The sequence below is a fragment of the Phyllobates terribilis genome, unplaced genomic scaffold (genome assembly GCF_046119375.1).
Source record: "Phyllobates terribilis strain yellow unplaced genomic scaffold, ASM4611937v1 Scaffold_1__5_contigs__length_1240528914, whole genome shotgun sequence".
In the NCBI taxonomy this organism is placed as follows: Eukaryota; Metazoa; Chordata; class Amphibia; order Anura; family Dendrobatidae; genus Phyllobates; species Phyllobates terribilis.
Window position 1 is genome coordinate 39,206,092 of NW_027362761.1, and position 72,089 is coordinate 39,278,180.

The 72,089-nt window shown below is 43.5% G+C and overlaps 1 protein-coding gene across 1 annotated transcript; it reads right to left on the reverse strand.

Moving 5' to 3' along the window:
* Positions 1 to 280: 280 nt before the first annotated feature.
* On the reverse strand, positions 281 to 47,714 carry SUGP1 (SURP and G-patch domain containing 1). Its single transcript, XM_073661050.1, has 14 exons — positions 47,563 to 47,714; positions 41,878 to 42,043; positions 35,972 to 36,069; positions 34,922 to 35,143; positions 32,685 to 32,808; positions 19,878 to 19,978; positions 11,266 to 11,383; positions 10,711 to 11,039; positions 10,515 to 10,621; positions 7,136 to 7,313; positions 6,894 to 7,000; positions 4,630 to 4,775; positions 2,031 to 2,160; positions 281 to 538 (listed from the first exon to the last, which is right to left on the reverse strand). The coding sequence occupies exons 1-14, from the start codon at positions 47,582 to 47,584 to the stop codon at positions 512 to 514; spliced, it is 1,875 nt and encodes a 624-aa protein (XP_073517151.1). The 5' UTR covers positions 47,585 to 47,714; the 3' UTR covers positions 281 to 511.
* Between the last annotated feature and the right edge of the window lie 24,375 nt (positions 47,715 to 72,089).

The following is a 72,089-nucleotide window of genomic DNA, read 5'->3' on the forward strand; positions in this document are numbered from 1 at the left end:
TTAACAGAAATAAACACTTGAAATAGATCACTCTGTTTGTAATGACTATATAATATATGAGTTACACTTTTTGTAGTGAAGAACTGAAATAAACTTTTTGAGGATATTCTAATATAGTGAGATGCACTTGTATCTCCGCAACCAAGAGGCAAAATTGCAGTGCCTATTATATTGCGTGTCCAGTGCAACATGAAAAATTTGGTGTATGGTCGTCTTTAACTTTTGATACAATATCAATCTGTATGTGCTTCAGATGCAACTTAAAAAGAAGACACAGATAATGGCTTAAACAGATTTATTAAATTCTAGATTTTCACTGAAGATCTTTCCATGAACGATAAACTAAGGTAAAAGTGGGTGCAAGTTACAAGCCAAACTGATAAAAGTTTGTAAACAACGCGACAAACTAGTGATTGCCACAAGAAACAACATGAATGTATTTTATGTAACTGATGAATCAAATTGCTCTTGCAAGACATTCTCACAGTATGAAACCGATGGGATTAACCTTCTAGTAGTAGGGGCGTCTTGGGTTATTCTACAAATAGAAAATGAAAAAGTTAGAAAGCAGCATTAAAGAGTAACTAAACTTTTGCAAAGAGACTGCTGCAAAGTGTGCAGCTCAGGAGGCAGGAGCGGATTCAATAGAAAAGCAGCTGCTCCTGCCTACTGAACGCTGCACTGCTCAGTAGTCTTGAGTGATTGGTAGGAGTTTTGGGACCCCCATTGATCTAAAAGGGAAAAAAGGGGCAAAAAATATTAACATTTTCGCAAGTCATGTTTATTGATTTTTTTTTTCTTTTGTTTTTCTAACAGAAACAAGACAAAAGTCCCCATAAACTCTCCCAAATCCAAGAACTTTGGAATACCAACACAATACAAAAGCAGATAATCAGTTTTCAAGGTCCAAATAGCAAAATTCCTGCAAAAATTATACTGGAGTCATTCATAAAGTGGCTTGTCCTGGAAAAGATTTGGGCCCAGATGCATCAAGACGTTTTGTACACTGGCTGTGCTCAACCATGCCCTCTCATTGGCCCTGATTGGTTAAAAACTCCAAGACCGGCATTTTTCACGTGGCCCAAGTGTTGCAAAAATTTCAAGCAGCTTTACTCCAGAATTCTGGTGGAAACTGTTTCATGAATTGGCCTTTTGATGTTTTGTCTCTCAAGCAGAAAAATAGTAAAGGCCTTTTTACACGACTGGCCATTTAAACATGCCACTAATCATCCACGAACGAGCAAAAACCGCATAAAGTCAGGTCAGGGTTTTCAGCAGCATAATGTCTCCTGTAGATGGGAATTGTGCTGCCAACCTGATGCAGTGTGTAGTCAGAACGAATAGATGATCAGTCATTTTTCCCCCATGCAGTTGTTGTCAGCCTGTAGGTTTCACCCCTTCAACTCTCACACCTCATTATTACAAAAGTATCCTGTCTCTAGTTAAGTTAATCAGTGCCAACCTTACTTAGCTAGCACATAAACCGTTAAGCTTTTTGGAGCCTCTCATCTTGTATAAATACGCTTACAGACATAGATATAGCCAATACAGATATAAGCCAATCTACTTTTCTGGCCATGCGCATCCTCACCACTGCTAAATTTTGGGGCTTTGTGGTGGGCAAATCCTCCAAACGCCCAAAGATACATACGTAAGGTGACTGCTTTATGAAAATACAGTACATAGCGTTCACTAATTCAGCCACCCCATTCATTCCAGAAACGTTCCAATCTGAGACCTGACCACAACATATGCATCAGATCCGTCCAACATGTTTTACAGCAGTTACATACAGGATAGTCTCAGTCTCTTTCATTTTTTCTTTTGTAAAGATTTTGGTACAGCCTGGATATAAGGCAAGACGATACCTTGTTGGAGCCTAGTGTATTTGTTATATATTTTATCCATGTCATTCGATAATGTGATATGGGAATTGCTCAACGTTTGCTAGAAACAAAATCTTTTTTTCAGTCTGTCCCACAGAAATCGGCCTACTGACTTTATTAGTACAACATTCACATGTCACCTACCAGTGGATTTGGCCGGAAGCGATATGCCAGCATCATTCTTTTCCGGAAAGCTTCAAATTCATCATCATTTTTCGATAAGTCTGCTGGACGATCAATGCCAAAACCTGCCCCATCAACTGCTGTAGAACCCCTGAAATATAGGCATACGTGAGTTTGTAGATCAGAATACTTCCCTGCAAAATAATTAAACTGATGGTCCATGAATCCACTAATAGAAAAATTAATCTGCACAGTTTTTACATATTTTGTAATGAAAACCGTTTTTACTATCTCTGATGGCTTTCAGTGGATAAATATTCAAAACTGGTCTTGACTAGTCCTGAAGATATGCATTTAAAGCGTTTGAGGCCAAATTTTGGTGCAATAATGCCTATGGCTAATCTATAGTTATATGACGTCACATTACACCATTTTTTATTACCTGTGCCAAAACCTAAAAATTACAAAATAAGGCAGCGTGGTTAACATTTTTGGAGTGAAGTACAACATATGTATGATTGCTCTTAAACAAACAAGTCCAAAAAAATTGTATATTCTAGATAAGTCATAGCGGTAACAACATCTGAAACATTGGTCTTCCACACTTAAAATTGGGACGCACTCTACCGTGCGTGAATGTTGTGCTCATTAAGATGCAATATTTGATAAATATGGTGTAATGTACTTGAAGTGAGTGCATGAAAGTTTTGGCGCAAACTGTTATGTTTGATAAATATGGGGAACGGAATTTTATATTTGTGATGAATGTTATCCTACATTGCCCTCTAGTGGCAAGAGGAGTTATTATTTGGAATAAAATCCATAGCCTTAAAGTGGAGACAGGTTTTTATAACTTTTCCACTAGGCACCTTTATCGTTCACGCTTGTCCTTCATGCTTTTCTGTTGTGTAGTTATGGAAGTATTCATTGTAGGTTTCTATACATGTACAGTATATTTGTTGCTGTAATTGTCATGATGTAACCTTAAAATACAGGGTTCTCAAGCTCAGCCGGGTAAATGGGACACAAATAGAAAAAAAATTGAAGTTTACAGCCGGCATTCCTTGTGGGACGAGATGACATTTTCAGTGATACCATTTTTTTTCTATACAACTTTTTGATCACTGTTTCTTCCATTTTTTGCGTCAGTATAATGAAAAAGCTACAATTTGCACGTTTGCTAGTGATTTTTTTTTATTTTTTTTTTAAGTGTTCATCATATGGGTTGTAGAATAGGTTTATAGCTTCGGTGGTTGTACCAAAAGTAGTTAAAAAAATTTTTTTACGTTTTTACATAAAACAGCATTTTTAGTGACAATATTTCTTTTTTCATACTTTTAGATTTTTTTTTTAGAATTATTTTCTTTTTTTTACTTAGTCCTTATATGGGACTTAAAAATTCACTTGCCTGATTGCTGATCAGATATAATGCAATTCTTCTGTACTGCAGGATACTAGATCTGTCAGTTTTACACTGACACTTCACCTAATAGGCCACCGTAGCTGGCTGACCCAAAGGTCATTATATGGCCACGGGTTGGCATTGCGGAGTGCAGATAGGCTTAAATAGGAAGCCACCTCCCTCAAATAACTATGTGAATACCGCTGTCACTATTGACATAGGTATATAAGGTGTTCCAATAGTCGCGGTTGGTGCCAGTACACATTGTGGCCATTACAACAGAGTGTCAGGTATGTTATACAGATGAAAACAGGAGAAGACTGTGCCATCATCACGTCGTACATGTATGTTGGTTTGCGGAAATCACCTCCCACTGCATCACACATGCACGGCGGATGTCGGGAAGGGGTTAAAAAAAATCATCCTCTCCATATTCACCTACCACCAGCAGCGCAGGAAAGGGACACCTGTGCTCCAATATACCGCACTCTGGCGTGAGGACATTAAGGGGTGCTGGCGCAATCCTCAATCGGCCTGCTCTCTGCTGTCTCGAGGATGTCTCTGAAGCTCCGGTGCCCCTTAAGCCGCCGATGACAGCCTCAGCCTGGGCCGTGTGCTTGACACCCCTATTATAATGGATGAATTAAGCCTGCCCACTGTTGATGTCGCCTTTTCCATCATATACCAAAAAGACTGACCAGCACCTCCAAACAGAACAAGACAAGTGTGAACAGGTGCAAGCGTTTCTTTCCCATCATGTGATTGATTTTTTCTCGTGTGACGCCAGTTTCATTTTGTAGGTATATTATTCGTTGTATGAAAGGAAGCTTTATTAACATTGATTTACTGTGTATAAACCTAAAGTACAGTTCCCTATGTATTTAATATGGTAAGGATTATAGTCCTTGTGTGCCTCCGTTTCCTTTGTGTACTTAAAGTGCAGGATCATTGTCTTTCCAAAAGCAGCGATGACCGGCTGTGGTCTGTGCAATCTCCCAAATTTCAGTCTTTAGTGCCGGAGCCAGACATATAGAATCACAAAACAGTAACTGTATCCCAGCGTCACATTAAATCCCACACTATCGCCCGCTTTTGGAGGATATACCGATTTCCACAACGTTTCCCGAAATATCAACCTCAACAGAACTAACCTACAAGAATCTGTTTTGCTACTATGTGACTAAGTTCTAAGATTGTAAAACATCTTTAAAAACTTACTTGTTAACAGGGTTCTTAATTCCTTGACTCTCAGAACCTAACCCTTCTCCTTCTTTCCAGCCCATCTTCATTAGCATTTGGTATCCAATGTTCTCCACTGTCAGTTTAAATTCTTTGTATTCTGAATAGTCAGGCTCACGTCCCTCCTACAACAGAGGCCAGATAAAAGTGAAACTTTACTGATATGGTTTACTTGCTTTGTCCACATTTGTGTTCTGCCTTTCAGTTATAACAGAAGCCGCAGAACTTTGCCAGATCCATCGACTAGTGGATGCCAGCGGCACCAGACAAACCCTACTGACCAATGATGGAGTCCTTCAAATTTCGAAATAGTAGCCAAGAACCAACGTGGTGTGGTGTGGTGTGTGATAAGGAAAGTGCCATCCTTATCCCAATCAAGGAAAATCTATGCAACCATAAAGTGTCATTCAGAAAGTATTTAATTCTCACTAACACAGACAGAGGAATAAGAATATTTAAAAATAAACAAAAGTGCCTACAAAGAATACACGGGGCCTAAACCCACACTCAGCTCTCCTGTTACTATGGTATAAAAACGTAAGATGAAGGGTAATGCTATTATGGTCCAACATAAGCAGTCAGTATTAAGGTAAAAATAAAAAGGTGAAAATAAATGTGCAAACACCCGCTAATAAATAATACCAGCCCCCAAAAAAAGAAGGGAAAAAACTTTAAATGAGGAAAGTGGTTGTGATTTTTTTTTTTTGGTACAATTTTTTGGTTCTTCTAGGAAACGTAAAAATATTTGAGCTCAAGTGCTCATATAATGCACTGCAATACTTCATCATAAAAACTGACAGGCATCCTATGTTTGGCCAAAGGTGTACTAACATGGTAGGACCTGGGGTCACATTTAGGCCCCTTATCAGCCACAGCAACTCATCAGCATCCCATTATTACGCTACAAGGGAAAATCATTGGGGAAATAAAGGGAGTCCCCCTCTTCTGTCAATCTCTTAAATGCCGTGATTACTGTTATCGACAGCACCTTGCACCATTTTTTACATACTGAACTGGCTACACTATGCTAAAATGGCTGAAAAGCTGAATGAAACATTTGTGGTTTTATTTTTCATATACATAGCGGAGATTTTGTTTTGTAAAGTTTAATGTTAAATTTCATCTTCTACCAAGGGTCGTTGACAGATTTTTCTCTGGATGCGTTTTTTCCTCTGTATGACGTTGCCCAATTATAAGAGGGGGAAAAAAAAACAAAAAACACAAACTCGCCAAGAGAAAATCGAAACGGGCTTTTTCAGTGTGATGTAAGCCTCATATGTCTAGCCTTATCACACAGATGTCACTGCTGCTGCTTACTATCAATACAAGCACCAGGAAAGGAGAGCTGTGCTGTGTGTCATTACATACAACGCTTCGGATCTATGCCAGGCATTGGGTAATAACGCCCAGTTAGCTGGCATAGATCCATAGAGGTGTATGAGACATGCTGCTGGGCACGCTGAAGCTCTCCTCTTTAATATCATTCATAATGTGATGACATAACAGTGCAGTGAGAGGAGAGCGGGGTGTGTGAGCAGTGTTACATACACCGCTCCGTATGTAAGCCAGGTACCGTAGTATTATTCCCTGATGCCTGGGATAGATGCAGAGCGTTGTCCTTAATGACAGTACAGCGGAGCTCTCAGCCTCTCATGGTGCTTGTAATGACAGTATCAGCAGTGAGCTCTCAGTGTGATAAGTTGAGATATAGTCCACTTTACACTGAAAAATCGGTTTCTGACCTACTCTGGGGGGAGCTTTTTTTCCCCCTGTATGACGCTGCCGTATAATTGGGCAACTTCCTACAGGGAAAAAAAGAGCATCTAAACTTTACAAGTCAATATGTCAGCAACAGAGATGAGAAATAAAAAAAAAAATAAACTACATTTTTTTCAGCTCTTCAGCCACTTTATCAAGAAGTAGCCAGTTTAGCATGTAAAAAGTGGTGAAAGATCCTCTTCAAACGGCAGGGATTGGCGCTCTGTTTAATGACAACTCTTATAGAGGGATGCCAACAGTATATTACAGCAGTCACCTGCTCCATATCTGAGACGGTAACTGTACGTCGTTGTGCCAGACTTTAGTCCTCACCACAATGAACAATTTGAGAGCAAATCCGGCTAAAGATAAGTCATAAAATGCGGTGTTTTCAATGACCTATTAAAGTTTTGCATGTTTGATAAATCGAGCTGTTTGAGTAGTAAGTTGTAGCAATTTACTACAAAGTTGTTTCACATTATTACCTTAAGAGCCTTGAATGTCTCCATAAATTTCTCTAGTTCATCTGGAGGTAAGAAATCCCCAATAAAATGTTTACCACGACCCATTTCTGTCAGCTGTTCTGCCCATTCTGTCAGAAAACAAAAATTTTGATCACATAAATGTGCTTTTAATCTATCTGCGTTGCTACATAACATTTTGCATTGCTGTGTGGTGCGGTTACATGTACAGCTATTACAAGATGACACCTGGCCATGTACTTTACCCCTTGTCTTTCCCATTTCCATTCTTCTCAACTGGTGTTCCCAGGTGCCTAGTTCATTATCAACTTCTTCATCACTGTCATAGTCATGCTGATGTTGTTTCATAGCATTCTCCCACAGGAGCTGCACATCCTGCATGGCCTGCTTGTGTTTCATTATCAGGTCATACATTTGCTGCATCTGAACAGAAAATGACGAGATATGTAAGCATGTCAGTCATTAAAGGGGTGGTCCAAAGGCAAATTCATTTTTCTCCTAACTCCCTATTTAGTCCCATAATCTAAGCTATTTACTAATATACCGTATTTTTCGGACTATAAGACGCACCGCACCATAAAACGCACCTAGGTTTTAGAGAAGGAAAATAGAAAAAAAAAAACTTTTAAGCAAAAAATGTGGTCATGATGCTCTGTTAAGGGGGAGGGGGTCTGCTGCTGACACTGGTATAGGGGTAATGTCCCCTAATTCTGTTACTATCCCCCATCCTGATATGCATGCCCCCCCCTCACATCCATCCTGGTATGTATGGGCACCTTCACCCCTCTTCCTGGCTGTGGCATCAGAATTGGTGTCCATTTTGTTGGAGTCTGTATAAAATGGACTGACTGTCAATATATAATAAATTGGGTCCAGTAGTACAATGCAGGATGTGCTTTAAATGCTAAACTTTGAGAAAGTTATGAAATGTCCTATAAAGGTCTGTTCCTGATCTCGGCTGTTAGTTGAGATGAATCTGTGCTGCACTTCATGTACACGCTCAGTAGAGAAGCAGTGAGATGAATCTGTGCTGTACTTTATGTACACGCTCAGTAGTGAGATGAATCTGTGTTGCACTTTATGTACACGCTCAGTAGTGAGATGAATCTGTGCTGCACTTTATGTACACGCTCAGTAGTGAGATGAATCTGTGCTGCACTTTATGTACATGCTCAGTAGTGAGATGAATCTGTGCTGCACTTTATGTACACGCTCAGTAGTGAGGCATTGAGATGAATCTGTGCTGCACTTTATGTACACGCTCAGTAGTGAGGCAGTGAGATGAATCTGTGCTGCACTTTATGTACACGCTCAGTAGTGAGATGAATCTGTGCTGCACTTTATGTACACGCTCAGTAGTGAGGCAGTGAGATGAATCTGCTGCACTTTATGTACACGCTCAGTAGTGAGGCAGTGAGATGAATCTGTGCTGCACTTTATGTACACGCTCAGTAGTGAGGCAGTGAGATGAATCTGCACTGCAGTTTATGTACATGCTCAGTAGTGAGGCAGTGAGATGAATCTGTGCTGCACTTTATGTACACGCTCAGTAGTGAGGCAGTGAGATGAATCTGCGCTGCAGTTTATGTACATGCTCAGTAGTGAGGCAGTGAGATGAATCTGTGCTGCACTTTATGTACACGCTCAGTAGTGAGGCAGTGAGATGAATCTGTGCTGCACTTTATGTACACGCTCAGTAGTGAGGCAGTGAGATGAATCTGTGCTGCACTTTATGTACACGCTCAGTAGTGAGGCAGTGAGATGAATCTGTGTTGCACTTTATGTACACGCTCAGCAGTGAGATGAATCTGTGCTGCACTTTATGTACACGCTCAGTAGTGAGGCAGTGAGATGAATCTGTGCTGCACTTTATGTACACGCTCAGTAGTGAGATGAATCTGTGTTGCACTTTATGTACACGCTCAGTAGTGAGGCAGTGAGATGAATCTGTGCTGCACTTTATGTACACGCTCAGTAGTGAGGCAGTGAGATGAATCTGTGCTGCACTTTATGTACACGCTCAGTAGTGAGGCAGTGAGATGAATCTGTGCTGCACTTTATGTACATGCTCAGTAGTGAGGCAGTGAGATGAATCTGTGCTGCACTTTATGTACACGCTCAGCAGTGAGATGAATCTGTGCTGCACTTTATGTACACGCTCAGTAGTGAGATGGATCTCTGCTGCACTTTATGTACACGCTCAGTAGTGAGGCCGGGCTGTGGAGTCAGACAGGGAAATTGAGGAGTCGGAGTGGGAGGTTTGGCTTACAGACTTCACAGCCCTGAAAGAGAAGTGGATTGAGAGAAGCCAGATGAGTCTGGAGTGACTGCAGACTTTTGTCCCAAGTCTGGACAAGCCTTTTAATAAAAGTATTACAAAAACACTTGCTTCAGCTCATTATTATCTATAAAGAGAATTAGGAATACAGTAACAGAGTATAGTATCAGTAGTAGACTAAAGGATCTCATAGCATAAATATGGAAAAAAAAAAGTAATGGGACATATTAATTTAACATTATAGTTTACCCACATACAAAGATATGTAAACTGACATTTCCAACGTAGCACACAATACAATTAGCTGGTCTGAAATTGACTTTCACCCTTTATGCCTTTGACACAATTGAATACAGCAAATTTCTGTTAGGCTATGTGCCCACGATGCAGAAATGCTCCGGATTTTTCCTGAGAGTTTCTGCATCTCCCTGGCAGAAAAAACACATGCGGATTGTGCATGCGGATTGTGCATGCGGATTGTACATGCGGATTGTACATGCGTTTTCCTGCCAGGGACAAGCGGATGTGAAGCGTTCTTCACATGCATTTCCGCATGCGGGTTGTCAAGTGCTTTCCAAGCGATTTTAGCATCACTTGGAAAGTGCTTGACAACTTGGTCACACTATATAAATCCATGCAACCGGCATGACCGTGACCGTAAAGAATGGTAAAAAATAAAAAAATAAATCTATACTTACCTTCTGATGGCCCCCGCAGTCTTGCTTCGCTCCGTCCTGGCTGCCGGCAGATCGCGGTACACTGCACTGAAGGACCTGCCGTCACATGACTATGACGTCAGCGCAGGTCCTTCAGTCCACCGCGATCTGCCGGCATGGGAGGACGAGCGCAGCGGGGGCCATCAGAAGGTAAATATAACATTTATTTTTTATTTTATTCTTTTTTTCACAGGTTCTATGGTACCCGGTTCCGGAGGAGAGTCTCCTGTCCTCTAGACCCTGGTACGCATGGAATGCGCATCTACATATGCAGTGATGCGGAATCCATGCGTTTCAATGCAAGTCAATGGCGGCGAAAACGCAGCGCTTCCGCAAAATAATTGGTAGTGCTGCGTTTTTTTTTCTGCAATGATAATCCACAGCGGAAATGTCTGCAGCATGTGCATGCGTTTTTTTAAGTGTTTCTGCAGCGTTTTTGCCACTGAGGAAACGCTTAAAAAAAAGCATCATGGGCACACAGCCTTACTGTCTGTATCTGGTTGCAATACAAAAGAATCACACAGTGGGAAGGATAGGTTTCCTATTTTACAGTTAAAAGTGAGAACCATTATTTGTCAGGAGAGATTCTCTTCTTCATAGTTCACTATACAGAAGAGTAAACTTTCCTACCTCTTGCTGTTCTTTTATCTGTTTCTTTTGGGCATCAGATAATTCCGTGACCCCAACCAATCCCACGGGTTTTCTATTCTCATATCCTAAGCCTTTCAAATCCTGGGCTAGAAATAAAACAAAGGGGAATTGGAAATCTAGGCTTTGAATCCAATACCTGGGTAGTAATCATATATGCTTTCTAAAGCCATCTCACCTGTTAGAAGAGCGGTGGTATTGGGGGGCTCACTAATCACAGTAACAGGAGGCAACTCAGATTTGTCTTCCTCAGGCCCCCACCGACTCTTTCTCTTCTTTTTTGCAGATGCTTGCTCTGTGAATTGTGGCTGTGTTGGTGGACTAGTAGTGGACGAGGAAGCGGGGGGGTGAGTAGTAGTAGACGTCATTGGTGAGGAAGCTGGGGCTAACTTACGCTTAAGATCTGAGAAGGTATGATTGTCTGTTGAAGCCCGCTTGGCTCGTCTGAATTCCTCCACCTTCATTTTATAATACTGGTAACCTTTGCCATTTGTGTCATATAAAAATCTTAAAGTGACAGAAAAAAATTGTGCATTAAGTCTGAGAAAACACAAATCTAGGCAAGACCAGACAATATCCTTTTCATCAATTCTGTAGTTGGCATTTTGCTCCATAACAAAAGGGGAGAATGACTGTTGAGTTTCCATAGGGGCCTGAATCTACATTATTCAATATTTTAGTCAATTTTTACATATTGTCTAAAAATGCTTTATATATATTATACATATATTACCTGAAGGCAGGGTTTTCTCTGTTATTTTGTAAAGCAATGGCTTCAACCTCAGGACCACCATCTGCCACAAAGCTAGCTAACTTCTCGGCAAACATCTTAGTTTCTTCATCCTCAGGAACTAAAAGGTAAAAGAAGGCAAGAACATAAGTATATAAGGTGTCCAAAATGATTATCAGAGTATCTTAAATGTTTGTGACAGAGCCTCTTTAACCCCTTTACCCCCGAAGATGGTTTGCACGGTAATGAAAGGGCCAATTTTTACAATTCTGACCAGTGTAACTTAATGAGGTAATAAACCTGGAAAGCTTCAACAGATCCCACTGATTCTGAGACTGTTTTTTCGTGACATATTGTACTTCAAGATAGTGGTATAATGTCTTCGATATCACTTGCGTTTATTTGTGGGGGGAAAGAAAAAACAAAAAACGGAAATTTGGCGAAAACTTAGAAAATTATGCAATTTTCAAAATTTGAATTTTCATGCTCTTAAATCAGAGCGATATGTCACACAAAAGAGTTAATAAATAACATTTCCCACATGTCTACTGTACATCAGCACAATTTTGGAACCAAAATTTTTTTTGGGTTAGGAAGTTATAAGGGTTAAAAGTTGACCAGCGATTTCTCATTTTTCCAACAACATTTACAAAAGCATTTTTTTTTTTTTTTTTTTAGGGACCACATCACATTAAAAGTGACTTTGAGGGGCCTTTATGACAGAAAATACCCAAAGTGACACCATTCTAAAAATTCCACCCCTCAAGGTGCTTAAAACCACATTCAAGAAGTTGATTAACCCTTCATGTGCTTCACAGGAATTTTTGGAATGTGGAAGAAAAAAACAAAAATGTTACTTTAGACCCAATTTTTTATTTTCACAATGGTAACAGGAAAAAATGGATGCCAAAATTTGTTGTGCAGTTTCTCCTGAGTAAGCAGATACCCCATATGTGGGGAAAAAGACACTGTTTGGACGCACGGCAGGGCTCGGAAGGGAAGGAGCGCCATTTGACTTTTTGAATGTAAAATTTGCTTGAATTATTAGTGGACGCCATGTCGCGTTTGAAGAGCCCCTGATGTGCCTAAACAGTGGAAACCTCCCGCAAGTGATACCATTTTGGAAACTAGACCACTCAAGGAACTTCTCTAGATGTGTGGTGAGCACCCTGAACCCCCAAGTGCTTCACAGAAGTTTATAACGTAGAGCCGTGAAAATAAAGAAATCAAACTTTTTCCACAAAAATGATCTTTTAGCCCGAAATTTTTTATTTTCACTGAGGGAAATGAGAAAATGGACCCCAAAAACTGTTGTGCAATTTCTCCAGAGTACGTTGATACCCCATATGTGGGGAAAATACACGGATTGCGCCCTCGGCAGGGTTCAGAAGGGAAGGAGCACTGTGAGACTTTTTGAACGCAACATTGGCTGGAATCGAGAGCGGACGCCATGTCGCGTTTGGAGGGCCCTTAATGTGCCTAAACAGTGGAAACCCCCCACAAGTGACCCCATTTTAGAAACTACATCCCTCAAGGATTTTATCAAGGGGTATAGTGAACATTTTGAACCCAGAGGTACGACACAGAATTTGATAACATTAGGTCATCATATTGAATAAGTTGTCATTAGTCTTGAGCGCAAGTGCTCGCTATTTGAGTTTGCATCGGGTACTCGGGTATGCACCATGTATCGTGGATGTTCGAGTCCCCGCCCTGCATGTTTCACGGTTATTAGACACCCTAAAAAAATACATGCGGGGATCGCTTGTGCATGGCAGGCAATACCCGCAAGGTTTTTTTGGCTCTATAACAGCCGTGAAACATATGGGACGGAGACTTGAGCATGTGACTCGAGCACCCGCGATACTCTGTGCATACCCAAGCACTCGATGTAAACTCAAGTAGCGAGCACTTGTGCTCAACACTAGTTGCCATATCATCCTTTTTTTTTTCTTTTGAAAAAATCCCAACCCCAACACAACCCTAACCGTAGAGTTTATTTTTTACGCTTTTCCTCGTGTGGTATAAGTGATTAGACCGCTTTATTCTTCGGGTTGGTGCAATTACAGCGATACCAGAATCATATTGGGTTTTTATGATTGACAGCCGTCACACACTAAAAGACACTTTTTTTTGCAAAGACTAGTTTTTGTATCGCCATATTTTGAGAGCTATAATTTTTCATTATTTTGGCCAACAGTCAGTCATGTGACTGCTTGTTTTTTGCAGGACGAGTTGATGTTTTTATTGGTACCATTTTCGGGCACGTGACATTTTTTGATCGCTTTCTATTCCGGTTTTTGGAAGGCAGAACAAACAAAAATCAACAATTCAGGAATTGGTTTTTTTTATGCTGTTCCACTGGTGGTAAAATTGATAAGGCAGCTTTATTCTTCGGGTCAGTACGTTTACAGCGGTACCACATTTATATAATTTTTTATGTTTTGGCGCTTTTACACAATAAAAAACACTTAATAGAAAAAATAATTTTTTTGTAACGCTTTATTCTAAGAGCTATAACTTATTTTTCTGCTGATGGAGCTGTATGGGAGGCTTGTTTTTTGCGGGACAAGATGACGTTTTCAGAGGTACCATTTCTATTTACATTCGTCTTTTTGATTGCGTTTTATTCCATTTTTTGTTTGGTGGTATGATGATAAAGCGTCGTTTTTTGCTTTTCATTTTGTGTTCACTGAAGAGGTTAACTAGTGGCACAGTCTTATAGGTCAGGTCGTTCCAGATGCAGCAATACCAAATGGGTGTACTTTTATTGTTTTTATTGTTTTTTCCATAATAATATTTATTTATGGGTATAGTATATTTTTATTTTTTTGGGATTATTTTTTATTTTTTTTTTTTCTTCAACTTTTACACTTTGGGACTTTCATTTTTTGCAGGCTGATCGCTTGCACAGCATAACGATAAAGCATCATCCCCTATGCTGTGCAGGCTGTCAGCCCCTGCACACACAAACTAGGTAGATTGTGCACTGAGCACACAATCTAGCTAATATGCTGATGCCTGGTGACCCGGATGTCGTCACGATGACATCGGGTCACCATATCAACTATCCGAACATGGCATACACAGAGCGGGACGCCAGATAGAGGGTAAGAGGCGCGCTCTTACCGGTGCTTGCACCGGAAATGCTGCGATCAACTTCGATCGCAGCATTTCGGGGGTTAATGTGCCGGGAGCGGTACAGCACCGCTCCTAGCACATAGTACCGGGTGTCAGCTGTGACAATCAACTGACACTCCGCGGCGATCGCGCCAGCACAGCCTTTGTGCTGGCGCGATCGCCCGGGCGTAATACGCATCTGGTCCAATAGGTCCAGGGCGCAGAGACGTATTATTACTACCCACGTCAGAAAGGGGTTAAAGGGTTGCTCTGATAAATGGCTTCTATCACTCGATTCTTAATTCAGGTGATTGGCAGATGAAAGCCCCCCTTACACAGATTGTCAGCTGATATCAGCAGGTTCAGGCGATGTTAGTCTAATATGTATGGGGTCCTTTATATTGCCATACAATGTCTGAGCCCGCCAATATCGGCCAACAGTCCAATATGTGTGGGGGGGGCCTCCAAACCTCTTGCTCAACAGATGATGTTGGGGGAGATAAGGATTTGGCATGTGGTTTCTGATTAACAATCCATTTTGTTCTCAAACCAACGCCATAGATTAATGACAGTGGCTCACTCACTTTCGCATATGGGATAATTGGGAGAGATGGCTGTTGGCCAAACCATTAATCAGGTGACATTTCTTTTGTATGGGGTGCTTAAAAAGCTTATCCAGGATTTTGAGGATTTTTAGCTTTGGGCCAAAGACTTACAGGCAGGTAGTTGCCAACTACCTGGCTGTTATGCCCTGCGTCGATCTGTTCCGGCCCAGACCGGTTACGAACAGTTACTGCTGGCGATTCTCCTGCTTCCTGTATCGTCATGTCGACAGAGCAGCTTCTTCTCTTCCACTCTGCTCTGTCAACTGAGTGTCACTACCGATGTCATGCTGATGGGCAGCAAGGTGTTGGCTGTCAAACTGCAGGGAGCCGACTGCCAATCAGCATTAAGTCGGCAGTGATACTCTTTTGCTCTGTCAATGGGGCAAGAGCTGCCCTTTTGACATGAGGCTAAATGAAGCAGGAGAATCCCCGCCTGAGTGGAACACATTGTTGCAGGGCAGAATAGATAGCTGGTTAGCAAGGCAATTCTTAGCTCCATAGCAAAAAAACAACAAAATCCCGAATAATCCCTTTAAGAAAACCAACCACAGGTGGCCATAAAGATTCATTGTTACCTGTTATTTTACAAGCAGATATCATTCCCTGACTTTCCCAACATACCAAACCTGGATCTTATCTTGAAGAGAAGAATAGGATCTAACAAATAATATTGCAGTTTGTTGTCCCATGACCAGCCTTATAGATGGCAGACCACAGTGTTATTTCACGTTCACAATCAGAACCAATAATTGGAAATATAAACCCATTAGTATTATACGAATAAGTCTTGGAGGTTCCCAGAATCTTCACAGCATAGACAATTGCCTTCAGATGACCCCAAAGATAAAAGTCTAAGGGGGTCAGACCGGGAGACCTTGGTGGCCATTCAACTGACCCACGACGACCAATCCACTTTCCAGGAAACTGTTCATGTAGGAATGCTCGGACCTGACACCCATAATGTGGTCGTGCACCATCTTGTTGGAAAAACTCAGGGAACATGCCATCTTCAGTGCATAAAGAGGACGACACATCATCATGTAGCAATTTCAGATATCCAGTGGCATTGAGGTTTCCATTGATGAAGAATGGCCCCGCTATCTTTGTACCCCATATACCACACCATACCATCAAGATACGTGATGTGCAGCATCTGAAACAACGGATACTGGAAGCCTGTGCTAGCATTTCTTCTGCGGTGTTGCTGTCAGTGTGTCAAGAGTGGGAGAAGAGGGTTGTATTGACAATCCAACACAATGGGCAGCACTTTGAACACATTTTATAAATGGTCATAAACTTGTAAAAAACTCATGAAAGAATAAAGTTATGTTAAAACCAAGCACACCATTGTTTTTCTTATAAAATTCTCAATAAGTTTTGATGATGACCCTCTTCCCATTGAAAAAAAATAAAGTTGGATCCAAAATGGCCGACTTCAAAATGCCTGCCATGGTCACCACCCATCTGGAAAAGTTTCCCCCCTCCCATATACTAATGTGCCACAAACAGGAAGTTGATATCACCAACCATTCCCATTTAATTTAGGTGTATCCATATACAGTAAATGGCCCACCCTGTATAATCAGACCACACTGTCCAGTACCCCAACGAGCATTTCGTGTGCAGCTTCGTCAGGGGGGTACTGGGGCAGTGATACTAGATGGTATATATAGTGTATTTTTCTGAATATCGGTAGTATCATAAGTTTCTTGCTCAGTTGGATACAGATCACCATCTTGTGGATCCATTTGGTATTGCCGCTATTATTTTATATAAATGAATATTGTGAAGATAAAAAAAAAATGCTGGAACAAAATTAACAAACAATATAATAAAGTGAAGATAAATATAAATAAGAAAATTTTTTTTAATAATAATACAAAACATGAATAAAAAGTGAAGAAAAAAGTAAAAAATAAAATAAGATAAAAGATAATGTATACATTATTTATCTTATATTTTTTATAAACTGAGCAAGAAACTCATGATACTGCTGATATTCATATACGAAAGTAGAACAATGTTATAATCGGCATGATAGATTTGATTTAGATTTGTCTAATACTGTACTATAATAATGTAGGGATACTTCAGACTATCTGCAATATCGTCCACTTCCAAAATGGCGAATCGGAGCTTTCCACTGGTGGACGTGTGCGCTGCATCATTGCTGTCCTCTACCTCTCCGCCCAGCATCCAATCGGAATTCCCAATGTGCAGACATGCCTGCGGTGGGCGATGGGACAATGGGCAGCGGTTATGCGCCCATTAAGTGATGTGCACATAAAAATACACTATATATACCAGCTAGTAACACTGCCCCAGTACCCCATGATGAAGCTGCACGCGAAACTCGCGTTTGGGTACTAGACAGTGTGGTCTGATTATACAATGGTACATGCCGAGTATAGATTGGTGTCTTATTCTGCATAGATGTTTCTATAGGGGGAAATACCTGAATTACGGATTAATGTGATATGTACGAGATGCATGTGAGCTTCTAGTTAATGATGTACATGAGAGATTACCTATACCCCTGTACTTTTTGAGAATTGATATATGAACTATTGATCTGCCTGTACTAACTTACAACCGCACTGCCCTTTTGTCTTTGTTTTTATGGGTCCTTTTATGGGGTTTTAATTAATTGTTTGTAGTGTTGTGTCTAATTGATTTAATAATAAAGATTGAGATTATAAAAATTAATTTGATTCAGTAGATATTACTTACTGCGCTACTTGGTGGTAATAGGTTTGATATGTTTTTTCAAGTTCATGTCTACAGTCAGCAATACTGTATAATCAGTGTGATGCCCAGATAAAATGTAATGTCTCTTATCACAGGTCTGTAAGATACTTCTGTGAGCTGCTATATGTAATAATACGAGTGTGTGCAGTTTAGTAATGTATTCCAGTAGTAGTTGTATAGAGTTGTGGCTGACCATGTGCAATATTCAGCTCTATAGGAGATGAAGAACCAAAGTCCGTCAGCTCACTATAGTAAGTCCACAGCCACTTTTCTTCATTAGTAATCCATCGCGTATCCACACACGCCAGGACAAAGTTCATGATCAAATAAGGTGTTTATATCTTCACCAACATGTTAAACACAGACACAATCATTATGGACCACGAGTAGGGACCGTAAGGTCAGAAACGTGTTAGTCCATCATTTTTCATTCTCCACATTGACTGTGCCGGCTTTTAAACGTGTTGGTGAAGATATCCATCAACACCTTATTTTATCCAGAACATTGTGCTGGTGTTTATGGATACACGATGGATTATAGGAGGTGATGTTTGGTCTTCCATCCAGGACTTTGTGAAATCTGGACCAAACAGAATTAAAGGATTTTTTTTCTGTTTTAATGCAAATAAAGCAACACTGTTCTGAAACCTTTATTATATTTTTATCTTTGTTTCAATTTACTTACCACAAACAAAGACCGACCTTTAACCCTTTCCCAGCAAGTGTTGTATACATAGCACTGTTGGAAAGTGCTTCCCACAAACCACTGGCAATAGTGGCTGTGCCATCTAAGAGATTAGGGGATCCACATGTTTACCTAACAGCCCCCCTTGATTCAGGTAATGCAGGCTGATGGGGAAGGACACAATTTTACTACAGTCAGGGGCCAAACAATGGTTGCTATTTTTTCATTACATAAAATACACTCCTCAACTCCTGAAATTGCAATACTAAACCTAGAAAGTGGAATTCTGGAAATCACAGGATGGATAGACATGTTAATGATATGCAAGTAAAAAAATGGAAATAATTTACAAAACATCTCAATCTATTTAGCATTGAGTATGAGCATCATATGCAGAAATACAAGCCCTTTGATTTAAAGGGGTTTTCCCACAAACAAAGTTAATTTTAATCAACATTTTAATCAATAGATCTTGGAATAATAATAAGTTCCACAATTGGATGTGTTATAAAATGTCCCTGTACTGAGATAATCTTATAAATGTGCCCCTGCTGTGTACTGTGTAATGGCTGTGTCTGACTGTGCAGGAACATGGTCTGATCATACCACATCTCCTGAGCAGGGGAGGAAGCAAAAGACTATACAGACAGGACAGCAGAGGATTGCAGCTGATTCTTTCTGTGAGGTAAAACATTGTTTAAAAGCAGGCAAGGAAATGTTTTACCTCACAGAAAGAATCCTCTATGATCCCGTGCTGTAATATCTGTATTGTCTTTTGCTTCCTCCTCTGTCCAGGAGATGTGGTATGATTAGAACCATGTTCCTGCATGGTCAGACACAGCCATTACACAGTACACAGCAGGGGCACATTTATAATATTATCTCAGCACAGGAGCATTTGTTTTTAACACATCCAATTGCGGAAAGTATTATTATTCCAAAATCTATTAACTAAAATGTATTTTGTTCGTAGGGAAACCCCTTTAACATATCTATTGATCCTGTGATTGTCATAATGCCACGACTTTTACTTCTTGGTGTTGCAATTTTAATATTGAGGAGTCAAAAATTAACTGTAAAAAAAAAAAAGGACAAGGTGGCATACATAATAGGTATTAGCTCGTTTTTGACTATATAAACCTTTAAGTTATGTTATTTAACTAATTTTGAGCAATGCAAAAGTTGAGCAAAAAAATGTGCGACTTTTGGAGTCTTCACACCAATCAGCTCACAGTGGGCAGGGCGGCGCCTGGCCGCCAAATTCATGAAAAGTTACACGATTACTTCCGCCAAAAGTATTATTTCAGGAGATGCAAGGAGGCACAGACCACTGATAAGATGCACTGAATTCATTAAAGGGCAAATGCCTCTCGATGAATACAGCGCATCATAGTACACCATGCCACCTCATTAAGTGTGAATGAATCGACCCCTTTAGATGTAAAATCTGGACAAACCTTTACTTGGTGCAGTTTTCTGCCTCTGGCTTTCTTGTTTATAGTCTGCTATCTTCTTCCGGTAATACAGGAACTCCCGGCTGTTCTGATCATGGAGAAATCTGTGGGAAAGAAATTGTACAATAGTCTCATTAGTATTCCAAATAAATTGTTACAGTTATTGGAAATTCTCTTATATACAGTAGATATGCTTAAACCCTTGCCGAAATAGCTAATTTTCCTTTTTTCCTCCCCTTCTTCCAAGAGTCATAATTTTCTTTTATTTTTCTGTCCACATAGACATTGGACGGTTGTCTTTTTTGATGGATGAGTTGTAGTTTTAAAAAAAATCATCCATTTTACAATTCAAAGTACTGTACTGGAAAACAGGAGAAAAATTACAAGCAAGTTGAAATTGCTCAAAAATCACAATTCCGCAGTAGTTTTTTGGGTTTTGTTAGCATTCAGTGTGTATGGCAAAAATGACCTAGTAATATAATTTATGATTCTTCTAGTTTGTACGATTACAGCAATGCTAAACTTGTATAATTTTTAACCCCTTCCCTACATATTGACATACAGTTACGTCATATGTCGGGGTCACTGACTTTGATGCAGGCTTGCAAACAGAGCCCGCATCTTTCCCGGCAGATAATGGCGGAATTACTCATTCTGCTGTTTTATTGATACCATTTTGGGGTATGTACAATAATTTGATCACTTCTTATTGCATTTCTTTGCGTAATTGTGGCGACTGAAAAACTACAATTCTGTTTTTCTCTCTATACGGTTCACTGATTGGTTTAATTAATTTTAGAATTTGATAGACTGGACTTTTATTTTTATAAATGTTTTTTTTTTTAATTTTGATTATTTTTTTTAAAGGGATAACGGGGGTAATTTGAACAGTTATATTTTTATTTTTCATATTTTTAAAGTTTCTTTGATTTTCTTACTTTATATTTTAGCCCCTTTAGGGAATCTGAACATGCAATCATTACACTTATGCCTCATTTTCATATTAATCTAAACGTTTATTGTTCAGTCAGGTAGCAACAGATTGCATCAGTAGAGGTATGGATGACATTGTCTTTCAAAGAGCATCATGATCTAATACCATCAAAAGTTTGGATACACTTGTTTAAGTATTAGTTTTCCTTGTTCCTTTTGGAATGTGCACATTGTAGGTTCAGACTGAAGGCAGCAAAAGCACAATGTAAGTTATATGAAAACAAAGAGTAAAGGAACACACACATGAAACAAACAAGAATATGCATTATGCCTTAAATTCCTCAAAGTATCTTTTTTTGTTTATGACATATTTACAACCCCCCTTGGCATTCTCTCAGGTAGCTTCATCAGGTTGTCACCTGAAATGGCTTCCAACTAACAGGAGTGGCACTTTAAGAGTTCATTTGTGGAATCACAGGCCTTCAGAAACTGTTTGCGACCATCAGATGTGGTTTTAGTGGAGGCAGTGTTAGTACCCAGTTCCATATAGAGCTGAGCCCTATTCCACAATTGTTCTAAGTCAGAATAAGGAAGAGCCACTCAACCAAGTAAAGAGAAACGACAGTCCATTTCTTTAAGACATGAAGAGCAATCATGAATACCATCAATCACTATGATAAAATTGGCTCTCGTATGGACAGCCCTGAGAAAGGAAGACTAGAATTACCTGTACTACAGAGCATAAGTTCAGAGTTACCAGCCTCAAAAACTGCTGACCGCACCTCAGATAACATCTGTCATAAATGATGCACAGACATCATCAACTCTCCCAAAGGAGCCTGCAAGAATCAGCCTTTATGGTCAAATTGCTGCAAAAAAGCCACAATTCAGGACTGCAAACAAGAAGACAAATTGTTTTGTGTAAAGCAACATAAGTACTGGACATAAGATTAGAGGAAATCAGCACTATGATCTGAGGAATCAAAAATTAGAGACTTTTGGTACCAACCACTATGCCTTTGTAAGATGCAGAAATTGTGAATGGATGTTTTTTACATTTTTGGTGCCCACTATGAAGCATGGAGGGGAAGGTGTGATGGTGTGTGTGGTCTTTGTGAAGCACAAAGGGGAAGGTGTGATGGTGTGTGCGTGGGCTTTGTGAAGCACGGAGTGGAAGGTGTGATTGTGTGTGCGTGGGCTTTGTGAAGCACGGAGGGGAAGGTGTGATGGTGTGTGCGTGGGCTTTGTGAAGCACGGAGTGGAAGGTGTGATTGTGTGTGCGTGGGCTTTGTGAAGCACGGAGGGGAAGGTGTGATGGTGTGTGCGTGGGCTTTGTGAAGCACGGAGGGGAAGGTGTGATGGTGTGTGTGTGGGCTTTATGAAGCACGGAAGGGAAGGTGTGATGGTGTGTGTGTGGGCTTTATGAAGCACGGAGGAGAAGGTGTGATGGTGTGTGTGTGGGCTTTATGAAGCACGGAAGGGAAGGTGTGATGGTGTGTGTGGGTTTTGTGAAGCATGGAGGGGAAGGTGTGATGGTGTGTGTGTGGGTTCTGTGAAGCATGGAGGGGAAGGTGTGATGGTTTGTGTGGGTTTTGTGAAGCATGGAAGGGAAGGTGTGATGGTTTGTGTGGGTTTTGCTAGTGACAAGGTTGGTGATTTATTCCAAATTCAAGAGACACTTAAAAGAGAACACAACAGGTCCTCCATGCACTCCAACCCACCAGCACTTGTGTATGGGTTGTTAAATACTCTGCCCAACCAGTGTTTTATAATCATAAATACATGTTTTTATAAAGTTTGCTTTTCCTATGCTAATTAGGCCTTTAACTAGTCGATGGGGCGCTGTTTTCCCCAGACTAGTTGTCCCTCTAATCATGTTATCACACCTCTGTGGGTGTGATAACATGATTACCAAAAGTCTGCGTCAACGCTAGCTCTTTGAAAATCACAGCTTTCCTTGCCCACGTCATTGCTCCTCTGAAGCCAGGTGTACGCTTTCCAGCTTCATAGGCGCACTGCGTTCAGAAGTGTGCAAGACGTCTTCTTCACTTGCGAACATGCAGTGTGCCTCTGAAGCCGGGAAGCATACAGAGCTTCAGAGGAGCAATGACGTGGGCAAGGAAAGTTGCCCGCATGCATGAGACGACAGCTCTTGCAAATTATGTTATCACGCCCACAGGGGTGTGATAACATGCTTAGAGGAACAACTAGTCTTGGGGAAAACAACGCCCCATCGACTGGTCAAAGGCTTAATAGGCAAAGAAAAAGCGAACTTTATTAAAACTTTTTTTTTAAACATGTATTTATGTGATAATCACTATAAAGGGCTGGTTAGGCAGGGTATTTAACAACAAATACACAAATGCTGGTGGGTTGGAGGGCATGGAGGACCTGTCAGGTTCCATTTAACCAATATGGCCATCACAGAATTCTGGAACAACATAACATTCCATCTGTTTTTTGTTAGTGAGACAATAATTTGTGCTGCAACCAAACAATGACCCAAAACTCAAAACCAGGCTATGTGACCAAGAAGGGTTGAGCGTTGCATCAGATGATATGACCTCTACAATCACCTGACCAATAACACAGGTCTACAAAAAAATATTTTTTGTAATCATCGCAGTTGACCTTGTACTTTTCTGAATCATTTTTTTTGTTCTGATTTCAAAAATGTATATAGTTTTTCTGTATCAAGTATAACTTCCACAGAACAGCATCATTATTAAAAGGTATAGGAAAACCGTAATGTACATATCAGAAAAAAATGCTTGACCTTACAAAACAGTTTTTATTGAACCAAAATAATTTCACATGCAAAATAGAAACAAAAATATGAGCAAAAATTAAAAGTGCTTGACAGTCTGTCGTTGATACAATTTTTCAGGGTTGTCCCTATATAACATCCAACAGTAATCTGCCATCATTGAGTCATTCCAAAAACCCTGGTAGCGGTGTTCCACTACTTTTATGTCACCTAGTTCATCGCTTACATCCCTAAGATTTGGAGGGAAGAAATCTAAATGTGAATGCAAAAAGTGCATTTTCAGAGACATGCGACATCCAAGACACTGGTATGCATTCAGCAGTCCCTCAACACCTTCAACATATTCTGGAGATTTATTTTTTCCTAAGAAGTTTTCACAGATCCACTTGAAGCTTTTCCAAGCTCTCAATTCCTTATCATTTAGAGTTTCTCATAAGCTCTCTGATGTGAGGACCAACAAATACCCCTTCCTTCAGTTTTGCTGGTGAAATGCTGGAGAATGTCTGTGAAATGTACAGGAACCCTTGTGAATTTGTCTTTGCCATGGCTTTCACAAAGTTTTTAATCAATCCCAACTTTATATGTAGTGGAGGAAGAAAGATTTTTGTTGGAGCAACGAAAGGATTATGCTGTACATTGTGTCTACCTAGAACACAGATGTTTCTCTGTCCACAATCACGTCGAACATAATGCTCTACTGTATTTCTACTGTCCCATAAACACAAGAAGCAACAATATTTTGTGAAACCTCCTTGTATTCCCTTCAGCAGACCAATCACTTTCAAATCTCCACTAATATTCCATTGATGATGCTTATATTGTATAGCATCCAAAACAACTGACAGATTTTCATAACTTTCCTTTAGATGACATGAGTGAGCAATAGGGAGTGATGGTTTCATATTTCCATTGTGAAGCAACACTGCTTTCAAGCTTCTCTGGGATGAGTCAATAAACAATCGCCAATCTGCCATGAAATACTCTTGATTCAGTTCTTCAAAGAGGCCATTCACATTGTTACAGTACAACATTGGTCCATCAACTGTGAAAAATTGTGTTACACTGTTATTTCTGTTTCGGTAATAACACACTTTGACATCATCTTGAAGAAGATTCTTCTGTTTCAACCTAGATGCAAGAAGTTCAGCTTTATCTTTTGACAATGACAGGTCTCTGATGAGATTATTGAATTCATGTTGAGTAAAGCTTTCTGGCTGATCCATCAGGTACATACTCATCTTGACTTGAGGTCTCCATGCCTTCGCTAGTAGCTTCAGCTTCATATTCTACTTCAATTTCATCCAATCCAGACAACGGTGGTACAGGAACTGGCAAGGTATCCTCATGTGGAACTGGCCTAATTGCACATTCAAGTTCAGGGTAATTCATCTTATGTTTGTTCTTTGTAGAAAAGTCCTTCAGTTTGACCAAACAAAAGTAGCAGTCATCACTATGATTTTTGGGTTCTCTCCAAATCATGGGAACAGCAAATGGCATAGCCACTTTCCTCATATTCAACCAGTCATGAAGACCATTTATACAACTTGAGCATATCACATGAGGGGCCCGGCTTTTGTCTTGATCACCAAGTGGACAGTTAAAGTATATCTGGTACATCATTTTAATATCATGAGTGATTGAACGTACTTGGCCTTTTGGTGTAAAAGAACCACACCCATAGCAGAATCTGTCCGCATGATTGATACACTGTCGGGGCATTTTTCTCCTTTAAATCAGATTAAACAGTAGAGTGTTCAGTTTAATGGTGGTGACAAACTCAAAAAAAAAAGTGATGGGCCGGTATGTAGATATTTCCCCAGAGATGACAGAGGCAGCTTGTATTTAGAACTGATTTTACTGGAGGTAATCTGGTAGATAACTATATACAGGTGTGAGGTAAACCGGTTAGCTTATTCCTGACAGATGAACACTTGCAGACAGGCAGTTTCTCAGTGTGATATTGGCTGCTTTCAGGATCTCTCGTTGTGGAGACCCTCATCCAGTTACACCTCAGTGTAAGAGGCCTGTAGAGGCCGGTCTCCTGTCACAGTGTCACATTCCAGTCCTTGCTGCCATCACCATCCTTTTCTGACTGACTCAAATCTTACCACCTCATAACAGTTAGCTCCTCCCCCTAACATGTGACTTTCCGAGAAGCAGTCATTGGCTGACTGCACTGTCAATACTCCTTCCCATAAAACTCACTAAAAACTTTACTTGTGTTGTTCCTGTAAGAGAATGGGAGTAACATAGAAAAACCACATACATTGAAAATGTAGAAATAACATAATAACAAAAATGCTTCCATATCAGAAACTTTGTGTGATAGAGCAAAACTAAGCATATTTTTGGAATCAGCACATCAAACTCCATAAAACCGACATATTACCTTTGCTGATGAATTTTTGGTGTTGACGAGTTTAATAATAATTTGTATTTCTTTAGAGCCAACATATTCCGCAGCACTTTACATTTTAGAGGGGAATTGTACGGACAATAAAGACATTACAGAATAATACATAATTCAAAAGATACCAAGAGGGGTGAGGGTCCTGCTGCTCGCAAGCTTACAATCTATGAGGAAATAGGGGAGACACGAAGGTAATTGGTAAAATGTGCTTATATTGTATGGTCCGGCCATCAATATAATAAATAGGGCATTCACATAACGCTGCAAGAAACGGTCACCAGCCAGTATGTGTACAGTACAGACACAGAGGGCTATGAAGTGCAAGGAGGGTGTGTGAACAGATGTTTACGAGGGTTATGATGTTGAAGAAAATTTTGTAAGTGCAAAACTAGTAGAATTACTTAAGTGAAGTGAGGCAATAGACCAGTCTAAAGAAATGTGTTTTTAGGCCACGCTTAAAATTGTGGGTATTTACAATTAATCAAAGTGTCCTGGACAGAGAATTGGCGCAGCACGCGATAAGTTTTGGAGACGGGAGTGGGGAGGTTTGGATTATTGAAAATGTTAGTCTTAGGTCATTAGTGAAACAAAGGGCATGGGTAGGGTGGTAGACTGAGATGAGAGAGGAGATGTAGGGTGGTGCTGAACCGCGGAGCGCTTTGTGGGCGAGAGTGCTAACTTTATATTGAACTCTATCTCATGGGCAACCAGTGCAGCGACCGGCACAGGGTAGAGGCATCGGTGTATCGGTTGGAGAGGAATATGATCCTGCCTGCTGCACTCAGGACAGATTGGAGAGGGGAGAGTTTAGTAAGAGGGAGACCGATTAGTAGAGAATTGTAATAGTGAGGACGAAAATGAATAAGAGCTACAGTAAGAGTTTTTGCAGAGTCAAAGGTAAGAAAAGGTTGAATTCTAGAGATGTTTTTGAGTAGGTGTAGATGACATGAGCGAGTGAATGAAAGATCTGAATCAAATATGACTATGAATATAGGTTACACAAGTTCAGTTTTTGACAGATTCTGTTTTAGATAGAGAGAGGACATAATGTTAAGAGACAGCAGACAGACAATCTCTGGTATTTTGTAGTAATGCAGGGGTGATGTCAGGAGACTGTGTATAATTGGGTATCATCAGCATAGAGATGGCACTTAAAACTGAATCTATTGATAGCTTGTCTAAAAAAGGCAGTGTATAAGGAGAAGAGGAGGGGACCCAGAATTGAACCCTGAGGAACCCCAACAGTAAGGGGAACAGGAGAGGAAGAGGAGCCAGCAAAAGATACAGTAAAGGAGCGGTAGAGGAAGGAGAACCAAGAGAACAGTATCCTTGAGCCCAATAAAGCAGAGCACAATGAGGAGGAGCTGGTGATGCAGTTTCAAATGCTGCAGAGATCCAGGAGAATCAGCAGGGAGTAGTGATCATTAGATTTAGCTGTTGGTAGATCATTAGAGACTTTAGTGAGGGCAGTTTCAGTAGAGAGTGTAGAGAGCAGAAACCAGATTGTAAAGGGTCAAGAAGAGAGTTATCTGAGAGATAGCAGTTTAGAGGGGAGTGGACCAAGCTTTCCAGGAGATTAGAGATGAAGGGAAGATTAGAGACAGGTCTGTAATTAGCAGTGCAGTTCTGGTCAAGGAATGTTTTTTTTTTGTCGTTTTTTTTTTGTTTTTTTTAAGTAATGGGTGTGTGCTGGCATGTTTAAAAGGAGGAGGGAAAGACAACAGATGAGAGAGAGAGAGAGAGATTAAATATTTTAGTTAGGTGAGTGTGACAGCCGGGTAAGGAACCGAAGGAGATGTGAGGGAATAGGTTCACTGGTGCAGGTAGTAGGGCACGGAGCCTGGTAACAACTTCTTCGGTGACCAGTTCAAAGACAGAAAGTGAGCTAGATGAAGTGCAGGAGGGAAGAGAATGCATATTAGGGGATTGGGAGAAAATTTCCTGTTGGATATGATAAATTTTTTCTTTGAAGTAATTGTCCAGATGATCAACGCTGAGGTTGGTTGTTAGGGCCTGCACTCTTGGACTGAGGAGGGAATGAATAGTGTAAAAGAGCAGTTTAGGATTGTTGAATAGGGAGGTGATGAGTGCAGTGAAATAGGTTTGTTTGGAGAGGTGAAGGGCAGAGTTGTATGTTTTAAGTACAAATTTATAATGGATTAAATCTTTGGACAGATTGTATTTCCTCCATAGACGTTCGGAGCACCTGACCTCAACCCAACTGAGATAGCTTGGGATGTGTTGGACAGCAGAGTAAAGGCAAAGAAGTCAACAAGTGCTCAGTACATCTGGGAACCTTCAGGTTTGTTGGAAAGACATTTCAGGTGACTACCCAATGAAGCTGCTTGAGAGAATGCCAAGGTGGTGTAAAGCTGTCATCAGAGTTAAAGTGGGATACTTTGAGGAATCTGAGGTTTAACCCATTTTTGTAGACATCACTCCCATTCTTTACTCTGTTTCCATGTGTGTTCCCTTGTGGCCTTTAGTCTGAACATACAATGTGACACTTCCCCTGATGAAGCAGTGATACGCGTGGGATCCTTCAACTTGATTTTTGGGCTATGCCTTTTCTTACTCTAAATGTATTACTGAGTATGGTCTCCCAATAATGGCTATGCTGGATATCTGTTAGGCCCATGACATGCATTTGTATTTCTTGTTCATACGTGGCACTTGTTGGTTTGGCTTCAGTATTGGTCCTTTACTATCTTTACCATCATATTTTTGATAAAGGGACTTAGGTATCATGCAGATCCATAGTGATTACATATTTTTCTACTTGTGGTGTTATATACAGACTCTTTACTATTGGTCTCTGTGACACATTCTGCATTTGGACTGTTGTAATGCATATATTGTATATGACTTTTTGCATTTGCCCTTTACCACCATTTTCAGTGGTTCTCTGTGTTTTTACACCTTTTAAATGTTTTTATGAATCTTGTTATGTTATTTGTTTAATAAACGTATACATTCCTTAGATGTGCTCATCACCATGTATTTCTTCCTTTTTTTTCCGTCAAAGTGGTGTAAAAGCTGTCAGAGTTAAAGAGGGGTACTTTGAGGAATCTGGGTTTTAACACATGCTTGTGGGTATCACACACATTCTTTACTCCTTGTTTCCATCAGTGTTCCCTTGTGGCCTTCAGTATGAACATAAAATGTGCACATTCCAATGAGAATGAAAAAAAAACATTGAACAGGTGTATGCAGACATTTGACCATAATTATATTGTATTATAGCTATCTCTCTACATTCAGATAAAAACACATTGGATATAAAAAGTCTACACACCCCGATTAAAATGCCAAGCTTTTGTCATGTAAAAAATCATATCAAGAAGAAGAATTTCAGAACATTTTCCACCTATAATGTCACCCATAATCTGTACACATCAACTGAAAAATCAACTGAAATCGTTTTGAGTGGAAAAAATAAAGAACTAAAATAATGTGGTTGATTAAATATGCATAATCTTAATATTTTGTTGAAATACCTATTGAATTTATGACAGCATTCAGTGTTTTTGGGTAGGAGTCATGCAGCATGGCACATCTAGAATTGACAATCTTTGCCCACTCTTTCTTGCAGTAGCGCTCCAAATCTGTCAGATTGTGAGGGCATCTCCTGTGTACATCTCTCTTTAGGTCAACCCCCAGATTTTCAATTAGATTCAGGTCTGGGCTCTGGATGGGCCATTTCAAAACTTTGATCTGCTTTTGGTTAGCCATTGTTTTGTTGATTTGTAGGTACGTTTAGGGTTGTTATGGTACTGGAAGTTGAAAACTCCCTTCATCACCACGTTTTTAGATGAAGCCTGAGGTTTTGTTGCAAAATTGTCTGATAATTGGAATTGTTCATAATTCCCTCACAAAAAAAAAAAAAAACAGCCCCACGGCATAATGCGACTTCCACAATGCTTCTCTATGGGTAAGGAGCTCTTTTGGTGATGAGCAGTGTTGGCTTTGTGCCAAACATACCATTTGGAATTATGGCCAAAAAGATTAACTTTGATCTCAGTCCATAACACATTTTAAGTCATGCTTTTGGCAGACTTAAAAGGGTTGTCCGGGACTTGAACACTGATGACCTATTCTTAGGATAGGTCATCAATGTCTACTCGGTGGGTTTCCGACACCCAGCATCCCCCGCCGATCACCTGTTCCCGATGTTGGCAGTGGCTGGAACTGATCAGTTACGGAGCTGCACAGCTCCGTCGACAGAGTAGTGGTCGCGGCCGGGAACTGCACATGCCAGATTGATTTGAATAGGTGGCGGATGTGTAGTACACGGCTGCGGCCACTATACAGTTGACGGAGCTGTGCGATGCAGCTCCGGAACTGAGCAGTTTAAGGCTGTGTGCCCACGATGCGTTTTTTAAGCGTTTCCGCAGCGGCAAAAACGCTGCAGAAATGCTTAAAAAAACGCATGGTAGAAGGCCTGCCATGTTCTCCAATGATAATCCGCATGTGCTGTGCACATGCTGCGGAGATTTCCGCTGCGGATTATCATTGCGGAAAAAAACACAGCACTACCAATTATTTTGCGGAAGTGCTGCGTTTTCGCCGACATTTACTTGCATTAGAACGCATGGATTCTGCATCACTGTATATGTAGATGCGCATTCCATACGTTCTAATGTGCGGATGGTACCCTGGTCTAGAGAAGAGGAGACTCTCCTCCGGACCTGGGTACAAGAATAAAATAAAAAATAAATATATACTTACCTTCTGGCGGCCCGAGCTGCGCTCCTCCTTGCTTGGCAGCAGTTCGCGATGGAATGAAGGACCTGCGCTGACATGAGAGTCATGTGACGGGTCACGCGACGCTGACATCGGCAGGTCCTTTACTCTACCGCTGCCGGCAGCCAGGACGGAGGAAATCAAGACTGCGGGGGCCATTGGAGGGTAAGTATACATTTATTTTTTTATTTTTTGACATTCTCTCGGGTGACAGTATATAAATCCATGATGGTTGCATGGATTTATATAGTGTGACCTAGTTGTCAAGCACTTTCCAAGTGATGCTAAAATCGCCTGGAAAGCGCTTGTCAATCCGCATGCGGAAATGCAAGTGAAGAACGCTTCACATCCGCATGTCCCTGGCAGGAAAACGCATGTACAATCCGCATGTACAATCCGCATGCGTTTTTTTTCTGCCAGGGAGATGCAGGAACGCTCAAGAAAAATCCGCAGCATTTCTGCATCGTGGGCACATAGCCTAAGTGTCGCACCCCCACCAATCAGACATTGATGACTTCTCCTAAAAAGGATAGGTCATCAATAATCAAGTTCCAGACAACCCCTTTAATGTAGGTTTTGGCAACTTAACTGGGCTTGGATATTTTACTTTGTAAGGAAAGGCTTTTGTATGGTCACAGATTAACTTCATATAAAGTTTTTGTTCATCAGAATCACTGTGCACGATGGCAGCTGTGTATTGACTACTATTTAACATAGGTTTAAATGTGATTGGCACACATTTATGCAACTACATTATTTTAGTTTATTATTTTTATTTTCCCTTTCAAACAGATTTTAGTTTGCTTCTTAATGAATTTGTACAGCATATGGGTGGCATTAAAAGGTATAAAAAGTTCTGAAATAATTCCTTTTGGTATGACTTACTTGGCAAAAAACTAGCATTTTGACAAAGGAGTGTAGGCTTCTTATATCCACTGTAGCTTAGACTGTATATCATTTTTAAGGTTCCAACTGCACAGTAAACCCAATGACAAACAGCGTGCTACTTAAAGCTATATATGCTTTTGTCACACACATTTGTAGTATGCTGCTTGCATATTTATTTTACACACTTATATAGCGCCATCATATTTCTCATCACTTTACAGACATCATCATCACTGTCCCAATTGGGTCTCACTATCTAAATTCCCTCATCTTCTATTTCAGTAATGTAACAGTCTGTCTTCACTGAATACAAATGTTACCCAATTAAGAATTTGGAAAATGAATATTCAGCCTTGGAGGAGAAAGAAACAGATCTCTCTGATAGATATATTACACAGTTTCTTATAGTTGCACAAAGCGACGGTTTACGGGCACCTTAAAGCAGACTATAATCACCTTACCACCCATCCCATGTCTAAAGATTTCAATAGGTAGCGGTAATTTAGCACCTAAGTGAGCTAACAGTTTTTGGGTACAGTCAGACGGCCGGGTAAAACAGACAGAGATCAGAACGCATTGCACAGACTGGCCAGCGACTATTAACCCCAGAGTGACAGCTGTGCAGTAATACATGACGTTGTCACGCTCGAGTCGGTAGACCCAACGTTCAGTCCAACCATTCCGTTCCAATCTCAGTCCGATTTATACGGATTTGCTCTTTAAGTGAGTAATTTAATGGGTTCAAGAGGTGGGGGGAGCAGGCTAGAGAAGAAGTGACTGACAGGTGGAGAAAGCAGCAGGTTTCTCTGTTAAGATATATTACAAAATTTCTAATATTGATTTATGCAAAATTTATTATACCAGCATCAGTGAGAAAATCTTTGCCCTACCCAAAGCTACATTTGATGTGTTTCACAAAATGTACTGCAGAGCATAATGGCAAATCCTAGTAGAAGCTATCAAAGTTTATAGACTGATGCTATGGCTATCTCATCAAGATAACGGTTTGAGAATTGTAAGCCCGATACATTGACATTACAATATGCAAGCACTGTGTTTTACCACTCACCCAAAAGATGGATTATCCTTGTAATCTTCCATTGCCATTTTTTCCAGTTCTCTGCCCCCTTCAGCTACAAATCGAGCCAACTGTTCTACCACTTTGCGTATTTCTGAGTCCTCTGGGGGGGAAACTTTAAGCAGGCTGTCAGTACTGGGATTCAATTCACACAGTAAACAGTCAACAGGTATTTACAGTGGTTATAAAAAGTCTACAGACCCCTGTTAAAATCCGAAGAAGAAGAATGAATTCAGAAATTTTTACACCTTTAATGTCACCTAAAATCTGCTCAAATCAATTGAGAAACAAACAAGCTGTTTTGAGGGGATGTGGTTGCAGAAGTGTGAGCACCCTCTTATAATTGGGGACTGACTGTGTTCAGAATGAGCCAATCACATTTAAACTCATGTTAAATAGTAGTTAGACAGCTGGCATCATTTATAGTTACAGTTTAGCTGTTCTAGTAGGATTTTCCTGACATTTTCTAAGTTGCCTTTTCCAGCAAAGACCATGGTCCATAAACAGCTTACAACACAGGAAAGGGATCGCATTGCAAAATTGTGACATTGCCTAGAACTGGACATCCCTCAAAAATTGGTGAAGAGACAAGAATAAAACTGGTCTGGGATGCAGCAAATATGTCTACAACAACATAAAAAGCTGCAAGAGTTTCTGGCAAGTACTGGTTGTGTACTGCATTCTTCATATTTTTGTCCCTGTGGATGGCAAAATCACAAAGAAAAACATCTATGTCTAGCTTTGATTTGCCAAAAGCTACCCAAGCTTGCCAAAAGCATGTGGGAAACGTGTTATGGTCTGATGAAACCAAGGCTGAACTTTTTGTCCATAATTCCAAAAGGTGTGTTAGGCGCAAAGCCAAACACTCCACATTACCAAAAGAACACCACACCTACATTGAAACATGGTGGAACAGCATTATGTTTTGGGGATGTTTTCAGCAGCTGGAACTGGGGCTTTAGTCAAGATGGAGAAAATTATGAAAAGTTCAAAATCATTCAATTTTGCCATAAAACCTTCAAACTGCTGATACAAAGCTGAAGATGAATTTTATTTTTCAGCACGACATCGACCCTAAACATACCTCGAAAACAACAAGAGTGGCTTCCCCAGAAAAAGATTACAATTTTAGAATGGCCCAGTCAAAGCCCAGACCTGAATCCAATTGAAAATCTGGCTGTTGACCTGAAGATGGCTGTACACAGGAGATGCCCTCACAATCTGACAGATTTGGAGCGCTACTGCAAGGAAGAGCTGTCAATTCTAGATGTGCCATGCTGAAAGACTCTCACCCAAAAAGACTGAATGCTTCCATAAGTCCAAAGGGTGCATCAACAAAGTATTCATTTAAGGGAATGCACATTTGGGTAATCAAATTAGTTTTGTTCTTTATTTTTATATTTTCCATGCAAAAAGATTTCAATTTGTTTCACAACTGAATTGTACAGATTATGGGTAACATTAAAGGTGCGACAAGTTATGAAATTATTCTTCTTGGTGCGATTTTTTTTTTTTTTACATGACAAAAACCTGGCATTTTAATAGGGGTGTGTAGACTTTTTATAACCACTGTAATTGCTAGAAAAAGTACTAAGGGAAAGGAAGGGAACAAACCAAGGAATGAAAGAGCAACAACTGCTTAATTGTCAGCCCTTGTGGCCAGCAACTCTCTACACTGTTATTCATTCTATTATATTGCCTACAACTTGTCAGGGTGAGGCAGATAAACCACAATTATGTATGTGTAAATAGCAGTACGTTAAACTAAGACTGTCTTCTAAGATTTCTTCAACAGAGCAAAACTTTTTGGACTGGTTATGGTAATCTCTTTCCAGCTCTGTTTTAGTGACCGGCAACTACATTTATCCATATAATAGTTGCACTAGTTACGCTATATTGCATCAATACAATATATTAAAATAATTACACTGCAACAAAGGGATTACCCCATGAAAAATACACCTCAGCCTCAAAAACTAGTGCAAGTAACGGGATTATGATAAAGGGGTTATTTTCATCATCTCTGCTCAGGAGAAAACTCAAGTTAAAAATCCTTCAATCTTGAGAACGGAGAGGATTTTTAATAAGAGGTAAATTGCAATGGTGCTTGTTTTTACGCGCACTTTACAATTTTCTCCATTTATCATTATGAAAAAACCATTTAACACTGCACTACACTAAATTACTTATCCCTTCCTGGACAAACTCTCCTCCCACTAGAAACTTACTTTTTATTTCTAACCACTGCTCATAGTCCTCTTCGTCGTCGTCATCCTCCTCAGGAGATTTAAAGACTGAATTACGATTTAACTTGGGTGTTTGCCGAGGACGAGGAAAGGTCTTCATTTGATTGAGCATGCTCTCAACAGAGGACCCATGCCGCTTTACAGTTAGAACAGGCTTCTTCTGAGTAGCCGATGAGCTGCAACTAGAACTTGCTGTTGAATTTTCTAAAAAAAAAAACCAAAACACTGTATTAAACCGCTTTATAAAGCATGGAAAGAGATTACATAAGGGTTCTTCTGCATAATACCACTGTCACAGCAGCTTAAACACTACACTACTAATATGTGTATTATTCTATCCAGTAATAAAGTTACATAAAAAAAATTGTGTGTGTAAAAGACAAAGGTGTTTGCTATTGCTTGCAAAGCAAATCTAAAAAGCAAACTAACTAGGTCAATTAAATAAAATTGCTGTTATAACTGTAAAGTACTATAGTGCAATTGCTGTCTTGTCATCACTTATTGCCAATTGCTGAATGGAAATATCATTTTCAAGCAGTAAAAAAAAAAATGTACATCAGTGACGGTTGTCTATTAGATGTGTGGATATGGATGAATTTCTCATATAGAACATCTTGCTCAGATATGAACGTTGAAGAGGAATGATGACTCAAGTTTGCAAATTATCCCTTATCAGCTGGATAGGAGGTAACTTCATGATCACAGGGGACCCAACTGCTGTGACCCCTAGAATCAAAAGAGCCCCGTGTAAATCAGTGGATCAGTGACTGATCGTGCACACAGCTGCTCCATTCATTCTTATGGGAACTGCAGCACATAGCCAAGTGATACGCTCACCTAGTCTTAATCACTCCTATAAAAATGAATGGCGCGGCAGTGCGCATGATCGACTACTGCTCCATTCACAAGAGTCCCCGCTCTCGGGATCTATGGGAGTCCAATGGTAGGGGGGATAACTTCCAAACTTGAGAATACCCCTTTAAATAGCAGTCTAGGATACATCACAGTTTCATTACTGGGCAGATAACTTACCTGGGCCAGTCTTTTCTTTCTGTAACTTTAGAAACTGCTGCAAGAAGCTGCCATCATTTGCAAATTTATTTGATGTGGAGGAGGACGCAACTGCAGAGCTGCATTTAAAGGCAAAGCACAGAAATAATGAGTATGTGCAATACAATCTGCATGAATTTGATCAAATTTAGATACAGGGAAAAAATATATTTTTGTACTGTGTTAGCCAGAAGATAGAAAAATATTTAGATTTAAGAGTCCTCACTGGTTGATACCATCTTTTCGGTTAGCCATTAAAAGGTAACAAGTTGCAAGCTTTCGAGACTACTCACGTCTCTTCATCAGGATAGTATAACGCAAAATCTGAAGAGTCACCTATTTATACACAATAGGACACAGAAATAATGCAATAGATGAGACAGGTGAAGGAAAACAGAGCTATTACTATGGGAGAGATAAACAGTTCTGGCTATAAATATTTTAGCAGTTAATAGATAAGGAGTGTGAAAGTTTTATTGTCCTGTGACCTGGTCCCGGATTGTGATGACCCCACAGGTCTGATGAGCACATTCCTTAGTTGATGTAGAATGACATAAATCCATGCGACACATTCATTCCTGCTCTGAAGGTGTCAAAGGTCACCATGAGTTTATATTCCGAGACTCTTCTTTCTCTCTGGGATTTGAAGTTACCTTTTAATACCAGTAATTTCATGTCTTTGATGCTGTGATCAGGGGGAACAAAAATGCTTGGATACAGGTAGATCTATTATTTTTTCTTTTATTGTGTGATGATGATTATTCATCCTTGCCGTAAGTTTTTGCCCCGTCTCCCCTAAATACAGACACCCAGTTGGACATTTGGTACACATAATTAAGTACACCACATTAATGTGATACAGCTGAAAGTACCTGGGATCTTGTAGTCCTGATGTGAATTGGGGATCTTTATCTTGTCTGTGGTCGTTATAAATGGACAGGTTTTAAATTTTTTCTGGCTGCAAGGAAAGGTACCTGTAGCTGGTGGAGATGACAGGGAGCTTCTGACAATGATGCTTCTTAGATTTGGGGGCTGCCTGAAACACAGAAGTGGGGGATCTGGAAATATTGATTGTAATCGGGCATCTTTTTTGTAGTAAGGGTGTAGTTTCTGTGCAGCTCTCCTTAGCGCCTCCAGATTTGGATTGTAGGTGACTACTAGAGGCACCCGGTTGCTTTCTAGTTTAGTTTTGTTCTGTAAGAGATGATTCCTTGATATTCTGGTGGCTCTTGTAATCTGGTTCTCAATTGTTCTTGGATGGTAGCCCTGATTCAAAAAGGTCTTTCTGAGGCCATCAAGGTGTTTGTCTCTATCCATAGGGTTGGAACATATCCGATTGTATCTGATGGCTTGGCTGTAAACAATAGAGTTTTTTTTTGTGTGTTTTGGATGGAAATTCATCTCCACCAGCTACAGGTACCTTTCCTTGCAACCAGAAAAAATGTAAATCCTGTCCGTTCATAATAACCACAGACAAGATAAAGATCCCCAGTGCACATCAGGACCACAAGGTCCCAGGTACTTTCAGCTGTATCACATCTAATGTGGTGTACTTAATTATATGTACCAAACGTCCAGCTGGGTGTCTGTATGTAGGGGCGACGTGGCAAAAACTTACGGCAAGGATGAATAATCCTCATCACACAATAAAAGAAAAAATAACATCTACCTGTAGCCAAGCATTTTTATTCCCCTAATCACAGCATCAAAGACATGAAATTACTGGTATTAAAAGGTAACTTCAAATCTCAGAGAAAAAGAAGAGTCTCAGAATATAAATTCATGGTGACCTTTGATACCTTCAGAGCAAGAATGAATGTGTCGCATGGATTTATGTCATTCTACATCAACTAAGGAATGTGCTCATCAGACCTGTGGGGTCATCACCACCCGGGACCAGGTCACAGGACAATAAAACTTTCACACTCCTTATCTATTAGCTGCTAAAATATTTATAGCCAAAACACTTTCTCTCTCCCATAGTAATAGCTCTGCTTCCCGTCACCTGTCTAATCTATTGCCTTATTTCTGTGTCCTATGGTGTATAAATATGTGACTCTTCAGATTTTGCATTATACTATCCTGAAGAAGAGACCTGAGTAGTCTTGAAAGCTTGCAACTTGTTACCATCTTTTCAGTTAGCCATTAAAGGGTATCAACCACTGAGGACTCTCAAATCTAAATATTTTTCTATCAAGTTTAAACAGAGTTAAAAAATAGACTGTAAAAAAAAAAAATCTACTATGGATTTTTCTGTTCCTTCATTGTCTATTTCACCACTGTAACATTGAAATGGGTGAAATCAATCATGAAAATCTGCAACATAACTATAGGTTTGAAAATTTCCAGATTTTACATAAAAAAAAAAAAATCAGCAGCATGAGATTTATGAAGTCTTATTTACTCGCCCGCTACTGTATTCCACTGCAGATTTTAGCTACACAAAACTGTGGGTAAAATGCACAGAAATGTCATCCCATGTGGGTGTATGCTTTCTGTTAGAACAGGACTTGGGTGTTGGAATTTAGAATAATTCACTTCCTAGAGCAGATCTGTCTCATAATACAACGATACCCGGTTTCACAGCACAAAAAATACTGTATCCTTTGCCTAGTATGAGCCACTAAAGACTACCGCAGACTTGTAACTATTAGGCTATGTGCACACTGTACGTTTTTGGGGAGTTTTTCCCCACACAGAATCCGTTCAAAAAAGCTAGGAAATCCTTATGCCAGCAAAATCAATGAGAATCCTGAAGTGCTGTGCACATGATCAGTATTTTCCTTTTAGGATTCGCTGTACTTTTAAATCTGCAGCATGTCAATTCTTAGTGCATCTTTGTAGCGTTTTTCACCCATTGACTTCAATTGTGTCAGTCAAATACGCAGCAAAAGTAAAGGCATAAAAATGTTTGCAGATTTGCTGCGTATTTGACTGACTCAATTCAAGTCATTGGGGCAATAATGCAGCAAAAACGCACAAAGAATAGACTGCGGGTCACAGGCGTCAGCTGATGAGAGACTACTTCTCGCATCAGCCTAAGTCTGCTGTCGCTGATAGAGAGAGCAGTCGCCGCTGATGGGAGAAGTCATCAACCAGCACCTGTGCTCAAAGTAAAGAAAAAGTAAAAGTTGAAATAAAAATACAAAAACACATTATACTCACCTAACACCAAATCCCTAAAGCCCTTGTCCCCTGTAAAAATCTAAATAAAAAAATATCCTTCACCTGTCCACCGTAATCCAGAGTGTCCCACGGCGATCAGATCACTGGTAGAACAGTCACATCAGCAGATGTGATTCTTCTATCTGGAAGCAGGCTACACACTGACAGGAGCGTGATCTCTCCCACAGTATATAGTGCTGAGCTGCTGCCGTGAGAGGTCACAGGAGTTAATCAGCTAATGAGCTCCGGTGATCTCACTTACGGCACCGCCGCTGCGTGAGAAAATTCTCATGCAGCGGTGGTGCCGTGAGGTCACTGAGGCTCATCAGCTGTTGAACTCCTGTAACCTCTCTCATGGCAGCTCAGCGCTATACACTGACACAGGAGCGATTGCACTTGTGTCAGCCTGCTGTCCTGTAGAGCAGTCATATCAGTGACTGCTCTACAACTGATCCAAATCCTTGTGGACACTATGGATTATTTCATCACTTCGGACAGGTGAGAGATATGGTTGCTTTTCATAGGTGGCAATGGCTTCAAATGGATTGGTGCATTAGGAGAGTAAAAGCTTGCTTTTTTATTTTCTGTTTTTTTACAGGAGACAATAGCTTCAGAGGATTGCGGGTTAGGCAAGTATAACTTTTTTAAAAATGTGTAAAAAATTGTGTGGACTTCTATTTAAAATAAAGGATTTCATTATTGCTGTTAATTAAAAACTTTTACTACGGGGTTAGTAACGGGGGCGTCTTATAGACGCATCTCTATTACTAACCTGGGCTTCATGTCAGCTGCCAATACAAGGCTGACATGAACCCATACTCCACTGCCTCACTTGACACCGCACCAGGGCAAATAGGAAGAGCCGAGGCTAAGCGCCAGAAATGGCGCATCTTATTGATGTGCCATATCTGGGGCGACTGAGGGCTAATGTTATTAGCCTCAGAGGGGGCCAGGATCCATGGCCGCTTCCCTGGCTATTAATATCAGCCCACAGCTGTCTGGTTAGCCTTTGCTGGTTATAATTTATAGGGGGGACCCTACGTCAATTTTTTCCTGGTGTCCCCCTGTAATCTAGCCAGTAAGGGTTAACCAAACAACTGCGAGCTGATATTAATAGCCAGGGAACATGTTGGCTTAATGGTCCCTTTCTAGGCTAAAAATACCATCCCCCAGTTTCATATTTGAAGTGCCAATTCTAGCAGTTAGCCCAGGCTCTTCCTTATGCCCTGATGCTGTTGCATCAGGGTAATTGGATTAGGTTTCGCTGACACCAAGCCCTAGGTTTAGTAATGAAGAGGTATCAGCCAGACACCCTCATTACTAAACCTGTAAGTAAGGAGTTAAACACACACACCGAGAATAAAACACTTTATTTGAAATAAAACAGACACATTCTTTAATCATTTAAATGATATACTCACCCCAGGTCATACGGTAATCCAAGGGTTAAAGCGATGTCCCACGTTTCTGATTTCAAATATCTTATTTGCTCCAAAAAGCATACATTGCTATACAAAAACGCATATAAAAAAAAAAAGCATGTAAAAAACGCATGCAAAAACGCGCGTTTTTTCCGCAGCGTGTTTGCTGCCAAGAGGTGCAGAAATTTCTGCAATCAAGTACTTAACATGCGTACATACACTTATAGTCTCCTGGATTGACGAGGGAAGCACTTCCTCTGCTTCCTTCAACAATGACTGCAGGGTACCCATATGAACATGAAAACCTACAAGCTGACCATATAATATATGGTCTGTAATCCCTGTACAACTAGAAAAACCGAGATATAGTCTATTTTGGGAAAAAAGGGTTAAATATAGGAGGAGAAACTCCCCAAGTTTTGAATAGTATCTCTATCTGCCTATTGGTAGACCCAAAATGACAAAAAAAAAAAGGGATTTAATATAGAAATATTAATTTTTATTGAATAATATTTAAAATACCACAAATACAATGAATAGAAAAGGGAGGGTGGGAGAGGGGAGCTATAGAGGCAGGATAAGATGGAAACAATCCTGCAGAGAGACTAACATCCCCAAATCAGCATAAGTTATATAACAGATGTAAGTATAAGCTGCAGGTCAGGTAGAAATTTCCAACCTAGAAATGCCTTCATATAAGGGGCATCAGTGGCAATGAATGGATATCGTATTTAACATTCACAGCGATATCCTTATGAATCAATGACAATCAAAGGTATAACACATCACATAGGAAACAGGTAGTAAACTGCAAGTCAGGTAATAAAAATTTCCAACCTAGATCATATCAAAAGATGCCTTCACATAAGGGGCATCAATGGCAATAAATGGATATAGTACTTAGCATACACAGCAATATCCTTATGAATCAGTGACAATCAAAAGGTATAATACATCATATAAGAAGAGAATGATGAGCTTTCGATTCAAAGCTTATACTATAAGGATATCTCCGCTGTCAAATCAAGGGCACCAGCCCTTATAGGTTATCCATTACCTTGTGCCATATCAGTATGATCTTAAGCAGCGTGTGCTAAGATGCTGGGGGGTGTGCGGCAGCCTCGACGCGCGTTTCGCCCGGAAGTGGCTTCGTCAGGAGGCGTCATATGAACATGCAAGTATATTGCAGCCATCAATCATATAAAAGAAAGTATATTGCTATCTGGCTTAGTAATCGTGATCATTCCAAAATTATTAAAAGTCCTTGCAAATAAAAATCTTTATAGGGTGGCATCAACTTACGCTGTGCCTTGAGCAGGGATGTTCTGATGAGACCGCTTGGCTTGTTGCTGTGCTTTGGCCTCAATTTCTCTTTTCTTCTTTTCAATAAGTTCTTCTTGGTACTGAATATATGTACTTGTTTTTGCAGGTTTGGGAGGAGCAGATGCAAACCTCCTGCCACCTATTCCTAGAGTAAAAGAAATGGAGAAATCTGTCTTACAGGCATTCATCTGACTTGAAGGATGCCAGGTTAACACAATGTGCATTCTTGAACAGTCATAAGAATTTTTCTCATAAAAGGATTGGGGTTATATGCAATCCAAGTGAATGTCCAAACCCTATTGACATGAATAGCACAGGCAAAGAACTTTCTGGAACAAGTCTACTGTGATTATACCCTTATAGTAAAAAACCCACCCTTACAGAAATATGCTTCAACATGCCTTTTGCAAGTGCAGGTAAATTCCCTGTAATGAATGCTGATAAAAATTAAACTTCCTATATTGTCTATGTACCAATGATCGTGTGGAGTGGGAATTAATACCATCATTTGTTCCTTTTCCCGTCAATCATTTTACATTCATGTCAGGGGGAATTGACACTACTAGGCATCACTTTCCACAAAATTTCATCCATCTGCTTATTAGCGGATGTGCTCGTTTTCATTACCAACCTGCTTTTACAAACTGAATCTACAATCATGGCCAAAAGTGCTGGCACCCTTGAAATTGCTCCAGAAAATGAAGTATTTCTCCCAGAAGATTACTGCCATTACACCTGTTTTGTTATACATGTTTGTGTTGTTCCCATACTCATAAAAGGAAAGAGTGGAAAAAAAGGCAAATTGGACATTTCACACTAAACCCCAAAAATGGGTCGGACAAAATTGTTAGCACCTTTCCAAAATTTAAGTAAACCACTTTGTTTCAAGCATGTGATGCTCGTTCAAACTCACCTGCGGCAAGTAATAGGTATGGACAATATGAAAAATCACACCTGAAACCAAATAAAAAGGGGAGAAATTGACCCAATCTTTGCATTGTGGGTGTGTGCCACAGAAAGAACAGAAAGAGAAGAAGAGAACTGTGAGGACTTGAGAACAAAAATTGTGGAAAAATATCAACAATCTCATGAGATCTTAATGTTCCTTTGTCCACGGTGTGCAACATATTCAAGAAGTTTACAACCATTGGCACTGTAGCTAATCTCCCTGGACGTGGACAGCAGAGGAAAATTGATGAAAGGTTGCAACACAGGATACTCCAGATGGTGGATAAGCAGCCCCAATCAATTTCTAAATAAATTCAAGCTGTCCTGCAGGCTCAGGGTGTATCAGTATCAGTGGAAACTATCCGACGACATTTGAATGAAATGAAACGCTATCGCAGGAGACGCAAGCGGACCCCACTGCAGAACAGAAAAAAAAGCTAGACTGCAGTTTTCCAAAATGTACTTAAGCCAAGATCCTTCAAGCATCTTGTGGACAGATGTGACCAATATAGAGCTTTTTTGGTAAAGCACATCATTTTACTGTTTGCCGAAAACAGAATGAGGCCTACAAAGAAAAGAACACAGTACCTACAGTTAAATATGGTGGAGGTTCAAAGATGTTTTTGGGTTGTTTTGCTGTCTCTGGCACTAGGTGCCTTGACTATGTGCAAGGCATCATTAAATCTGAAGATTACCAAAAGATTTAGGCTGGCAGTGTACTGCCCAATGTCAGAAAGCTGGGTTTGCATCCTAGGTCATGGGTCTTCCAGCAGGACAATGACCCCAAACATACTTAAAAAAAAGCACCAGGAAATGGATGGAAACAAAGCGCTGGAGAGTTCTTATGTGTCTGGATCTAAATCCCATTGAACACCTGTGAAGAGATCTTAAAGGGAACCTGTCATGTCCTATCTACACTGCCCCCATAGCATTCTAAGTGATGCAACGTGTATCACTAACACGCTTTTTTCATAAAAATTGGTGGTAATATAATGTGTATAGCATTTTATATCCTTATATCATACCTGCTCGTTTTAGTCATAGGGGTGTGATCCTGGTATTGTCAGGGCTGTCACTGCCCACGAATTTGAATTTTGCACCCGGCTAGCGCTGATATTAGTCAGGCGCATGCGCAGGTTTACATCGCCAGCCTCGGCTCCCTGCGCGTGCACAGTGAGGCTGTGTAGTTCCCAGCTTCACTGCGCATGCAGTGACAAGCGTCTCCCAAAGGGTGTGCAACCAAATATTACGTTGAGGGTGCCAACAATTTTGTCTGTTGTGGGGTTGTGTGTGAAATTATGTCCAATTTGCCTTTTTTGTTTTTTATGTTGTTCCAATATACACAAAGGAAATAAACACGTGTATAACAAAACATGTGCAATAATTTTCTGGGAGAAATACTTCACTTTCTGGAACAATTTCAAGGGCTTCAACATTTTCATCCATGACTGTATACATGCAGATTGCCTCTAATTTAGGGGGGAAGCCGGGAATGTAATATCTTTCCCTTAGGTCAGTTTTCCACGGGCACCTGTATTACACATGCACGTACCAACCGGTGGTGTAGACAATTAGTGACAGCTTGATCGATCCCCATGAAATTAGTCCGGGGCTTACGACTGACCGTTGTACCAGTACATGTTTTAGTGAAATCACGATACATAACTGGGCCTTTTGACCACGACACAAACTTATCTTTTCAGCTCTCATAGGCTGCATAATTCACATTTCTCTCTCCAAGTAGATCTTAGGCATTTGGGCAGAAACAATATGTTTCATAAGATCTCACAGCTTAGGTTTTCTTCACCTCGTGCTCCTAATTTGTGATATTATAATTGTTTTATACTAACCCCAATTCATGCTGGAACTTATTCACATGATGTGAGAGCGCACAAGAGATCGCATTTAATTGCACGTCATGCCTGTATTTTAAGTCTATGTGGTAGATGCCTTTCTCGTACTCCTCACACTTTTCATTCTTTATCATTCTCGGCGCTCCCCTGCATGGCACTCCCACAGCTTATCAGCTGAATAATGACAATTTTTATTTTCTGCTTTTGTTTAGTAACACTCATATTAAAATGGAGTTGAAAATAAAATAAAAACATTTAAACTAAAAAACAGCATTTCCAGCACTTTTTTTATGCCATGTAATGTACAAAATAACACCGGCTTTACAGTACATGTTGTACTGTGAACCTACATTTTCACTTACCCCTGATCATTTTAACTAACGTATTCCTTCTTATCCACCCTCATATGTGTACAAGCACCAGGGATTTTAATGAATAATGCAAAATATGTGTGTGTAGTGTATAGTGTGTGTGTATAGTGTGTGTGTATAGTGTGTGTGTATAGTGTGTGTGTATAGTGTGTGTGTGTAGTGTGTGTGTGTAGTGTGTGTGTGTAGTGTGTGTGTAGTGTGTGTGTAGTGTGTGTGTAGTGTGTGTGTAGTGTGTAGTGTGTGTGTGTGTGTAGTGTGTGTGTGTGTAGTGTGTGTGTGTGTAGTGTGTGTGTGTGTAGTGTGTGTGTGTGTAGTGTGTGTGTGTGTAGTGTGTGTGTGTGTAGTGTGTGTGTGTGTAGTGTGTGTGTGTGTGTGTAGTGTGTGTGTGTGTAGTGTGTGTGTGTAGTGTGTGTGTGTAGTGTGTGTGTGTAGTGTGTGTGTGTAGTGTGTGTGTGTAGTGTGTGTGTGTAGTGTGTGTGTAGTGTGTGTGTGTAGTGTGTGTGTGTAGTGTGTGTGTGTAGTGTGTGTGTGTAGTGTGTGTGTGTAGTGTGTGTGTGTGTGTGTGTAGTGTGTGTGTGTGTAGTGTGTGTGTGTGTAGTGTGTGTGTGTGTGTAGTGTGTGTGTAGTGTGTGTGTAGTGTGTGTAGTGTGTGTGTAGTGTGTGTGTAGTGTGTGTGTGTAGTGTGTGTGTAGTGTGTGTGTGTGTAGTGTGTGTGTGTGTAGTGTGTGTGTGTGTAGTGTGTGTGTGTAGTGTGTGTGTGTAGTGTGTGTGTAGTGTGTGTGTGTGTAGTGTGTGTGTGTGTAGTGTGTGTGTAGTGTGTGTGTGTGTAGTGTGTGTGTGTGTGTAGTGTGTGTGTGTGTAGTGTGTGTAGTGTGTGTGTGTAGTGTGTGTGTGTAGTGTGTGTGTGTAGTGTGTGTGTAGTGTGTGTGTGTAGTGTGTGTGTGTGTAGTGTGTGTGTGTGTAGTGTGTGTGTGTAGTGTGTGTGTGTGTAGTGTGTGTGTGTGTAGTGTGTGTGTGTGTAGTGTGTGTGTGTGTAGTGTGTGTGTAGTGTGTGTGTGTAGTGTGTGTGTGTGTGTAGTGTGTGTGTGTGTAGTGTGTGTGTGTGTAGTGTGTGTGTGTAGTGTGTGTGTGTAGTGTGTGTGTGTGTAGTGTGTGTGTGTGTAGTGTGTGTGTGTGTAGTGTGTGTGTAGTGTGTGTGTGTAGAGTGTGTGTGTAGTGTGTGTGTGTGTAGTGTGTGTGTGTAGTGTGTGTGTGTAGTGTGTGTGTGTGTAGTGTGTGTGTGTGTAGTGTGTGTGTAGTGTGTGTGTGTGTAGTGTGTGTGTGTGTGTAGTGTGTGTGTGTGTGTAGTGTGTGTGTGTGTAGTGTGTGTGTGTGTGTAGTGTGTGTGTGTGTGTAGTGTGTGTGTGTGTGTAGTGTGTGTGTGTGTAGTGTGTGTGTGTGTAGTGTGTGTGTGTGTAGTGTGTGTGTGTGTGTAGTGTGTGTAGTGTGTGTGTGTGTAGTGTGTGTGTGTAGTGTGTGTGTGTGTGTGTGTGTGTGTGTGTAGTGTGTGTAGTGTGTGTGTGTAGTGTGTGTGTGTAGTGTGTGTAGTGTGTGTGTGTAGTGTGTGTGTGTAGTGTGTGTGTGTAGTGTGTGTACAAATACATAGCTTCTAACGATGACGCACAGGGAGAATGATGGGCTCCCACTTCCATCGTTGCTGTCAACTTTATCGGCATCCAGGATGCCGATAAAGTTGGAAGTGCAATGCCGGGCAGGGGCCACAGCTTGACATATGTGATATGGGGTGACAATAAATTGCAAATTCATTGTCACTTTTCGCTTTAATGTAGCAGAATTCAAGTCCTGGTCGTCTAGGAGCAACCACACGAGTGCGACTCAATGGAGGGGGATGATGGACTCTGCTGACCAGGGGCTGTAACAGCAGCGGAACAGCTCAGGGACGCTAATGAATGTATATCAGTGTATAGCAGGTTATATCGGCGGATATCAATGTATATTCTAGTGTATATCCCTGTACATTGCCACTCACACCCCTGTATAGTAGTAGTTCCTTTCCCATACATTTGTAAATATTACACCTAAAGCAGCTGACTAGCTGTCATAGAAACTCCCATCATCATCCCCTCTGCAGTGTAAAAGGTGTCCCCCCCCATAGCCTATCAGCAGCATGGCCTTCTCTGGGGGACCTCAGGCAGCAGGGATACGGAGATCCATCCCCTATGGAGCAGCCATGGCCGCAATCACCCATCACACCGTACAGAGCCGGCGCTCGGCCCATCTCACGCTTCAGGGCGCAGCCGCCGGCTGTGCTCGGCCGGTAGCCGGTTGTGCTTAGCTGTGCTCGGCCGGTAGCCGGTTGTGCTTAGCTGTGCTCGGCCGGTAGCCGGTTGTGCTTAGCTGTGCTCGGCCGGTAGCCGGCTGTGCTTAGCTGTGCTCGGCCGGTAGCCGGTTGTGCTTAGCTGTGCTCGGCTGCCCTCCCCAGCCCCGCATACCTGCAGACTTCCTACTCTCCATCTTGCTCTCTCGCCAATGCCGGCTCCTCCTACAGCAGCACACAGCCTTTCACCAAGCAAAGCCTTTCCGGAGCACGGCACGCCGGGAGTTGTAGTCTCTGCCGTGTCATTCAGGCCCTTGTCTTGCCTGGCTGCTGCTGCTGTATAGTAATACCTGCACTTACAGGGGCCGGTACTGTGATTACCGTCACTACACCACAGCTTCCTGTAGGACTACAGCCTGGTGTCAGCAGATAATGTATTGCCTAAGGCAACCTAGGAAAAACCGCCCTGTCCTCCTAGAATATGATAGAAGTGAGCTGGAGACAGAATGGCTGACAAAGCTGCAACCCACAGGGCACTGGGCATCCAGCCTCCCCTACATGCGCCTTCATCTAAGGCCGTATTCACATATCCATGTGTCACACCACACCAACTGCTAGTCTCCTGACCCAAACTGGACAGCCTCATATGCCGGAAGACCCATGACTGGCCCGTACGGACAGTGACACACGGATGCGTGAATAATCTGGTTTAAAGGGGTTGTCCAGTAAAGAAGTATCTCCTGTCCACAGGCTATGTGGTAACTGGCTGATCAATGGGACCTGCACTGATCAGCGGGGTGGAGAAGGTTTATCACCCTGTTCACACCAGCGTATAAAAGATCATCTGATTTTCATCCGTTTGTTCTGTATGGCATCAGTTTTTTATATCACCAGTTAACATTTACACAAGACCACATAGTTTCCCCTGTTAAGAACTGCAATGTATGTGCAAAAAATAATGCTATATAGAGGGGATCCATTTTTTTCTGCACACCCATAGGCTTCAACAGGAGAGTCTCAGCCGACATACAGAAAAGAAGAATGCAGCAATTTTGTTTTTTACACATAGATTTAAGCTGTGAAAAAAAGCTAATGTGAACAGTACAAGTGAATAACATTAGTCCCAGTGCTGTCCGTGTGATGGCAGTTTTGTCATGTGATGAATCCATGATGTTTTCCAGCTGAAGAAACTTATACAGATTGATATGCCTGTAATTATCATCATGTTAAAGTTCACAGTGAAAACAGGCAATATCTTCATATCAGCATGTTGGTCTTTAGATATATGTCACTTTCAGACTTGTGAACCCTTACATCTGGCACACTGCACGCTGTGAGGATACTCCAGTGCCTGGAGCAGGAGGTCATGTGACCGGATTTGCTTACTTCCATCCACATTCCGACTAGACTTGCATTGAGCAAGGCTGCGCACATCTAGTCAGCACGTGACCGCATATATGCGAATCATATACTTGCAGTTACTTGCCCGCCGACACCAGAGAATCCTCAGAGTGCACGTGATGTAGGTATTCAGAAGTCTGCAGTCACATAGAGTGACTGCAGACTTGTAGCCTAAGGCTGGATAACCCCTTTAAATGCATATAACTGGGCTAAAAATTATTTTTGTAATTGGGTTTTATTAAAAATTTTGCACTATTTTCATTCTATAACATCTGTGTCGTACTGTCTATTGCAGACTGCATGAATGGAATAGGTTAACTGAGAATCCATCAGTGAACTCTTAGGGCTCATTCAGATGTCCGTTATTCTCATGCAAGTGCTATCTGTGGTTTTCATGGATAGCACTCATACCTGTGATAGTCTATGGGGCTGTTCACATGTCCTCGATTTTACAGAAACATGTCTGTGATAGTCTATGGGGCTGTTCAATATGTCCGCGATTTTACAGAAACATGTCTGTGAGAGTCTATGGGGCTGTTCACATGTCCGTGATTTTACAGAAACATGTCTGATTTTGATCTGAGGGTCGGATCAAAATCGGAAATGCAAGTCTACTGGTTCATGAAAAATTCGGACCACACTCAGATGCCATCCGAATATGGTCCAATTTTACATGGACTGACAGAATGGAGAAGGTGGAGAAACTTTTTATTTTCTTCTCCATATACTAGAAATACTGATGACACTTGGCCCCTACGCTGATCAAACTCTGATGAAAATCTGATCAAAATGTTCGTCCCCTTTTTCTCGTACGTAAGAAAAACGGATGTCTGAATGAGCCCTTAGGCTATGTGCACACGGTGTCTGTTTCAGGTAGATTTAGTGTAGAGGCTGCATAAAAAAAGCGCCACGTAGAATGAACACAAAGCACAGCAGTGTCAAAGTGACATTGCTGTGCACATGTTCTGTTATGTCACTTCTTTTAACTGCTTCAGGGTTCGGAACTCCTGAAGTGGTTAAAAGAAGTGACATGCTCATTCCTCTGGGTTTTTCCGCTCTATATACTCTACAGTACAGAGTTTAAGACGCAGGCAGAGCCGCTGTAAGAACCACAAAACCGCCAGCAAAGCCCCACTCCAGGAAAAGCATCCACTAGTATTTCCTGGAAGCGGCATCGCCTGGGAAAACTCGGTGACTGTGCCAACATCTAAAAGACCCCGTCAGCACATACTCTTATGGATCTAACTCATATCTGTATATTTCTGAGCTCTTCTCAGCTCATTTACAGTGGGGAAAAAAAGTATTTAGTCAGCCCCCAATTGTGCAAGTTCTCCCACTTAAAAAGATGAGCGAGGCCTGTAATTGACATCATAGGTAGACCTCAACTATGAGAGACAAAATGAGAAAACAAATCCTGAAAATCACATTGTCTGACTTGGAAAGAAATTTTTTTCAAATTTTAGTGGAAAATAAGTATTTGGTCAATTACAAAAGTTCATCTCACTACTTTGTTATATATCCATAGTGGACAATGACAGAGGTCAAACGTTTTCTGTAAGTCTTCACAAGGTTGGCACACACTGTTGCTGGTATGTTGGCCCATTCCTCCATGCAGATCTCCTCTAGGGCAGCGATGTTTTGGGACTGTCGCTGGGCAACACGGACTGTTTTCTATAGGGTTTAGATCTGGAGACTGGCTAGGCCACTCCAGGACCTTGAAATGCTTCTTACGAAGCCACTCCTTCGTTGCCCTGGCGGTGTGCTTGGGATCATTGTCATACTGAAAGACCCAGCCACGTTTCATCTTCAATGCCCTTACTGATGGAAGGAGGTTTGCACTCAAAATCTCACGATACATGGCCCCATTCATTCTTTCATGTACACGGATCAGTCGTCCTGGACCCTTGGCAGAGAAACAGCCCCAAAGCATGATGTTGCCACCCCCATGCTTCACAGTAGGTATTGTGTTCTTTGGATGCAACTCAGCATTCTTTCTCCTCCAAACACGACGAGTTGTGTTTCTACCAAACAGTTCTACTTTGGTTTCATCTGACCATATGACATTCTCCCAATACTCTTCTGGATCATCCAAATGCTCTCTAGCAAACTTCAGACGGGCCCGGACATGTAATGGCTTAAGCAGGGGGACAGATCTGGCACTGCAGGATCTGAGTCCCTGGCAGCGTAGTGTGTTACTGATGGTAACCTGTGTAACGTTGGTCCCAGCTCTCTGCAGGTCATTCACTAGGTCCCACCGTGTGGTTCTGGAATTTTTGCTCACCGTTCTTGAGATCATTTTGACCCCACGGGGTGAGATCTTGTGTGGAGCCCCAGATCGAGGGAGATTATCAGTGGTCTTGTAGGTCTTCCATTTTCTAATTATTTCTCCCACAGTTGATTTCTTCACACTAAGCTGCTTGCCTATTGCAGATTCAGTCTTCCCAGCCTGGTGCAGGGCTACAATTTTGTTTCTGGAGTCCTTCAACAGCTCTTTAGTCTTCACCATAGTGGAGTTTGGAGTGTGACTGTTTGAGGTTGCGGACAGGTGTCTTTTATACTGATAACAAGTTCAAACAGGTGCCAGTACTACAGGTAATGAGTGGAAGACAGAGGAGCCTCTTAAAGAAGAAGTTACAGGTCTGTGAGAGCCAGAAATCTTGCTTGTTTGTAATTGACCAAATTGAAAAAAATTTCTTTCCAAATCAGACAATGTGATTTTCAGGATTTGTTTTCTCATTTTGTCTCTCATAGTTGAGGTCTACCTATGATGTCAAATACAGGCCTCTCTCATCTTTTTAAGTGGGAGAACTTGCACAATTAGGGGCTGACTAATACTTTTTTACCCCCTGTAATACTCAGAAGAGCAGTGTGAATAAAACAAGAGCAAAAACTTCCCACTTCTGACCTGACGTCAGATCCCTTTTTAAGTCCACGGTCACACGTTCAGTATTTGGTCAGTTTTTACCTCAGTATTTGTAAGCCAAAGCCAGGAGTGGGTGATAAATCCAGAAGTGGTGACGTGTTTCTATTATACTTTTCCTCTGATTGTTCCACTCCTGGTTTTGGCTTATAAATACTGATGTAAAATACTGACCAAATACTGAACGTGTGACTCTGGTGGTTTTATGGTTTAGCTAAAATTTCTTGTCAATCTATGTAACTTAACCATCAAGCACTGTGTGCCACCTTGGGCTAGAATGAGTGAGAAAAGTCCCTAAAATATAAAAAATATAATTTTATTGGAATAGAACTAAAATACATGGAACATGATTAGTAAAAACAAGCAAGGTAGCTCAAAATAAGATGAATAAGTGAAAAAGAAAATAGTATAAGGTACTGTAAGTATAACAAGCTGATTGATACACAATAAATAAATTAATGAAAACATGAGATAATATGGTAACTATGGTTACCAAATATGGTTATTATTATTAACTATATTGTGTAATGGATCTCAATCATCCCTCTTATGCATACATTACATGTCTGAAAAAAGGTGGATGTACTCACGTGGTCAAAATTGTTGCTAGCTGTAATGCACACGCCCGGGCTGAGTGGCGTGTGTGTGTATATGTAGTGATTCCACTGGACCGTGCCGGAGAGTGAATGCCTGGAGGGGCGTAACTAAGTATCCACCCGATCCGACCAAGGTCGCACGACGGCATACGACGCCAGTGCACCAAGGAGGAACCGAGCAGAGGGACCAGGTGCTACTCCAGGACAGACCCCGGACACGGCTGTTGACCCACACAGGGGAATACAGGAACAGGCAGGTTAGGCTGGCACACAGACTGCTGGGTATAGGTAGACACGGCTGGTATGCAGACTGGCGGATGCTGGCAAGCACGACTGGTATGCAGGCAGGGAGGTACTGGCAGGTACGACAGGTTGGAGCACCGAGTGGATAGGACCCAGTACAGACTGGGACTCAGGAACAGAACCGCAGACGCGGTGGACAGTTCCCGTGTCTGCTCTTGCTCGCCCAGAGCGGCGAGCAAGAGCAGAACAAGCCGAGACCGCCTGGAGCGGTGAGCAAGAGAAGAGCAGGACAAGGCCGCCTGGAGCGGTGAGCGAGAGAGGAGCAGGACGAGACTGCCGAAGCAGCGAGCAAAGGGTCAGAGCAGAGCTAGACTGCCAGAGCAGCGAGCAAAGGGTCAGAGCAGAGCGAGACTGCCGGAGCAGCGAGCAAAGGGTCAGAGCAGAGCGAGACTGCCGGAGCAGCGAGCAAAGGGTCAGAGCAGAGCGAGACTGCCGGAGCAGCGAGCAAAGGGTCAGAGCAGAGCGAGACTGCCGGAGCAGCGAGCAAAGGGTCAGAGCAGAGCGAGACTGCCGGAGCAGCGAGCAAAGGGTCAGAGCAGAGCGAGACTGCCGGAGCAGCGAGCAAAGGGTCAGAGCAGAACGAGACTGCCGGAGCAGCGAGCAAAGGGTCAGAGCAGAGCGAGACTGCCGGAGCAGCGAGCAAAGGGTAAGAGCAGAGCGAGACAGGGCTCTGTTCACACGGAACAGACTGGAAGGGAAAGGCAGAACCAGGTACACACAGGATACTTGCAATGAAGTAGCGAGTGGGCCACAAACTCACAAACGGGAGTACAGGGACAACGAGTAGGAGTTAGGTACGGGATCAGATTCTGCAGGAAAAGGGAAGGTACGGACATAGAGAAAAACAGGTAACAGGCTAGGAGAGTATTCAGACAAGAACAGACACAGCAGCAAGATACAGGAGCGGGTCTAGGTATGCGGCCCCTAGAAGGCAGAACGAAAAGGCTAGGAGCGTGTTCAGACAGGAACAGGCAAGATACAGGAATGGGTCTAGGTATGCGGCCCCTAGAAGGCGGAAAGAACAGGCTAGGAGCGTGTTCACACTGGCCTGGAAATACAGCCTCCAGGATAGGCAGAAGACAACAGACTAGAAGATAGTTCAGACAGGACACAGTTCAGACACGGGAACTGATACCGCAAGGCAGGAAACATAGACAGGACCTGGCACGTCAGTGACAGAAGCCAACTGACAGAACACAATGCTCAGGCATGGATTCCAGGGAGGAGCTGGGTTAAATACCAGGTGACAGACAGCAATAGGCTGAGGACGCACAAGGGGTGTGCCTGCAGCAGCTACAAGAAGCAGGAAGTGATCGGGCGCCGCCCTTAAGCAGCAGAAACAGAGGCAAGCAGACAGCATGGAGGGAAGCCAGGCTAGCAGACTAGACTGGAGATCAAGTGCGCGCTCTTGCACAGTGGGAGATGGACCACTATGCAAGGATGCCGCCAGGTATGTTACAGTACCCGCCCCCCTTACGCCCCCTCTTCTTCAGGCCTGCCAGAATGTTCCGCAGGGAATTCGAGGGCCAATCCTTCACTTCAAGGAGATCACTTCCACTGTCGACAGGAAAACTGGTCTCATCTGAGTAGCTAGGATGCTACCTCCTATCCAGCCATCCTCAGCAACAGACGAAACGGGTGGAGTACCAGGAACAGCACACAAGGAAGTCTCTCTCCACTTATTATCAGGTAGCACCCCAGAGGGTTCAGGAGACAACTGGAAGTCCTCCGCCGGGTTGGAGGGGTGCAGAGACTCTGGGGTAACCTCTGCTTCGGAGTACACTAGGTCGGACTCGCTGGAAGAAGCGGGCGAGGTATCAGGTACCGAGTATAGGAGAGTCCCTGTCCATTCGCTATCAGGTAGCACCCCGAAGGGTTCAGGAGACAACTGGAGGTCCTCCGCCTGGTCGGAGGGGTGTAGAGACTCGGGGATAACCTCTGCTTCGGAGTACACTAGGTCGGACTTACTGGAAGAAGCGGCCGAGGTATCAGGTACCGAGTATAGGAGAGTCTCTGTCCATTCGCTATCAGGTAGCACCCCGAAGGGTTCAGGAGACAACTGGAGGTCCTCCGCCTGGTCAGAGGGGTGTAGAGACTCGGGGATAACCTCTGCTTCGGAGTACACTAGGTCGGACTCACTGGACGAAGCGGGCGAGGTATCAGGTACAGAGTATAGGGAAGACTCTGTCCATTCGCTACCAGGTAGCACCCCGAAGGGTTCTGGAGACAACTGGAGGTCCTCCGCCTGGTCGGAGGGGTGTAGAGACTCGGGGTTAACTACCGCTTTGAGGTACCCATTGTCAGACTCACACGACGGAGCGGACGAAGTATCGGGTACCGGGTGTAGGGAAGTCTCTCTCCATTTGTCATCAGGTGGTATCCCGGAGGATTCAGGAGGCAACAGGGGGTCCTCCGCCAGGTAGTAGAGATGCACAGACTCGGAGGTAATCACTGCCTCGGAGTACCCTTGGACAGGCTCACCGGTTAAAGTGGGTGAAGCATCAGATACCGGGTGCAGGAAGTCCTCCTGTGTCTATTCTAGGTGGGCAGAAGTCTCTTTGAGCAGGAGAACTGGTGCGCTACCCACGCACATTACCCGTCGGGGCTGCTCCGGGATACAGGGAAGTGAAGCTTCAGCAGGGACTTCAAGGTTGGGGTCAGGAGGTCTTTGGGAGGACAGACCCTGGCGTGACGGCTTGCCTCTACGCCTAGCACGTCTGGACTGCCTCTTGAGGTTGGGAGAAGTATTCCGGAGAGCGTAGTCATCCTGAGTGGATTCTAGGTGGGCAGTAGTCTCTTCGGGCAGGAGGACTAGTGCGCTACCCACACACATTACCCAACGGGACGGCTCCGGGTTATTGGGAAGTGAAGCTTCAGCAGGAGCCTCAGGATTAGGGTCATCGAAGACCATTAGAAAGGCCACCAGGAAGGCCATTATGTCCAGGACGATAGGATCCTGTGCGTCCCATAGGGGGGTGATCCATTTCAAGGCATCACCCGCTAGGTAAGACATCATGAATCCCACCTTAACCCGATCGGTGGGAAAACAAAGAGGGTAGAACTTGAAGTGTAGCAAGCATTGCTCCACAAATGCACGACTCTGTCTTGGATCTCCATAGTACCGTGGCGGATCCGCAGGAACGAGTGCAGAAAGTTCCATCTGGACGGGTGCGTAATTCGCCTGGAACTCAGCTAAAGAAAAATTATTATTATTTTATTTTTTTTTTATTTTTTTTAATGCACGTATTCGCTGGAAAACGTCTCAGAGAGCGAAGGCCGTGGGGCTCAACGAGAACCATGGCCTGAGCATGCTTTAATGCACACGCCCGGGCTGAGTGGCGTGTGTGTGTATATGTAGTGATTCCACTGGACCGTGCCGGAGAGTGAATGCCTGGAGGGGTGTAACTAAGTATCCACCCAATCCGACCAGGGTCGCACGACGGCATACGACGCCAGTGCACCAAGGAGGAACCGAGCAGAGGGAGAGGGACCAGGTGCTACTCCAGGACAGACCCCGGACACAGCTGTTGACCCACACAGGGGAATACAGGAACATGCAGGTTAGGCTGGCACACAGACTGCTGGGTATAGGCAGACACGGCTGGTATGCAGACTGGCGGATGCTGGCAAGCACGACTGGTATGCAGGCAGGGAGGTACTGGCAGGTACGACAGGTTGGAGCACCGAGTGGATAGGACCCAGTACAGACTGGGACTCAGGAACAGAACCGTAGACGCGGTGGACAAACAGCAGAGTGAGGCCGCCCAGAGCGGCGAGCAAGAGCAGAACAAGACGAGACCGCCTGTAGCGGTGAGCGAGAGAAGAGCAGGACAAGGCCGCCTGGAGCGGTGAGCGAGAGAGGAGCAGGACGAGACTGCCGGAGCAGCGAGCAAAGGGTCAGAGCAGAGCGAGACTGCCGGAGCAGCGAGCAAAGGGTCAGAGCAGAGCGAGACTGCCGGAGCAGCGAGCAAAGGGTCAGAGCAGAGCCATACTGCCGGAGCAGCGAGCAAAGGGTCAGAGCAGAGCGAGACTGCCGGAGCAGCGAGCAAAGGGTCAGAGCAGAGCGAGACTGCCGGAGCAGCGAGCAAAGGGTCAGAGCAGAGCGAGACTGCCGGAGCAGCGAGCAAAGTGTCAGAGCGGAGCGAGACAGGGCTCTGTTCACACAGAACAGACTGGAAGGGAAAGGCAGAACCAGGTACACACAGGATACTTGCAATGAAGTAGCGAGTGGGCCACAAACTCACAAACGGGAGTACAGGGACAACGAGTAGGAGTTAGGTACGGGATCAGATTCTGCAGGAAAAGGGAAGGTACGGACATAGAGAAAAACAGGTAACAGGCTAGTAGAGTATTCAGACAAGAACAGACACAGCAGCAAGATACAGGAGCGGGTCTAGGTATGCGGCCCCTAGAAGGCGGAACGAAAAGGCTAGGAGCGTGTTCAGACAGGAACAGGCAAGATACAGGAACGGGTCTAGGTATGCGGCCCCTAGAAGGCGGAAAGAACAGGCTAGGAGCGTGTTCACACTGGCCTGGAAATACAGCCTCCAGGATAGGCAGAAGACAACAGACTAGAAGATAGTTCAGACAGGACACAGTTCAGACACGGGAACTGATACCGCAAGGCAGGACCTGGCACGTCAGTGACAGAAGCCAACTGACAGAACACAATGCTCAGGCATGGATTCCAGGGAGGAGCTGGGTTAAATACCAGGTGACAGACAGCAATAGGCTGAGGACGCACAAGGGGTGTGCCTGCAGCAGCTACAAGAAGCAGGAAGTGATCGGGCGCCGCCCTTAAGCAGCAGAAACAGAGGCAAGCAGACAGCATGGAGGGAAGCCAGGCTAGCAGATTGGACTGGAGATCAAGTGCGCGCTCTTGCACAGTGGGAGATGGACCACTATGCAAGGACGCCGCCAGGTATGTTACACTACCCCTCGTTTAATAAAAGAAAAGCCCACAATGGTCACAGAAATAACTTGTATCTGACAAAAGTAATAATAAATTAAAAATCTATGAAAATGAACAAATGAAAGTCAGACATTGCTTTTCAACCCTGCTTCCACAGAATTAAAAAAAAAATTAAACTCATGAAATAGGCCTGGACAGAAATCATGGTACTCTTAACTTAATATTTTGTTGAACAACCTTTTGAGGCAATCACTGCAATCAAACGATTCATTTAATTGCAATGAGACTTCTGAACCTCTCGACAGGTATTTTGGCCCACTCCTCATGAGCAAACTGCTCCAGTTGTCTCGTGTTTGATGGTTGCCTTTTCCAGATGGTATGTTTCAGCTCTTTCCAAAGATGCTCAATAGGATTTAGGTCAGGGCTCATAGAAGGCCACTTCAGAATAGTCCAATGTTTTCCTATTAGCCATTAGCTATGTGAGCGGTGCTTTGCGCATGCCCAGGAAGTGAGGGAATCTGTCACCCCCTGGGAGATATCAGACCTCTAATACGGGCATGCATACCTATATGGCCCATAGTAGAGGTTTGATTGCAGAGAAATGTGTTTTTATCCCCGCCTATCTTCTTAGTAATCCCCAACATCCCTGCCTATAAGCTTATTTATCATATCCCCCCCCCTCCCCTGCATGTAACAGTGACGTGCCCTGGTCTCCCTCACTTCCTGGGCATGCGCAAAGCGCCGCTCACATAGCGCGCGCTTTGCTTTCCCCCAGCCCGGTCTGTCTGTGCACTGCGCCGCAGGGTTCTGTTGCGCTGGCGCCGGGGAGTCACTGACTTCCCGGCGCCTGCGCAATAGAACCCTGCGGCACAGTGCACAGACAGATGGTGAATGGTGGAACCACTGTGCACGGTAGCAATCTGCTGTGGTACAAGGAGGGACCAGAGGGGCGTAACTGAGGACCTACCCGGACCGACCCTGGCTACACGGCGGCTTAGTCGACTCTGTGAGCCAAGGAGGGTCCGGGAAGGTGGACCAGGTGAGACTCTGGGACCAACCTTGAGAGAGCAGACGACTCCCACAGGATTGGCAGCCGAAGCGGACAGGCACGGCAGATGGTTTGGTAGATGAGCACGGTTAGTAGGCAGGCAGGTAGTGCAGGAAGATGCACAGGCTCGGCTGGCAGGCTGACAGGCGGGCACGGCTGATAGACAGGCCGGCGGTCATGGCTGATAGGCAGGCGGTCACGGCTGATAGACAGGGAGGTGGGCATGGCTGATAGAGAGGCTGGCGGGCATGGCTGATAGGCAGGCTAGCGGGCATGACTGATAGACATGCTGGCGGGACCTGAGAGCAGAGGCAGAGACGCCGACGCTACAGTACTCCCCCCCCCCCCTTTTACGTCCCCTCTTCTTCAAGCCCGCAAGAAATTCTTCCAGAAGAAGAGGAGCATGAATGTTCTCCCTGGGCTCCCATGACCTCTCCTCAGGACCAAACCCCTTCTAATCCACAAGAAAGAAAGTCTTTCCTCTTACCCTCTTGGTAGCCAGAATGTTCTTTACCTCAAAACATCCTCAGTGGAGACTGGAGCTGCAGTGGTACCTGGATCGTCAGAGAAGGAATTGAGCTCGACAGGCTTGAGGAGAGACACATGAAAGGAATTGGGGATCCGTAACGAGGCAGGGAGTCTCAACTTGCATGCCACTGGATTGATTTGGCTCAGAATCTTGAAAGGACCGATGAACCGTGGACCCAACTTGTATGAAGGTATCTTGAGACGAACATACTTGGAGGATAACCAGACCTTGTCCCCTGGACAAAATAGAGGCGGATCAAGACGTCTCTTGTCGGCTTGTCTCTTCATCCACTCAGAGGACTGCAGCAGCACAGATTTAGTGTCCTCCCAAATCACAGAAAAGTATTTAAGGAGAGACCCGCAACGGGATTGTCCACAGAAGTAGAAACAGGAAACGGGATATTGGGATGCTGTCCGTAAACACCACAAAGAACGGGGATTTGGCAAAGGATTCACTCACATGGTTATTGTAGGAAAATTCGGCCCAAGGCTGAAGATCCACCCAGTCGCTATGGTGAGCGTTGACGAAGTGCCGGAGGAAGCTAGTGAGGATCTGATTGATACGCTCAACCTGGCCGTTGGACTCTGTGGATGATAAGCCGATGAGAAATCCAAAGCGACATTCAGCAGCTTGCACGTGGCTCTCCAAAAACATGAAATAAACTGAACTCCTCTATCTGAGATAATATGAAGAGATAGGCTGTGGAGACCGAAGATGTGAAGGATGAAGTCTTTAGTTAGAACTGGCGCAGAAGGAAGACTCGGCAAGGGAATGAAGTGAGTCATCCTGGAGAAGCGGTCAGCGACCACCCAAATGACAGTACAGCCGGCCAATACAGGAAGATCCGTGATGAAATCCATCGCAATATGTTTCCACGGAGCAGAAGGCATGGGTAGAGGAAAAAGTCGACCAGTCGTAAGTTGCCTAGGCATCTTGTTTCGGGCACAGGAGAAGCAAGCCGAGACAAAATTCCCAACTCTCTTCGCAGGGTCGGCCACCAATAATGTTGGGAAACTAGCAGAAACGTCTTCCTCCGACCGGCATGACCTGCCTGTTTAGACGAATGACCCCAGAGTAAGACCCTCTTCCTATCCGGAGCCGCCACAAAGGTCTTACCAGGAGGAAGATGGGGCAGATCAAACGGGGCGACAGTCATTATTCTGGAGGGCTCAATGATGTGTTGAGGCTCCTCCTCTTGATCGGTAGACAGGAATAATGGTGTTATGATCTGCAACATAGGCTAAGGAAAGATGGGGAGAGCTGTCCCTACAGTAAGACTAAGCTGAGCCCCTACGTTGTAGAGGGCTACCTGTTCCTTGTGAACAGACCCGCCTTCATCCTCGGCTAGTCTGAACGGAGACCTATAGAGAAAGGGAGGGGTCCCTAAAGGAGCTAAGGACTGGGACAAAAATGGGACACCTCCTAACAGAAGTTGTTGCAGAGCAAAAGATAAATTGACAAAAAGTACTAGAGGTCCCAGAGGACCAAGCAAACTAGAGAGAGATAGGCACAAAAGCACCAGGCTAGAGAGACAGTCAAAACAACACTGAAGTCCAGCAAAGCCAGAAGGGCGGAGCTGGAATATATAGGCAGCTGGTCACGTGACCGCAAAACACAAGATAGCTAAAACTAACAGGAGGGTTCTAACAGATGGGGAGAGTGCGTCTGCCTTTATATTTTTGTCTGCTGGACGAAAGTGGAGTGAAATTGAAGCAGGCAAAGAACAGAGACCATCTGGCCTGACGAGGGTTATGTCGTAGAGCAGACTGCAAGTAGGCGAGATTTTTGTGGTCCGTGTAGATGACCACCGGATGCAAGGCCCCCTCAAGTAAGAACCGCCTGTCCTCCAGCGCCAGTTTGATAGTAAGCAGTTCTCGATCTTCAATGGAATAATTGCGCTCCAAAGGAGAGAAGAGCTTGGAAAAGAAGCCACAGGTCACCATTCGCCCGGACGAGGATTTCTGGGTGAGAACTGCTCCGGAACCAGAGGAAGAGGCATCAACTTCCAGGAAGAACTGCTTGTTACAGTCAGGACGATGAAGCACCGGGACCGAAGAAAAGGCTTGTTTCAAGGATACGAAGGCACTCTCTGCCTCGGGAGTCCATTCCTTGGGATTAACCCCTTTTGCGGGTCAGGGCAGAGATGGGAGCAGTCCGGGAGGAAAAATGAGGGATGAACAGGCGATAATAATTAGCAAACCACAGAAACCGCTGAATAGCCTTCAACCCCTCAGGTCGGGGCCACTTGAGAATGGCAGACACTTTTTGGGGAACCATCTTAAGCCCGGTCTCCGAAATTATGTATCCCAGGAAGGGAAGAGAAGTCTGTTCAAAAACACATTTCTTGAATTTGGCATACAGACGATTCTTCCTGAGCCTCTGCAATACCTGTCGAACGTCCCTTCGATGCGAGGGCAGATCAGAAGAGAACACCAGGATATCGTTCAGGTACACTACCATGCATGAATATAGAAGATCTCGGAAGATGTCATTCATCAGTTCTTGGAAGACTGCTGGTGCATTGCAGAGTCTGAAGGGCATCACGCGGTACTCATAGTGGCCATCCCAAGTGTTGAATGCCGTCTTCCACTCGTCACCCTGGCGATTCCGGATCAGGTTGTATGCGCCCCGGAGATCAAGCTTAGTAAAGACCTTGGCGCCCTTGAGGCGATCAAACAACTCGGAGATGAGAGACAGAGGATACTTGTTTTTGATAGTAATCAGATTTAGACCCCTATAGTCGATACAAGGGCGAAGAGAGCTATCCTTCTTCTTGATGAAGAAGAATCCTGCTCCAGCTGGGGAGGTAGATTTCTGGATAAATCCTCTAGGAAGATTCTCTTCAATGTATTCAGACATTGTTAGAACCTTGCTCTTAGTTTTTTTTTCCTTTGCTGGTCACATGACCTTGTTGGCCTATTTAATCCTGCTCCGCCCTTCTGGCTTTGCTGGACTTCATTGTATATCTACTTTCTAGCTAGCCTGTGCTCTGTGTCTTGCTCTGTTAGTTTGCTTGGTCTACTGACCTCTATGTTCTATATATTTTGTTTGTTCGTCTGTCTGCTACTATTTCTGTTAGGAGGTGTCCCATATTCCTCCCAGTCCTTAGTACTTGTAGGGATTCCTTCCCCTCATCTATAGGTCTCCGTACAGACTAGCTTAGGACTTTAGCAGGTCTGATCGCAGGATCAGGTTCCCTGTTACATCGTAGGGATTAAGCTGAGTTCTATCGTAGGGACAGATCTCCTCTCTTTCCTTAGCTCTGGTAGCAGAACATAACAGTAAGTCCAGCCAGCAAATTCTCTAAGGAAAGATTTTTCTGTTCCATCATGGTGTCGGTTCAGGATTTGGTTCATCGCCTGCAGGGACTCTCTCTGGAGGTGGCCGAGCTCCGTCAGCACGTGAGTAACTGTCCTGGAGCACATTTCTTGGAGTCTAAGGTATGTTTGCCGGATTTATTTTTTGGTGAACACCGAGAATTTTTTTCATTCAAAAATGCTTGCTTATTGTATTTTCGTTTGAGACCTAAGTCCTCTGGGGATGAATCCCAGCGCGTAGGGTTCATAATGTCACTTTTGCGCAAAGAGCCTCAGGAGTGGGCCTTTTCTTTGCAACCTAGTGATACATGCTTCAGATCAGTGGATAGTTTTTTTTCTGCTTTAGGACTATTATATGATGATCCTGACCGTGTCGCATCAGCTGAGACTGAGTTGAGACGTTTAAAACAAGGATCAGGTAATGTGGAAAAATATTGTACTCATTTCCGTCGTTGGTCTACTCAAACAGGGTGGAACGATTCTGCTCTGAAAAGTCTATTTCTTGCTGGGCTCAGTGAAAGGGTTAAAGACCTGCTAATTGCTTATCCTACACCTGAAGATTTGCAACAGGCTATGCAATTAGCTATACGGGTGGATAGAAGACTGCGTGCAAGGGTTAATGAGAGCAAATCCTCTGCTATGTCAGTTTCTGGTTATGAGAATGTATGTACTAACAGTGGTGAACCGATGGAGATTGGATCGGTGGCACCTCGCTCTCAAGAAAAAGACCGTCGATTTTTTGAAGGCTTGTGTTTCTATTGCGGAAAATCTGGTCATTTGATTAAAGGCTGTGAGCTTCGTATGAAGAAAGAAAAAAAAATGGTCAGTCATGCCCGTATTGCCTGTTTAAATTCCAAGGGTGTATTTTTAGCTGCTTCCACGATTGCTCAGGAAAAATTAATGGAATTTCGGGTGTTTGTCGATTGTGGGTCTACTCTGAATGTTATTGATGGGGGATTCGTGGAAAGACTCAATTTAAAACCTGAACCTTTATCATCCCCCATTGCTGTGGTTTCTGTGGATGGTTCCCCTTTGAAGAATATTACTCTCAAGGTCTGTGAATTTCCTCTCACTATTAATGGTGTTCACCATGAGAAATTGGATTTGGTAGTGTTGAATAACTTGCCTTCTCCAGTAATATTGGGATTGCCCTGGTTAAAATTTCACAATCCTGTACTGGATTGGTCTACCAGTGAAATTAAATCCTGGAGCCATAAATGTTATGACAAGTGTTGTAATGGGCGTATTGCAGCTTTGGATAGGGGAGAATTGCCTGTTCCTATTCAGGATTTTTGGAGAGTTTTTTCTGAGAAGGAATCGCAGGTTTTGCCTCCCCATAGAGACTATGATTGTTCTATTGAATTTGTCCCTGGAGCGACTCTTCCTAAAAGTCGTTTATTTAACCTTACTATTCCTGAGAGGAAGGCTTTGGAAGAATACATACAGACAAGTTTGGCCGCCGGTCACATTAGGCCCTCTAAGTCTCCTGTGGCGGTTGGATTTTTTTTTGTAAAAAAAAAGGTCGGCGGTTTACGTCCTTGTCTGGATTTTCGTGAGATTAACAAAATTACTGTACGCAATCCTTACCCACTGCCATTGATTCTTGATCTGTTTAACCAGTTAATGGGGGCCAAGTGGTTCTCTAAAATTGACCTTAAGGGGGCATACAATCTGTTGCGCATGAAGGAGGGTGACGAATGGAAGACTGCTTTTAACACTCCTGTGGGTCATTTTGAGAATCTGGTTATGCCTTTTGGTCTTACTAATGCTCCTGCATTTTTTCAGAATCTGATTAATGACATCCTTAGACCTTTGATCGGTAAAAATGTGGTTGTGTATTTGGATGACATTTTGATTTATTCGCCGGATCTGGAGTCTCATTGGCGGAGCGTGCGTGAGGTATTACAGTTATTAATGGACAATTCGCTTTTTGCTAAGCTGGAGAAATGTGAGTTCGCTGTACAGAGAATTAGTTTTTTGGGCTACATTATCTCCAGCAAAGGTTTTGAGATGGATCCGGTTAAGGTTCAGGCTGTGCAGGAATGGCCTAGGCCTATTGGTCTGAAATCGATACAGAGGTTTTTGGGTTTCGCCAATTACTATAGAAAATTCATAAAAAAAATTTCTAGTATTGTCAAACCTCTGACTGATCTCACCAGGAAAGGTGCTGATGCGGTTCAGTGGTCTTCTGAGGCCATTGAAGCTTTTGTGTATCTCAAGGAGAGGTTCACCTCTGCTCCCATCCTTATGCAGCCTGATGTTACTAGGCCGTTTTTGGTTGAGGTTGATGCTTCCTCTGTGGGGGTTGGCGCAGTATTGTCTCAGGATAACGAGGATGGATTACATCCCTGTGCCTTTTTTTCAAAAAAATTTTCGGAGACTTAACTGAATTACGATATCGGTAATCGGGAATTATTGGCTATTAAACTCGCATTTGAACACTGGCGCCACTTCTTGGAAGGTGCGGAATTTCCCGTTCAGGTTCTTACGGATCATAAAAATCTGATATATCTTGATGCTGCCAATCGCCTGAATGCCCGTCAGGCTAGGTGGGCACTGTTTTTCTCGCGGTTTAATTTCTCCGTTACTTACATCCCTGGTACTAAGAATGTTAAGGCGGATGCCTTGTCTCGCAGTTTTTCTCCCATAGTCGGTGCTGAGAAAGAGGAGAACATTTTACAAGAAGGTGTTGTGATAGCTGCTTTGGACTCTGTTTTGGAAAATGAGATTCTTAAAGCACAGGAGAATGCCCCTTCTAACACTCCTCATGGGAGGTTGTTTGTGCCTGGGACCTTTAGGAGAGATTTGTTTGTTGAGTGTCACAAATCTCGGTTGGCAGGTCATCCCGGAATCTCTGAGACCAAGAGACTGGTGGGTCGCAGTTTTTGGTGGCCTGGATGGCAGAAGGAAGTCATTAAGTGGGTGCGTCAATGTACTATATGTGCTAGATCTAAGTCCTCACATACTCCTTCTGCGGGGTTGCTTTGTCCTTTGGAGGTTCCCAGTGCTCCTTGGACACATTTGGCTATGGACTTTATAACTGACCTTCCCCCCTCTGAGGGTTTTACTGTCATCTGGGTGGTCGTGGACCGTTTTAGCAAGATGTGTCACTTGGTTCCTTTCGTCAAACTGCCCTGCGCTAAAACTCTCGCTAGGGCCTTTGTCAAGGAAATTGTCAGACTTCATGGCGTTCCTACTGACATTGTTTCTGATAGGGGTCCTCAGTTCGTGGCTCGTTTTTGGCGTGCTTTTTGTGATAGGTTGGGAGTTCATTTGTCGTTCTCGTCCGGATATCATCCTGAATCTAATGGCCAGACAGAAAGGAAAAACCAGGATGTTGAGCAGTTCTTGCGTTGTTTTGTGGCAGACAATCAAGAGGGGTGGTCTGAGTTTCTGCCACTTGCTGAATTTGCTCTGAACAATCATACATCTCCTTCTGCTGGTTGTTCGCCTTTTTTTTGTTGTTCTGGGAGACATCCGTCGTTTGGGTCGTTCTCCAAGTTGGGATCTGCCGTCCCTGAGGAGGAGAATTTTTCCGGTGATTTGGAGAGAGTTTGGACGGATGTGCGTGGTAATCTTCAGGAGGCCAACAGAAAATCTAAAGACTACTTTGATAGGAAACGACAGGAGGTTTTGTTCGCTGTTGGTGACATGGTTTGGTTGTCCTCTAGGAATCTGCGGTTGAGGATTCCTTCAAAGAAATTGGGTCCCAAGTTTGTAGGGCCCTTTAAGGTGCTTCAGGTTGTCAACCAATCTGCTGTTAGGTTGGAGGTTCCTACCTCCTGGAGAATTAATCCGGTATTTCATGTCTCTCTGTTGAAAAAAGCTGTTGTATCGGATTGTGACGCCTCTGCCTCTGTTCCTCCGGTGGTGGAGGACGGGGAATATGAAATTTCTCGCATCCTTAACTCTAGACGGTATAGAGGTAGTTTGCAGTATCTTGTGGCCTGGAAAGGTTTCGGTCCCGAGGATAACTCTTGGGTGAGGTCGGATGATGTTTCTGCGTCCAGACTTATCAGAGCGTTTCACAGGAGATTTCCTGATAAGCCTGGTCCTAGGGGATCCGGAGGATCCTCTTAGAAGGGGGGGTACTGTTAGAACCTTGCTCTTAGTTTTTTTTTCCTTTGCTGGTCACATGACCTTGTTGGCCTATTTAATCCTGCTCCGCCCTTCTGGCTTTGCTGGACTTCATTGTATATCTACTTTCTAGCTAGCCTGTGCTCTGTGTCTTGCTCTGTTAGTTTGCTTGGTCTACTGACCTCTATGTTCTATATATTTTGTTTGTTCGTCTGTCTGCTACTATTTCTGTTAGGAGGTGTCCCATATTCCTCCCAGTCCTTAGTACTTGTAGGGATTCCTTCCCCACATCTATAGGTCTCCGTACAGACTAGCTTAGGACTTTAGCAGGTCTGATCGCAGGATCAGGTTCCCTGTTACATCGTAGGGATTAAGCTGAGTTCTATCGTAGGGACAGATCTCCTCTCTTTCCTTAGCTCTGGTAGCAGAACATAACAGACATGGCACGAGTCTCGGCCAACGACAGGGGGTAAATTTGACCTATGGGGTGGTGAGGCACCAGGGATGAGGTCGATAGGACAGTCATACGGCCTATGAGGAGGTAGTGTTTCAGCCTCCTTCTAGTCAAAGATGTCGGAGTATGACCAGTAGGGTGCCGGCAAGCCGGGCCAATTAGCTGGAGTAGACAGAGGTCGAGCAGGATGGACAGGAACCAAGCAGGATTTGTGACACTCCTGACCCCAGCGGAGCACCTCTCCCAAACTCCAATTAAAAACCAGCTCGTGTGTCTGAAGCCAGGGCAGCTCGTGTGTCTGAAGCCAGGGTAGACCAAGCAGCAAGGAATGTGAGAGACCGGACAGCACATAGAAGGAGATTTTCTCTGAGTGAAGCATTCCTATCTGGAGAACAACAGTCTCGGTGACAAACAAGATGAACTCTGAAAGGGGCCTGCCATCCACTGAAGAAACCGCTAATGGATCCGAAAGATGTTGAATAGGGATCTGATACTGATCCACAATGGTCTATTGAATAAGATTCCCAGCGGCACCGTAATCCAGATAGGCAGTCTCGAAAAAATGTATCTTACCACAAGTTATCGATACAGACAGAGTCAGGGATGGAGAGGAAGAATTTTTGCCCAGGACGACCTCTCCAAGCGATCCTAGGCACTGGAGTTTCCCAGTCTCTCTGGACAAGAGTGGATTAGATGCTCCGAACTGCCACAGTAAAAGCATCTTCCCTCGGAGCAGCGGGCCTCCTGGCGAGACTTTACCATCTTTACCTGGTCTACCTGCATAGATTCAGGGATGGATGCTGAGGCAGAGGCTTGTGGAGAGACTGGTCTTCGGAAGGTTGGTGCAAGGCACAGAGATTTCCTCTCACGGATCACCTCCTTAGAACGCTCCTGGAACATGATGTTGATCCGTGTGGCCAAAGACACCAAGTTGCCCCGAGAGGTGGGTATGTCACAACAGACTAGTTCATCCTTGATTTGCCCAGAAAGACCTTCCCAAAAGGTAGACACCAGAGCCTCGTTGTTCCAGGCAAGTTCATATGCGAGGGTGCGGAAACGCACAGCGTACTGGCCCACCATGAGGTTCCCTTGACGTAGACAAAAAGAGAGGAAGCAGTCGAGTACGCGCGGCCGGGCTCATCGAAAGCCCTCCGGAAGGCCACAAGGAAAGCCTGGAGGTTGGACACCAGAGGATCTCCTCTCTCCCACAGGGGATTGAGCCATGCCAACACCTCTCTGGTGAGATGAGACATGACGAATGCCACTTTAGCCCGGTCGGAAGCGAACTGATGAGCCAGGAGCTCAAAGTGCAGCGTGCACTGGTTGATGAAGCCCTGACATAGAGCGGGATCCCCGCCAAAGAGTGGAGGAGCAGATAGTCGGGGTCCAAAGCTGGGTACCACACAGCCACTGGGTTGAGGTGCCGCCGGAGCTGATGCCGCTTGGTTAGAGGCGGACACAGCCTCTGCAGATAGGACAGGATTGTATCCTGTTGAGATCTCTGGTGGGAGACCTCTTGGTACAAGTCTGAGAGCAAGGGAGCCTGGGAGCCACCGGATTCCATGGCCTGTGCAAACGGGTCTGGATGGTGGAACCACTGTGCCGTGGTACAAGGAGGGACCAGAGGGCATAACTAAGGAACTACCCGGACCGACCCTGGCTACACGGCGGCTTAGTCGACTCCATGAGCCAAGGAGGGACCGGAAAGGTGGACCAGGTGCCACTCTGGGACCAACTTTGAGAGAGCAGGCGACTCCCACTGGATTGGCAGCCAAAGTGGACAGGCACAGCAGATGGTCTGGCAGATGAGCACGGCTGGTTGGCAGGCAGGTAGTGCAGGAAGACAGACAGGCTCGGCTGGCAGGCTGACAGGCGGGCACGGCTGATAGACAGGCTGGTGGTCACGGCTGATAGACAATCTGGCGGGCAAGCACTGAGACCTGAGGGCTGGAGAAAGCATTAGCACACAAACTTCAACATTGCACAGGCACCTCCATTTTGGGGGAGGTGCCTGAAATAGCAAATGTCCTCCGGCCATTGGCCGGGGACATTTTAGGATGGCGCGCGCAGCCCCTTTAAGAGGCAGGGAGCGCACGCGCCCTAATCACTGTGCCCGGGAATCTGTGCGCGGTGCACGCACCCCGGGCAAGCACAGCGTGGGAGCCAGACGGAGGAGTGGTGGGCGCCAGACCGGGGCCGCGGCTGTAAGGGGGTCGGCGTCTCTGCCGGGCAGGAGGCAGAGACGCCGACGCTACATAAATAAGCACATAGGCGGGGATTTCAGGGATTACTAAGAAGATAGGTAGGGATTTCTTGGCGTCCGGGGGACCCCAAGCCTGTGCAAAACCGAGTTGATAAAAACACATTTCTCTGCAATCAAACCTCTACTACACTGTGTTCCAAATTATTATGCAAATAATATTTTCTCAGATTTTCCCAAATTACCTATATGAATTGCAGTCATTGTAATTTTCCAGTCAAATAACTATTAGAGTACAATTGAAAGGTTTTTGTACAAACTGCCTATGATAACAGTATATTTTTAAAAAAATAAAAAACTCAAACTGCACTCAAAATGCATGTTCCAAATTATTATGCACAGCAGAATTTTCAACCTTTTCATTTTAATAAAGAACAAGAAAATGGTCATTTTTGAAATTATAAGCATTAGCAGGTTATTACAAACTGAAATCAAACAGTTTTCAACTCAAAACTTTATTCTAGGTGATGTTACATTTGCACATAGGACCCCTTGTTCGAAAGGAGCTTCTGAACTCTCGTCCATTGAATTTGTCAGGTTTTGAACGGTTTCTGCTTCAATTGTTTTGCATGAGGACAGAATACCCTCCCAGAGCTGTTGCTTAGATGTGAACTGCCTCCCGCCATCATAGACACTCCTTTTGATGATGCTCCAGAGGTTCTCAATGGGGTAGATGTCAGGGGAGCATGGGTGCCACACCATAAGTTTGTCCCCTTTTATGCCCATAGCAGCCAGAGATGCAGATGTGTTATGTGCAGCATGAGACGGGGCATTATCATGCATGAAATGATCTTGATGGTCCAGATGGATGGAGTGGAGGATGGCTGGTTGATGGACACCCCATGCAAACACGGCTACGGCGCTAACAAGGAGGAGGTGGAGTAATGTTTTGGGCTCATCTTTGGGTTCATCTTTACCCCTTCAGGGATCCTAAAAGGGCCAACAATCTCTCTCCCCATGATTCCAGCCCAAAACATTACTCCACCTCCTCCTTGTTGGCGCCGTAGCTGTGTTTGCATGGGGTGTCCATCAACCAGCCATCCTCCACTCCATCCATCTGGACCATCGAGATCATTTCATGCATGATAATGCCCCGTCTCATGCTGCACATAACACATCTGCATCTCTGGCTGCTGTGGGCATAAAAGGGGACAAACTTATGGTGTGGCCCCCATGCTCCCCTGACGCATTAGGGGTGTGCCCACAGCAGCTACAAAAAACAGGAAGTGACCGGGCCGCCGCCCAAAGCAGCCAGAACAGAGGCAAGCAGACAGCATGGAAAGAAGCCAGGCTAGCAGACTGGACTGATGATCAAGTTTGCGATCTTGCATAGTGGGAGATGGTGCCCTATGCAAGAACGCCACCAGGTATGTTACATGGGCCATACAGGTATGTATAGATTTACTTTTCTATAACCTGTATGCCCATATTAGAGGTCTGATATCTCCCAGGGGGTGACAGATTCCCTTTAATATAATTACCATGGCAAAAAGAGAGATATGTATCTTATGACCAGATGAACATATATGTTGAAAAGAAGTGGCAACCAGTAAACATCATAAATCAAATAACGTACTTAGCTAAGTGGAGACTTATCATTCAAGTGCCTCAATGAGAGTTTCGCCCATCTTCATCAGGACGCCTACTAATGAAGATGGGCGAAACGCTCGTCTGGGCACTTGAATGCATTGTGGGAGGGCTACTGTGGGGCCATGCATACAATGTGGGGGGGAGCTACTGGGGACCCTGCACACAATGTGGGAGAGTTACTGGAAGCGTGCATACAGTGTGAAGGAGGCAACTGGAATAATGGGGGCCATGCATACAGTGTGGGAGGGCTACTGTGAGGCATGGATACAATGTGGGGAGACTACTGGGGGCATGCATTCAATGCGGGAGGGCTACTGTGGGGCCATGCATACAATATGGGGAGGCCTACTGGGGGCCCTGCATATAGTGTGGAGGGCTACTGGATATCATGCATAAGTGTGGGGGACTACTGAGGGCCATGTTTCCAAGGTGGGAGAGCTACAGGGGGCCCTGCATACAGTGTGGAGGGGCCACTGGAATACTGGGGGCCATGCGTACAGTGTGGGAGGGGGCTGTTGGGGGCTATGCATAAAGTGGGGGGGTAATGGAGGTCATGCATACAATGTGGGTGGGCCACTGTGGGGCCATGCATACAATATGGGAGGGCTACTAGGGGCACTGCATACAGTGTGTGGGGTGCTACTGGGGGCCATCCATACAGTGTGGGAGGCTACTGGGGGCCATCCATACAGTGTGGGAGGGCTACTGGGGACCATGCAAACAGTTTGGGGGGGGCTACTGGGGGCCACGCTTATAGTGTGGGAGACTATTGGAATACTGGGGGCCATGCATACAATGTGGAGGGAATGCTGTGGGCCATGCATACAGTTTGGGGAGGCTACTGGAGGCCATGCATACAGTGTGGAGGACTACTGAAATACTGGGGGCCATGCATACAGTGTGGGAGACTATAGGAATACTGGGGGCCATGCATACAATGTGGGGGGAATACTGGATGCCATGCATACAGTTTGGGGAGGCTACTAGGGGCCATACATACAGTGTGGAGGACTACTGGAATACTGGGGGCCATGCATACAGTGTGGGGGACTACTCGGGGCCTAACATACAGTGTTGACGGACTACTGGGGGCCATCTTACATATTACTTTCTAGGGCCAAAATGTGGGCACTGTTTTCTAGGGCATTTCTACAGGGCATTAATATTTTTAAGGGTGCAATTTTACCATCTAAAGAGCACAAAGAAGGCATTTACTTAGTAAGAGGCACAGTGGGCTGCATTACTATGTGGAGTACTAAGAGGATCAGTAATAGGGATACATACTGCAGCAGCTG

Bases quoted from the DNA above. Each gene is read 5' to 3' on its own strand.
- SUGP1 (XM_073661050.1), bottom strand. From the start codon at position 47,584: ATGGAGAGTAGGAAGTCTGCAG. The intron at 11,040-11,265 runs GTAATATATGTA...TGTCACTTTAAG, and splicing joins AGAGAAAACCCTGCCTTCAG to ATTTTTATATGACACAAATG. The intron at 10,622-10,710 runs GTGAGATGGCTT...TTTTATTTCTAG, and splicing joins TACCACCGCTCTTCTAACAG to CCCAGGATTTGAAAGGCTTA.